A 72,089-nucleotide genomic window follows, 5' to 3' on the forward strand; every position below is an offset into this window, starting at 1 on the left:
GATTCATGCTCCTTACAATATAGCTCATGTTCTTGTAATTGCATCTCATTTCTAAAACGTCTTGTTAAACACCTATCACAGACGTATAATTTTTCAGTATGTTTTGTTACTTGACTTCTTATTAATCTCGATAAATCCTTTATCCAACAAAAATGACTATTATTTTCATCTTTTACATATAATAAATTAACGTGCTTGTCCTGCTTATTTTTTGTGATTTGAAGTGGGTATATATTATATTCATCATCATAACTATACACGTTAATGGATATGTTACTTCTCTTTTCAAACTTTCCTATATCTTTTAATTGTACAGGAAATTCAATACCATTAAAATATTTATTTTGTAATTCATCCACAATTTCTGTATAGTGTGAAGGTCGTTGAGGATCTTTTTCTGCTGGTTTTAAATAACTTGCAATAGAATATAAGAAACATTTATTATCTTTATTTTGAACATTAATTACTGCTTTCTTATCTTTAATTGGTTTAGGAAGGTCAATGTAGGAAGAAGCTCGTAATGGTACATATTTATTTAGTCTGATTTCTAAATGTTTAATTTGGTGCAATGTCCATCCTGATCCTCTACCTTGAAATTCCTCCATCTCTCTACATAGTTTTTGTTTAGCATAAGTTATATATTCATCTAAGTCAGTTGATTGTAATATTCTTTCATTCATAGTTTTAAAATTGCGTTCTTGTACTTCTTTATCTTTAATATAATCACAAATGAATACAAGGTTGACTTTTAATGGGTGGTGCTTTAATTCTTCCTTGATTTTGTTAATAACTACTTTCCCACTTATATTTAAAAACTTCACTGGATCTTTATATCCTCCTATGTTTTCAATTGTGATAGTTTGTAATCGTTTCTGTATTGCTGTTTCCTTTGTTTCTACTTTAATTGGTATTCGTTGTGGTTTCGATTCTTCAAAAACATCTTGTTTAAATGGAAATATGTTTCTAATTTGTGATCTGTTTTGTTCATCTTCATATTTTTTAATACGGTCAATAAGTTCAGCCTTTCTTAATTTGGAATAACCTTTTATTCCTTTCCTTTTACAATGGTTTTTTAGTTCATCAACTTTCATTGTGTATATAACTTTCAATTCATCTGGTTCATTTTGATATTGTTCGATTTTTTTGATTAATTCACTCTTATTTAAAGAACTATAGTTACGGATTTTCTTGACTTTACATATTAGTTTTAGTTTTGTAATCGACATCTCCCTCATCTCCTCACCAGTAAAATTAACATTATTTATACTCATCTTATATGAAAAAATACTGTATCGTTTATTTATATATTTACCAAATTTTTTAGTTCATTTTCATAATATTTTTCTCATGTTATATATACCAACATTAGCATACTTATTTTTCCTAACACAACTGCTAATACTTGTACACTCCTGCAATTGTCTACATATATTAGTGTGTTGTGTTAGTATAGGGCTTTTATGGGATTACCTCATCAAAGTCATTATTAATATGATAAAAACTGAATCATTTTCATAAACTCACTCATCATCATAATTATCATTTACCTTCTTATCCTATTTACCTTTAATTAAATAACTATAAAAGATAACATTTATAATATTATATTACTTTTATTTATTTAATTATTATACAAATTATTAAATCCTAACCATTTAATAAACCCTAATTATTTATTAAACACTTTATTACCTTTTATGAAATAACATTTATAATATTATATTACTTTTATTTATTTAATTATTATACAAATTATTAAAAACCTAACCATTTAATAAACACTTTATTACCTTTTATGAAATAACCATAAAAGATAAAATTTATAATATTATATTACTTATTATGCAAATTATTAAACCATAACCATTTAATAAACCCTAACCATTTAATAAACAATTTATACCTTTTATGAAATAACATTTATAATATTATATTACTTTTATTTATTTAATTATTATACAAATTATTAAATACTAACCATTTAACAAACCCTAACCATTTAATAAACAATTTATACCTTTTATGAAATAACATTTATAATATTATATTACTTTTATTTATTTAATTATTATGCAAATTATTAAACCCTAACCGTTTAATAAACAATTTATACCTTTTATTTATTTAATTATTATACAAATTATTAAACCCTAACCATTTAATAAACACTTTATTACCTTTTATGAAATAATCATAAAATATAACATTTATAATATTACATTACTCTTATCTATCCAACTATTATGTGAATCATCAAACCCTAACCATTTAACAAACACTTTATTACCTTTCTTTCTCAATATTTTTTCAACCAAATACTCATCCTTATATTTAGTTTTCAATAATTCTGGTTCATAAAATCTTCCTCTAACTTCTTCATTGTTTAAATCTTTAATTTTATATGTTGGTGGATTAGATGGTATAACCTCATTAACAACAAACACTTCTGTTGACCAATTAGGTGTATATCCTTTTTCAAACAAACCTTTAATTTTACTTATACGAACATAATCACCAATCTTATACTTTAACTTAACAGACTTATATTCTTTCTTATATACTTTTTTCAATATCACATGCTCATTTTTCTTATTCACTTCTACAGGTTTCATACCAATTGTTCTATGTACTTTGTTATTATATTCATCAACCAAACCTTCCAATATTTTTAACCACTTATAATTACCTTGAACAGTAAATTTTTTCCACATATTTTGTTTAAGTGTTTTGTTAAATCTTTCAACAACAGAAGCTTTTTTACCACTATATGTTGAGTAATGATTGATATTGTTTTTTCCCATCAAATCTTCAAATTCTTTATTATAAAACTCTTTACCTTGATCAGTTTGTAAATTATTAGGTTTTCTTACTTTTAACACTGATTCAAATGCTTCTGTAACATTCTTACCACTCTTATCTTTAACAGGAACAGCAAATGCATATTTTGAAAACACATCTATAATCGTTAGCAAATACTTATACCCTTTATTTAATTTTGAAACACCTTTTAACACACCACTATCCATTTCCACAAGATCTGCTTGCCATAAATCATCTATACCTTTAACAATAACACTTAACCTAGGATAATTTTTTCTAGATGGTTTATGAATTTCTTCTATAATATCTTCTCTAATACCTTCACCTTCATATAGTCAATCGAGCTTTTTAATGAATTGAGATTTATTAGTACCACATACAACACATATACCTTTCTTAACATATCTTCCATTCTTTGTTTGTACTATCCTAATCGTATCTTTATTTGTATCTGTTGATTTCTTACACTTAACACAATACATCATCATTATTTATTGTATAGAAAATCATTTAAGTTCTCTTTCTATGTACATAATAACAAACAATAATTGACCTTCTTCAAAAGCTGAATTTTTATCTGCTTGAAACGTAATTACATCACCTTTTTAATGTCTAAAGGAAAAGTTTCAACTAGGATATCATTCAAAAATATATGTAGGTAGTATTTATCCAAACTTAATTTCATATGCATTATTTTCCCATTATAGAGAAACTTATAACCATTCGATAGATTAAATATTCTAAAGGTTGGGTCTTTAACATTTTTAGTTCTCAATCGACATAATAGATGTATAGTTTCTTTCTTCATAATGAACATATTTGCTTCTCTGTTTGATATTTGGAAATCTTCTTTTGTAACAAATTTATCTAATTGGCTATTTATTGATACAAACTGAAGAAAAGTAACTGCATCCTGTTGGTCAATAGCATCACCTACATTAACAAGTCTTTTGTTTTTAAAATCAACCCATGTTGTATTATTTGGTGTAAAAACTTTATCTAGATCACTTATCTTACTTTTAACATTACCAAAAATATCCATATTTATTATATAATAATTTGAATTATTTAACAGCAAGTAAAACAGTTATACGAGCTCCACCAAAATCAATCAAATCACCATTCTCATCTTTAATTGAAACTTTGAAATTATTAAATTTATTGTGATGTATTGGGAAAAATATCTTTTCATTAGGTTCATATATAATTGGTTCTCTAAACTCTGCATTTGTTCTAAATGTTGCAATTAAGTCTGTTTCGTTGTGTGTTGTATCATTGTGTTTTAAAATCATACCTTCTGCTAAATCACAGTGAATATTTATAGTATCAAACGGATGAAACATTGGCACCTTATCTCCAACATGTTCTATATTTTCAGCCAAGTTCTTTTCACTAAAACCTAATACAGTGTTAATGGTGTCTAAAGTTATATCACACACCTTGCTAAATATTTTAACTCTGTTTTTTCTTTCTATCCTCAGTAAATTGATTATTTTTAAAAGAATTGGTGGTATATGGAAGGTTTGATATAATATATTCTTGTAATTCTTGTAAACTATATTGACCAGGTTGAACTATGAGTTGCCTTGAAAGTTCAGGGGCTACGCTACTACAAAATGTCAACTTATTATTTTTTTCTGTAATGTTTGGAGTTAAGTATGTTGTGTAAAATCCTGCAACAGCTACTTCTAAATCGTTTTCAAATGGGTAATGCAATGACATGTTTAATACTGATGAATAACCATTTAAATTAAATACCTTCATTTATTATATAATAAATAACTAATATGGATAATTGGGATATTAAAGTAAGGTTAACAGAAGAAACGGCGAAGAGAAAGAGGAATGGAGAGTTGTTACCTGATGATATAAGATGTTTAATAGTTGGGCCTAGTGGTTGTGGTAAAACGACGTTAATGATTGATAATTTTTTGTTGGCACCTAAATGGTTAAAATATGTAAATGTTTATATATATTCTAAAAGTTTAAATCAACCTAAATACCAACACTTAATACAACTTTTTCGAGATATTGAACGTAATATTAAAGACACAATAGCACTAATAAAAGGAAACAATGAAGAGATTATTCCATTAGATGAATGTGAGGACTATTCTGTAGTAGTATTTGATGATTTCATATTAGAAGAACAAAACCACGTTAGAGAATATTTTACTCGAGGGCGTCATAAGGGTTTGAACTGTTTCTATCTTGGACAAACATATTCTAAAGTGCCAAAACAATTAATTAGGGACAACTTAAACTTTCTTTGTATATTTAGACAGGACAATGTAAATTTAAAACATATATATGATGAATTTGTTGCATCTGATATGTCGTTTGAAAAATTACAATCATTATGTAGCAAGTGTTGGAGTGAAGAACATGGTTTCTTAACAATAGATATGACTAGGAAGGCGAATAATGGTAAATATAGAAATAAAATTAAAGAATTTCTAAAAGTGTAAACTAAACGTATATGAATGCAGGTGAACGTATATATTATGTTATGTTATGTTATGTTATGTTTTTATTTTTTCTTTATATAATAAATGGATGTTAATAAAGCTAAGAAGTATATTAAGTTAAAAGAAGAACTTATTAAAAGATTTAAGGAAATTAAACAAAGTAATCGAAGTAAGTATGAAAAATTTAAAGAACAAGATCAGCCTGTTATTGATGCAATTAAAGATTTAGGGCAAGATATATCAAAAGTAACAGAAGAAAATAAAAATCTAATTCAAGAGTTAGTTCCAGTTGTACATAAAAGTGCTAGAGTGGATTCAAGCTTATTAGAAACACCGCCTATGTATGATAGTTCTATAAATGAAAGTGATACGCCTATAACAGAAGAAATAAAACATGAAAAAACAAATTAAATATAAAGTAGAAGGAATAGAATCTTTAGCAACAACTCATTTTGGTAATATTGCCTCAAGATATTATGCAACTAGAGATGATAAAAGTTTTGGAATACAGCCATATGATGAAGATGGGAAAATTATACATATGATAGGAAATGCGGAAGTTAAAATTCATGGTGATGATTTAGTTATTAATAATCGACATTATACAGGAACAGAAGGTTTATATGAATTATTGACAAAACATAATCCAACAAATTATAATGATGATGATCTAGAAAAATATAAACAAATAGTAATTGATTCTAGTGTTGCATTTCATAATAATGATCCAAGTACAAGAAAACAAAAATCTAGTAAAGGTAAAAAATATAAAGAAATTATCAAACCTATTTGGGATGAATATATAAAACCAACAACACCTTCAAAAAAGACACCAAAATCTGGAGAAGGAATAAAGGTATATAACGAATTATCAAAAGCATACATATGGATGGATGATGTGAGAAAACTGATTGATCGTTTGATTGTTATTGATGGGGAAGAAAAATCTGGAAATGATAACTTTTATAATGAGAAAGTAGGTATTATGGATATGATTAATTCTAAACTTGCACAATTTATACCTAATGATCCAAAAGGTATAGGCTATTTGATAAAGATATTGAATACGCTGCCACCAAAATTTTGGAATAGTGAAAAGTATGGAAAAGGATTAGTAAATGATTTGATTAATAAACTTCCATTTGAGTTGCATATTCCAGGATTTAGATTTTGCGGTCCGGGTACAAAACTTCAAGAAAGATTAGAAAGAGGTGATGAAGGTATTAACAAATTAGATGAGGCTTGTAAAGAACATGATATATACTATAGGGATAATAAAGATACAGAATCAAGACATATTGCAGATAAGGAATTAGAAAATAAAGCTTGGGAAAGAGTTTTTGCTAAAGATGCTAATTTAATAACTGAAAAACTACCTGCTCTTGGAACTGCTTTAATGATGAATACAAAAGTAAGATTTGGTTTAGGTTTATAAGTAATGAAAGTAAGATTTGGTTTAGGTTTATAAGTAATGAAAGTAAGATTAGGTTTATAAGTATTTTTTAGATTTAGGTTTATATGTACTTTTTATGGAAATTTATATAATAAATATGCAGTTGAAAGGTTTTACATTTACGATTCCTAATCAGGAACTTAAACAATTAAATATAGATCACATTTTAACTAACAAACAACTCAAACAAAAGGAAGCAAAACTAAGTAAAGGACAGTGTATGTCTCTATCTCTTTCTATACCACAACTTAAGAAAATAAACAAAGAAATGAAGGCAAATGATAATAAAGTTCATTATGGTGGTTTTATATTTACTATTCCAACGATTTTAGCTTTAATAGGTGCTCTAGGTTCTGTTGCTGGAGGTGCGGCTGCTATTGCTAAGACTGTAGATGATGCAAAAAAGAATAAAATGGAATTAGAGGAACAAAAGCGACATAACTTAGATATGGAAGAAAAACAAGGTGGTAAGATTTCAAAAAACGTAAACTCCAAAACAGTAAAGAAAAAGAAGAAATTAAACCTTTAAGTAATTTAGATCTAATACAACTTGTTAAAAAACTTAAGATAAAAAACTTTAGAGGTGTATGTATGAGTGATGAATTGCCTAAACAACCAAGGAAGAATGAGTGTGGTATTGTTAATTTTGATACGTCTAAAAATATAGAAACGCATTGGATTTGTTATTGGAAAAAGGGAAATAGAAAGTATGTGTTTGATTCATTTGGAGGTAATCCACCAAAAACACTCGTAAAATATCTTGGTCATAATATAGAGTACAATAGTAGCCGTATACAACATTTTAACGAGGTAATTTGTGGACATTTATGCATTACAGTGTTAAAAATGTTTACAGATGGGTATAGTTTTTCAGAAATTATTAGTCAGTTGAATAGGAATAAGGATATTTGGAGAAGTTATATTTAAGTTTTTATGGGTTTATTTTATGGGTTTAATTCATAAAACGATTACAAATATTTTTTTATAATAAATATGGATAAGATAGAATCATATGAATTACAATCCTTTAAACCTAATCAAAAAACAATCGAGAATTTAAATAAGCCAAACAGGTCTATTGAATTTGATATTGACGTGGGTGATGGCTTCATACATCCTTATTATGCTTATATTTATGTAACTTTTGAAATTAGAGGTAGAGATGGTGATGGAGAATATAATACTGGTCAAAATATTAGACTTATTAATAATTTCTTCCCACATTTGTTTTCTCAAATTCAAGTTAGTAAGCATGGTCAGATATTGGATATTATAGATTATCCTGGTTTAACTTCAACAGCTGTAAATACATGTACGATTTCAAAACCAGAGGCAAATCACTATGATGAATGTGGATGGGAAGGAATTACGTGGGCAAGAACAGATGAAGAAATAGTGTTTTTGCTAAGACTTTTGCCAGGATTTTGTTCAGATTTTAAAGATATTATGTGGAAAGGAGGTTTGAAATATACATTTAAAAGTGGTTCTGATGATAATGCATTTGCTATTTGGAAAACAAAAAAGCAGGATGGAACATATGAGAATGATCAACCGCATCCAGGTAAAATTAAGATTACAAATATGGAGTTAAGAATGCCTATTGTTAATTATGAACCTAACTATGCCACCTTGTTAAGATCAAATATGTTAAAAGAAGGTAAGATTCCTATTTCATTTAACACGTATCAATGTTTACAGAAATCAGTTAGTGGTAAATATTTAGAATTCGATTTAACCACACAATTTAACTCAAGTGAATTTGATATGCCTAATTTTGTGATTGACTTTTTCCAAACTGATAGAAATGATAATCAAGAAAGAGATTCAAGCTATTTTGATCATTGTAAAGTTCAGAATATCCATTTTCGTAATTCTAGAAATGAATCTTTCCCATTAGAATCTTTAAACTTAGATTTTGCAAAACATAAGTATTTGAAAGTTTATGAAATGTATACGGTATATAAGCGAGCTACAATTGGAAATACTGAGATGTTTTATTATCCTAAAGAGTTTTTAGAAAATAGACCAATGTTCGTAATTAACACAAGCAAGCATAAATCAGTAACTGTAAGTGATAGAACTAATTTGAAACTGACTGTTAATTTTGAAGGCGATGTACCAGATAAAACAATTTGCTATGTTGTTATGATTGGTAAGAAAAATTTAGAGTATGATGTTGAGAAAGAAAAAATAATTGAGAAGATATAAACCAATTATATGTTTATTAGATTAGTTTAGTTTGTAAGTGTTTTTATGATAATATAAAAACTTATTTAATAAAATGACTATTCCAGATAACATTCCACGTGAGAATTTAATTGTGTTAATTGAAGATACTATATTAAATCTTGAGAAGTTATTAATGAAAAACAAAAGGAAGTTTAAGAGAATAAAATGTGTTTATATTACTCTTATTACGTTATCAATTCTATTATCAGCTTCTACAGGGTTCATCAATGTGTTTATTCCTGTTACAGTATATTCAATTATTACAACTGCATTTGCTTCGGCTTCTGCTGTTATCACTGGTCTATCAACACGGTTTAATATAGCTTCAAAGAAAGAATATTATAAAACTATGGTGAATCGAATTCGGCTGTTTAAAGATGAGCTTAATGTAATTAAGCTCATGAATGGTGAATTAACAGATGAAAATGTAAGAGATATTGTTAACAGAATCAATGACATACTTAACGAAATTCGAGGCTATTAGAAACTGATTTTTAAAAAGTTTTAATATAATAAATACGATGGCGAGTCATATTGAACTTTTAAATAAACTTGGAAGTCTTGAACAAAAACAGGTTATTGGATTAAGAGAATTAGAATTAAATACAGAATATAAGATTGTGAAAATGGAAAAGATTAAAACTAAGTTTGGAAAGAGTATTTTAGTTGAATGTGAAGAGTTTAAGGTATTTCTTCCACCTAGATTTACAAAACACTTAACAGATAAAATGATTGATGAGATCGTTAAAGATGGAATAAAAATCAAATACACTGGTTTAAAAGATAATTATCCAACTGTTGAGTTCTGTATGTGAATCCAAAGAATGATAAAAATGATCAAAAATATATCGTCAGAAGTAAAAAATGGAGTGAATAGAATGGATCCTCAAAAGAAATTTATACTTACTAATAATTTCAATGTAATTGTGAAAAATGTGCAAACCGAAGTTCAAGTAGTTTTTGATATTAACGGTTGTCTATTCAGCTTGAATTATGATCAGTGGACAGAGTTTAAGAAGTCATTGTTTCCTATTGAGAACGAGGTTAACAGAAGATTCCATTATCAATATCCTAATTTGTAACTATCAATATACTAATTTGTAAGTATTATGTAATTATGTAGAATTTAGTTAACTTTTATGGTAAAATCATAAAAGTGTTTTGTAATTTTATTTTACTAAATTTAGTGATTTTTATAACTAGATTTAGTGATTTTTTTGTTTTTGTAACCAAATTTAGTGATTTTGTAACTAGATTTAGTGACTTTTTTGTAACTAGATTTAGTGATTTTTTGTAACTAGATTTAGTAATTGAATGCATTAGAAGTTATTATGAGTAAGATAGAAGTTATTTGAGATGTGATAGAAGTTATTTGGGGGATAAAAAGTGTTAAAAATTATTAGGGGGTAGATTAGAAGATATTTGGAAACAGGGGTGTGCTATGTTATTGAGGGGTGGGGGGTGAAAGTGCGCTAGAACATACATTTATCCCCTACTGATGATATTTAGACTGTATTTACTTACACGGATCCCTGGAAACGTTTCAAACTTTACCCAACTGAATAGAAACAACTTGAAATAAGAAATGATGCGGTCTCCACATATTGCAGAAGCATGGCGTGGAGCGTGGATCATAGCTGGTGCAAAAAGATCGGCAAGGGACTTTATTGGTACCAAATTAAACTACCGCTAATTTTACAAATTTTACAGTTTTCCTGTAATGTATTCAAAACAGTAAGTTAAATTAACGAAATATACACGAAAACGTATTTACTTAATAGATATGTATTAGGTCCATAAATTACCATATAGCATATATTCAAACAGAAAAGGCGAAATTTTGTCGCTGAAAAAGAATGCTAGAAATAAATTTGGCCCCATTATCTTCAATAGCTTAGGGCCCCATCAAACCTAAATCCGGCACTGGTCACCTTTATTATTCTCCTTCTGTTGCAGGGGTGTCATTTCAGACTTCGCTTGAGGGGGCAAGAACACCAACAATATAAGACTTTCACAGTTTGCACTAGTATATTAATAGACAATCGATAAAGTATATGTATTCCTCAAAATCTTGCGGGGGGCAATTGCCCCCTCCTGTCCCCCCTGTTCTGTTGGGGTGGGCGGATGGGTGGGCGAGGCCATCCATCGAAACGAAAATAATATGTTTAAGACTATTTAAAACGGCACTGTTAAACCTAAATATGTTTAGGTATAAGCCTATTTTTTCTAAGCTTTGTACCGTCCTCCACACCTCTTCAGAACAGTTTTTGTAATCCTTGTTTTAAAAAATAATTTTCCCGATTATTATTACTTTTATTTGTTTTCATATATGGAGAAGATTTTTAGAAACACAGTGCAGAATATATTGTGTGTGTCGCTTACTTCGCTCATCACCGGCAACGACATTGTCGGGGCTTCCACCGATATTGTCGGCGACGTGTGCAAAGTACACCGACACCGACATTATCGGGGCTTCCTCCGATTTTATAGGTATAGTTTGCAAACACACTTAGGATTAACCTCCTAATGTCGCCATCTCGCACTGTTGACTAATGAAAGTAATCACACTGATACATCTCCTATAAATAAATAAATTTTCCTGATATTCTTAGGGATTTTTAATGGTTTTTGCAGAATTAACCAGCTAGTGTCGCAATCTCACAGTGTTGCTTGTAATGGAAGTAATTACACTGATACTTTTTTCCTATAAATAGTTTTTTTTTTATTTTCTTAAAGATTTTTAGTGATTTTTGCAGTGTTGCAGCGAAAAAGTAACTAGATTTCCGATAATTTTTGTATGTAAGGTAATTATTGTTCCCTTTTATGATTCACTTTAAATTACACGTCATGTACAGCCAGCCACAAAAGTAATTCCCCTCTAAGCGCTCAAATTCAATTACTTGGGGTCCAAGTATTTTGCAGTTGTGAGAACGCCTAGACAGATGTAACCCAATTTACACGTAACTTTTCTCGGAACTAACAGCAGTTGGTAGTACTGAGTCCAGTCTTTATGCAAGTAAAATTGTGAGTAGATGACGCACGAAACATTTATCTTCCTGAGATCAATCTCTCTGGTTCAGAGCGTGTTGGCCAATGAACATCATATGTTAATTTCAATATTGCTGTGTATGAAATGTATTTTTTCATTATATACTGTATATTCAAAGAAATAAAAACACTGATCACATATGAATCAGAAAATTCTTGAAAGTAGCTGAAAATACCAAATCTAGAACAACTACTGGAAATTACTTTGTAGATGATTGCCTCCATTGAGAGACCTTACCCAATTCTTCTCATTCCAACACCTTTTTCTTTCTAGGGAAGAGATCTTGCTTATCACACTGAGTATGCATTGAAATTGAAATTGAATCAGGAACACTTGAAAAAGCTTCAGCCTCGCCGGGAATCGAACCCGGGTCTACGAACAGAAGTTCAATGTGCTAACCACTCGTCTACCGCACCACTTATCTTTCCGCCAAAACTAACAACTAGTTAAAATCGCTTCATGGAAAAATATAAACAAGATACTCAAATATAAGAAAAACAAACAAATATAAACAAAAAATAAATAAGATAATCAACTTGTGTGAGTGTCTTAATGACTAACTCGAGATTTCCTTGTTTAACTCAAAAACAAGTTATACACGTTGCTCAATGAAGAAAGTATCACGAAATGTTCTTCAAGTTGCGGCTATGTTATCGGCAGAGCCGTAACTTGTGGGGGGCAACTGCCCCCCAGAGAAGCTCTCCGCCGTTTAAGGATGCCCATTTTCAGAAAAATTTTTCTTACTCCATACACGATACGAACATGAAATTAGAAATGAAGTATCAAATAGGGTCGCTACATTACATAAAGAAACAACACACAAAACGTAAATACCGTAGAACAAAAATGAGTTGTGGACCCATTTGAGTAATATTTATTCGTGTGGCTTTGAGATTTATCAATATTGTCCCGTTAATAATTTTGCCATGTTTGGAATGGGCCCAGGGAGTAACTAACGGAACCGCAGACCTTGCCGTGCGGAAGGGCCCACAGACTCCACTGCACCCATAAAGATTAATAGAAAGTTGGAAAGAGGAGCCCAATCATTAGAAATCATAGGGGCCCAAATAAGCTTATTAATGCTTGCCCCAGCAGAAAAGGTTTGAGTTAATTTTGAGTTTAACGTTCCGTTCAGCAGCGAGGCTATATGAAACATGGACCTACTGATTAACGTGGAATCCTAACCACTTAAGCTCCCGGTGGCAATTGAACCCGGGTCTCACACGCCAAAGGCCCCACCAGAAAAGAATCTAAGTTACGCCGCTGGTCATCAGTTGCAGGGATGGTCCCTATTTACATGTCGTCTTTAATGTAACTTCTAATTTCCAAAGACAGAAATTATCTTCACATTCTTTAAGTTGTACCAGGGGGGCGCAGTGGCTCAGTGGTAGAGCGTTCACCTCCGGTCCTTGGAGTCCCTGGTTCGATCCCAGCTCGCGCCGTGTGGACTTTGTGGTGGACAAACACCGTGCACGTGGGTTGTCTCGGGGTTCTCCCATTTCCTCCCACTTTCTTGATTCCACCATCTCACTCATCTCTCATCATCCCCATCTCCTTCAGCCTAACCGTCATAACCGTGGGACGTAAAACTTAAAGACTTCAAATCATTTCATTTTTCTTTAAGTATCAACACGTGTAGAAATAGATAGTTCTATGTTTATGTTCCATAACTACTAGTTTATTTTCTTATATTCATAGCAGGAGTTTGTGGCAAATTGAGGCCACATATCACGAGACTGCTGATCATGAGGCGCAATCCGCTAGCGGTTCGAAATCCTCTGAAGAGCAAGGTCGGAATTTTAATTGTCCTCACTATTTCTGTGTTCGTGTTCCTGTTGTGTCTGGAATACGTCGAAATCACATGAGGTGCCAGTAGCGAACAATAGTCCGGTTGGGGCGATTTCTTGAAAAAAAAATGTGAAAGCAGGAAACTCTTATTGCAGCTACTTGGGTTCAAATCCCGTCTTGGTAATTAGTATTTTTTTCTGATTGGGAAGATAATGTTTATGTAATTGGTATTGTAATCAGTTATTCCTTTATTATTATTATTATTATTATTATTATTATTATTATTATTATTATTATTATTATTATTATTATTATTATTATTATTATTATTACCACAATGGAACGAAAAAGTAACATAGTCGAAGGTATTCATAGGAACAGAAAATATACAGAATATGTCAGATGTTTCTTACGTTTACACACGAACACAATAATATTATTACGTTTACGGATTTACAGATAGAATTATCATTTTATATCAAGAAACGGAATATAAAGATTTATTAGCTGATAACAGTAATGCATTTTGTATCGCCCTTCTTCTAAGTAGGTAGGTGAGGTGACATCTTAAATATGATCATTCTCGTTACTAGCGATCCCTATTGTAAGTTCGATCACTATTAGGAATTTGCGCACAGCTACGAACAATTCCTTGAAACTCATTTGGCCCATACTACAGAAATAAGGACGTGTTTAGCCCTTATGTATTCATCAATTCTTGTCCAAACACGTTACTTGCCAGACAGTTACGAAGGTTGATACAGACGTAATTTTGTGTTATTGGCATTTCACCTGTAAAGGAAGTTGTCTCAATTCTTAGACCCAGAGAAACTGAATATTTTTCATATTACTATACATCAGAAGTATCAGTTTTGTAGATTGTAAAAATTTACTGAATTGCCGCACCCGGAATCGACCTCGCGTCCCCAACAATACGAAACTAACGCTTAAGCTACTACTCTAACAAGGTACATTCGCGAAGTGTCCCCTCGGGATTCATGTAAAACTGATTTAAATGCAAAGTTCTCCGTGGCTCAATGTGTATTGTACTAATTTTACCATATGTGTAATTTGCATATTTATGAGCCATCATATACCCGGAATTCAATCACACTACTAAAACGCTCGGCCACAAAATTGCTTTTTGTTTCTTTAGATGTAACCGAACATGAATATTCGCATATGCAAAACAAATTAAATGAAGTAATGCTTTTCTGACATGTGTTATTCACACCGGCCGCCATTTTGGATCCGTCATATTGGATTCAACTTTCGTTTTTCCAAATGGGAATAGGTGCTTGTGATACATCAAATTCATATAAAATTTTCTCGGAAATTCATTGGCGTAGCTAGTTTTACGGTAGCTTGTACCATTTGCGAGATGTTACATATTAAATCTCTCTAGGTACTTCGTGAATAGACATTGCAGACTAATATCAGTTACGCTTACGCTTTTGATGTTGACAAATCAAACAATTTCTAACTGGGAAAGTACTGTAGGCATAAACAAACTCTCTACAACATTGGTGTCATAATCTTACAACATTTCCGTGAGTGATTGTTATTACTTCCATGTTATACTACGTATAACAAGCAAGTATTGTATTATGAACAAAATGCCTAATGTAAATCTAGATACGACCAGATTTTGGTGAAAATCTACCATACCCTATTTACGTCTGTGTGTCTGTATGTATGTACGTTCAGAAAACATTTCGTCAACAATAAATCACGTAAAAGATCACATATACAAACGGGGCCCTGCTCAACTTTTTAATGGTTAAATTTGTGAAGTGCCTCACATTTAACATGCAATACCTTGCAAACCGTAAAACTCACTACACCACTGAATTTGCGAAAACATTTTGTATGAGTTTGATGTATCACATGCACCTAGTCCCATTTGAGAAAACGAAAGTTGAATCCAATATAGCTTAACCAAGATGACGGCTGGTGTGAATAACACGTGTCAGAGAAGCAGTACTTCATCCAATTTGTTTTGCATATGCCCACATTCACGTTCAGTTTCATCTAAAGATACTAAAAGCAGTTTTGTGACCAAGCGTTATAGTAGAGTATGAATTCCCGATATATGAGGGCCCATAAATATGCAAATTACCGTATGGGCCGCTAAAATTAGTACAATACACTTTGTGCCGCGGAGAACTTCGCATTTAAATCAATTTTAGACGAACCTCGAAGGGACACTTCGCGAATGTACCTCGTAAGACATTACTGTTCTGGAAGAAGGAAAAAATGTAGCTGTAGTGAATTCAGAAATTACACATTTTTATGATTCCAGTGTAATAATGCTGTAACTTTCTGATTTCAATCACGACAAAATAGTAAAGTATTATGCAGAAAGAATAGTCCAGAGAAGTCAACTTGAAATTGACAACTCATATGTACGGAGGCGCTGCCATATGCGCTCGCCTTGGGCCCTGATTTTCCACAGCACGGCATTCGACAGATACTTATATTGATTGGAATCTGGTATTTCAGGGCACTGGGTTATTTTTTTAAGTTAATTAATTTAACGAACCTTAATCAGTACCTTGTTTCATATTTTTACGCGTTTTACTCACTTTTACAGTTTTTCCACTAACTCTTTAAGAAGAGGGACAATAACACAGAAACATTGAGGAGAGTAAAATCACAAACACTGTTCGCGCGTTCTTCCCTGGCCTGAAGTAAAACAATAAAATATAGTGAACATGCAATTTTTGGTCATCCATTTTCTATGTAGTGTCAAATCCAGAGTTGGAGTGGGTCAGTGGGTCGTGGGTCAACAGCATGTGAGCCACTGCGACCCATTATCCACCGTGACCTACTGAGACGCACCACCTACCGTCACCCACCACTCACTATGACGCACTCTGACCCAGCGACCCTTCCTGCTCACTGCATTGTAGACAGCATCTTCTGACGCGACAAAACGCCAATGAACCACAAAATTACTCCTCCAAAATATGTTAAATTGCCTATATGCGTGATTTGATTACATTAAGATGAGTCTAAAAAACACTTAAAAAGGTACCCCGGAGGAGGCTCGAACCACCAATCTTATGATTACTGGGCGAGTGTTCTTCCGACTTCGCCACGAAGGCGATGAAAGAGACGTCGCTTGTAAACGGATAAATCGTTGAGATCGTTTTAATTTGGTCAATCAGAGTGCTCTTTTAACCGTATATATGAGACGATAACTGTTTCGGATAAGAGAAAATGCGTTCGCCATGTAATTTTATAACAAAATGACGCGTGTCTATTTACTGTATTTCATAGTTATCCCATACTCATTTTCTAATGATCGACGACAGTTGCCATCTAAATTCACACAATTATCGCACACAAGATTCATGATGTTGAGGCAGAAGTTATTCTTGATCCCCGGAGCTCACTTTAGGAACAAGTCGTCAGGAAAAAATAGTATATAATAATAACCGCATGCACATGACTGGCGATAGTTGGTGTTGGTCCCTTCGCGATTCTCCACAACGAATCGAAGGAGCGCGGACCAAAACGAATTTCTCGTTGCGACGCGGTGGTAACTTCAACACCCCGACGCGAGATAGCTGTTTCGACTCGAGGAAAGTCTGCCGGCAGTGGGACACTAGCAGCAATCCTTCGACTTGTCTCTATATTGACGATCGACGTTTACCCGCAAGTGGGTCACAAGGTGTTGGCGACGTTTACGGCATGGGGTAGGTCCATTTTCATATAGCCTCGCTGCTGAAAGGGACGTTGGGCAATCAATCCATAAAGTTGTGAAAATATAGACATAAAATTTGTAATGTAACCTTCTGTATGTTGGTGTACGTAGCTTGATTTGGGAGTTTCAAATTTCATCCGGTCTTCCACTGAGAAGTATCGATAATTCAACAAGGAAATAATTAGATCATGATAATTTAATTGAAATTCTTCGTAAGTTTGCCCATGACAAACACTTTACCATTTTATATCGTAAAGGTCAGATCCATCATTATTGTAACAGAGCGGTGCTTGAGGGATGGACCGTAGAAATTCAAACTCCGATTAGTTAGAATTTGACAACCTGGTTTTATTCCAAGTATAAACTCTTTAGTCGGTAGAAAAGAGAACGTGGATCATGTGTCAGAGTTGATGACGTGTTTTGGTGGGTCAGTGGTTCATGGTGGGTGGTGGTTCATAGTGGGCCAAGGTGGGTGGTGGATCATGGGTCAGAGTGGGTCGCGGTGTGTGGTGGTTCAAGTTTTCATTGACCACGCCATCTCTGATCAAATCTGTAAAACCAAACCAAACAAAGAGCAATACTACTACACAAAACGCTCAACATCTTAGCTATTCATGACAAACTATTCCATGATCCGAATAACTCTAGTATATCGACAAACCATCATTTGTCATATTTTACCGAAATACGTTATGACTAGTGTTGTAAAGGGCTGAAAAAACCGGAAATTTTTTGGTAAAAACCAGTTTTTTCCCGAGCTTGGAAAAAACGGAAAAATTGAAATTTAAGTAAGGTAAGGTAACTGATGGTAAGGAAACTGATTGCTTTACTTTCTTTTAAATACAAATAAGTTTAGGAAACCATTCGGCCTTTTGTGGAGTGAAATACACAGAAGCGGAGGTCACTGAAAACTGATTTAGGTCCATCTAAGAATAGCACTTTTAATATTTTATTGTGAGTGCATGTAATATTAATTGAAAGTATAATTTATTAACGCATCAGAGTTCGTAGTATTGTACTATCACAGAATGGAATGAAGATTTTCCATAATTTTCCTAAACAAAGGATCAAGACACTGCGTTCAGTTTGATATTTTATTTTATTTTGTCCTACAATGTATGGTAGGAAAAAGGGCCTGCTTTTAGTTTGCTGGAATTATTCTGCAAAACACTGATTACGCTACGAGATTGTGTAGATCTTTTCGGACGATGATCAGTATTTTTAAACGAATACGTTTTATAAGTTAAAATTTGAAACCACTGCTTTACATGTATATGTTTCTTTTTACTTCCTATATAGCGATGGATGTTCAGACTCCATCCTCTTCAAAATCAGAATCCACCCTACGGGGGTATTTACACGATCGAAATGAAAATCTTGTTTCACAGAAGAAAGTCAGGCAAAGAAGGAAACTTAGTGGTTCGGCATTTGAAGAAAAAAGAAGGAAGGATCGAGAGAGGCAACGTAGAAGACGAGCAAAAATGACAGAAGATGAACTTGAAAAGAAAAGAGAGTACGACAGAAGATACAAAGCAGCAAGAAAACAAGCGGGCATTTGGAAAACTAGACGAAATATGACGGAAAGAGAAAAGAGAATTGACCAAAAAAAGTTTTGCAGAGGGTGCGCAAATGCAGAGAAAAACAAAAGAAAATGAAAGAAGTTGAACGGTTATTAGCGGCTACTACACCATCAAACAATGAAACAACTCACCAGCTCCTGTATCTGTGCCTCAGAAGACGAAGAAGCATAGGAAAAGTAAAAAAATCAGTTAGAGAGAAAACTAGAAGAAGAGCATAAGAAGCCCAAAAATTGGGAAAGATTGGCTTATAAATATAAAAAGCGGTTTCAAAGTTTGAAGATGACATATCCCTCTCCTACTGTAACGCCCCATTCCCCAGGAGTCAGAGGTTAATTCAACCAAAAAAAAGAAAAAGAAAAGAAAATTCTAAACCAACCCCGAACTCCACCGAAGAAGAGACTACGGTAGGCGGATCCACGCGGCTCAAGATCACCTGATTAACCTGTGGCTAGACTGTGATTATCCAGTATTCACTCTGGGACAAGGTTAAACAACAATAATAGCAAAAATAACAACACAAATTCAGCTTTCAAATAACAAATTTTATTACAATAAGTCACGAATATCTGAATATATGAATATGGATAGATATTCCAAGAGGGAGGTGAATATTTGCTCAAGCGTTTGAAGAACAGATATTCAATAACACACATTAAAAATCCAGAAAAAATACAAACACTGAAATTAAATTACAGAGCAATTACGCAAATTTTCTTTTCTTAAAAAAAATCCTGTAGTTTTCAGACTAAACTGAATTTATAGATTTCTCACAGAATATTTTAGCTAAGAGTAACTCGTTATACTAGCAAAGAGCCTAGAAAATATAACTGATCAAAAATACTTGATCAATCTTTCTTCCTTTTCTTCTTCTGTTTTTATTTTCTAAAATTTTTATCGCAATATTTAAGCAAATCACGCGCGAAGGCAAACAATTACTAGTGAAACAATTCATATAAGAATTGAATGCTTAACATTTCGCACCTTATAAGAGAAAAATTTTTCTCGGGCCAAAATTTCTTAATTGATCAATTTTACTAATTAGAGTAATTCAAACAATATAAGTGTTTTCATATGCATGAATATGCAAGAAAATACATACTAAAATATATTAGTCTTTTTCTGAGTATTTCTCAATGGCTCTACAGTTTTTCGGTCCTCTACCTCTTAATGTTGTCCACGAGACAAGCCTTTTTTATACAATTTCTTATTGTGCAAAACGAGGTCCTTACCACAGATTATACTAATATAATCACAATTTAAAGAAATCAAATCCAGTTTAGCAAGATTTATGAGCCCAAAATTCAAATCCAGAGCAATCAATTTCACCCATTCAATTTCTTCAATTTAAATAAAAGTATTATAATTTCAACCCTCTTAATTGCCTCATCAATTCTGTCTATTCAAAACATTCCAAATTGCATTTCTGAAGACCAGTTTCATTATACTCAACTCAACTTTTATTCCGAGTCTAATAATGACGTGAGAGAGAGAGTTTGCATTAAACGCTAAGCTTTGACCAAAGAAATTAACATTAAAAAAAGTAATTCAATGAATACTGGATAATCATACCAAGAATTTCCTTTCAAAACACCATTTAAACATGACTAGTGAGATGAGTCGAAAAATCGGGGGGGGGTTCAATTTTTCGCAAAAACTCTGAAAAATTACGTTTATACTCTGGAAAGTTACCGAATACATGTCAGTGATTGAATGCAAGTTATATTAACCCATTTCCAGCTCATTAATGACACTACGAAACCAACTAAACCCATATGTACAAACTACTAATTAACTCTGAACTTACCAGGGTTAAGCGAAACGCAATTTAGCTCCAATAATGTTTTACCTTTGTGGATATTATTACTTCCCTCTGGTTGGAACAGCTTATGTCCTATGGTCTAGTATTGACTTTCAGCCAAAATGGGCCCGAGACGAAGTGAGTGTCATTGATTTTTTTTTTTTTTTTTTTTTGAAAAACGCGGAAAAGATAGCTTTTTAAAAAATTACAAAACATTGAAATCCAAGCAATATAATCACGAAAAGGAGCAGATTAAAGTCACTTTAATGGGCACTTTTGTCTGACCACCAAGGCTCACTGAAGCACCGTCTCCTCGATGCCGGTTTAACTCCATTAAATTTCAAGAAAATTACTTTTCCAGAAAGGAACAAAATTCTCTGAGCTCACAATTACTAACTAAACACTCAGTTATGTTAACTGAAAGCATTTTCAATACACTCACTTCACCTTTGATCACTCTTTTTCTACACTTTTAACTCTGCATTCAACTATAACACGCGCCATGCTAGCTACGAGTCAACACACAGTGAACAAGCACACGCGAGCCCAACTCCACCAACGGAGTCGAAACAGCAAGTCCGCTTCCCGAGGCAGCTGCTTCGAAAGCAAGACTTGCCACTCAGTGTTGTTAATTCTCTCTCATGTTATTATCGCTCTTTACATATTTTTCCTCTCTCATTTTTTTTTAAAAAAGAAACAATTTCTTTCAAAACGACTGATACCACATAAACACTAAATAGACGTTACTGTAGGCCGATACATAACGCAGTTACCTCATGATTGAATATAATTACCCTAGATATCAATAATATTTTGATTAGATATTCTTAATACAAATTTTTGCATTCAATCAAGGTATACATATTCTTTTTAAAAACCCAGTCAATGCAAATCTCTAGTTCCATGTAGCTGGAATGCTACACTACCAGTAAGATCAGAAAGTTAGCTCGTGGATGCAAACTTCCGAGTGCACTTAGGAGACGGCTTATTTCACAGAATCAGTTGTGTCTCACCTAGAAGATGTGAGAAAAGAAATAAAACCTAATAACCAAAGAAGGGGAAACATTTCTCCAAATTATATCAACAAGAAACTTAAAAAGTACCACTGCATAAAACAGGCCAATCAGCTAATAAGTTACAGATCTTACAGAAGAATTGTAAATAGAGTAGTGAAGCGCACATTTAACGGCAAAAATACAATTTCACCAATCACGGCAAAGCTTGTGTGAAATTTTTATCTTGATGAAGCAAATTCAAGAATGTGTCCTGGAAAGAAGGATGTTGTTTATAAGAAGGAAAACCGACACCAGAAACAGTTACTTTTAGTTACAATAAAAAACTTGCATAAGAAATTACTCCGAATGTATCCAAATAATTACATTTGTTATGAAACTTTCTATTCAGAAAACTGAAACCATTTTACGTGGTATCTCCGAAATCTGCAGATAGGAAAATTTGTCTCTGCTTGCTATGTGCTAATATGAAGCTCATCCACAAAAAAGGTAAAGATCTTAGTATCGTGGGAAATACTCTTCAAGATGACGTTGAAAAAAAGTGTGTTCACAAGAAAGGAAAGAGTGCATGTTTGGAACTTGTCAAAGATGCGACAGTAAGTTGAAGTTCATGCAACAAAATACAAGTGTGCCACAGAAAGAGATTAAGGATCCTGTCACAGCCGAAGGTCATATTGAAACTTCTCGATTTTTAATGTTAAATGTTCTGCAACAGCAAGAGTCACTTCTGAAAACAGCAAACAAATTATTCATTCCGAGTGGAAATTTGTGCAAAAATGCATTTCTGATGATAAAATAATAAAAATTGCGAGAAAAAATGAGGTTACCAGCTCTAATATAAATGAATTCTGTTCAAAAGTGGAAACTTAGATCGTGACCTACAGGCAACATCTCTTTCAGTTTATATATCAGTAGCGTGAGATGAAGATTCTCAATGAACAGTTAAAATATAATGCAGCAATTCATGTCGATTTTTCCGAAAACTATCAATGCAAATATTCAGATGAAGTGCAAAGCATGTATTTCGCCGAAGCGAAAACATACCTATCCTTACATACTGTAGTTGTGTACAAATACAATCCAAGTATTTCTAAGGTACAATACACTTGGTATTACACAGTCTCTGAAAGTAGTGATAATGCAGCTCACGCTGTATGGGCACATTTAATACCCCTACTGAAAGACCTATCAGAAAAACATTCCGAAATCGACACTGAACATTTTTGGTCAGATGAGCCAACATCACAATACAAGAATAAATTTAACATGTTCTTTCTCAAAACATACATGAAAAAAAAAAATTACTCCCATAAAATATTTGACTTGGAATTTTTCGGCAAGCGGACACGGAAAAGGTACAGCTGACGGAGTGGGAGGTGTTGTCAAAATGTTATGCCCCACAATTATTCTTGTTTGTATCTTTTGCCTTTCTTGTTTCTATTCGTGTTTATCTATTATGTAGATTTTATTTGTTATATGTTTTGTTATATGTCAACCTACTTCTTGGTCGGTATCCGAAATTAATTATTGAAAACTAAATTTAATTTATTAAATATCAGAGGAAGAAGAAATACTTTTTAAAAAAAAGAAGAATTGTAATTGTGAATCAGTTAATTCTTTCAACTGCGAATTGAACGAAAATAATAATTTTAGAACTTATTAATGTGTGCGAATAGTTATCTGGTAAAAGCTATATATTAATCCGTAATTATATGTTTTGAACGTACTGAGGATATTTCTAACGGTGGCAGTAAACTAATAAACATGAATAATTAAATACTTTCTTCTGGGGCTTAGGCCCTTATTCTTCCATACCGCCACTTCACCTTAAAACATATTCTGATGAAAATTACTGTGTAATCAGTAAACATATAATCAAAATTCTAGTAATTTGGCTTAAGACTTCTGGAATATCTTCGGGAACAAATAACATTTGAAATGAGTTATTGCATTGGCATTATTTTATAGTAATCATAACGTCACCTATGTTAATGACCAGATAATTATATAACTGATACCTGTAATATGAATCAGCGCAGCATTAAACGTAGTCTATGCCATTGGATAAAACCAGAGTTAGTCAATAAAGTTTGCATATTGAAACATGAAGTTAGACATCGTATAGTTACTGCAATGCCAAAACGATTATGGTATATACAAAGGCTATATTTAAAGAAATAAGAGATATAATTATAAAGGAATATTAAAGAAGATAAATGTATTTACGGAAGTTTTAAATAATGTGTTTAGTATAGGGTAGAATTTATATTTAATGTATATTTGCCTCTATTGAATTTATGAGTTGTGGATAATGCTGACTGTATAAAGAATAACTTCAGTGTTGTAATAAGATAAACTCTGACCATGGGTAATGCTCACGCGAAGATTCTGTAGCTAATTAATTTCAGTGACAAGAACCAACCCAGTTTAAGGTGGTCATGACGGAGAAAGTTGTCATGAGTGGCATGCCCAATATTAACTACTTGAACTCCTATTTATAATCTGTTCCCTATGAAGATAAATATACTTTCATGCATATCAATCTGATTCAATACAGTGGAATCCGAAGATAGAAACGCTTATATGCACATGTAAATTCCTTAATTTATGTACAATTATATCAATGTGGAGTCAACCTCTGCATTATTATGTGTACTGGTTAATTTGCAGATATTCTATAAACAAGCTACTTCAGAACAGTATTATTATTTGTTTGTCTTCAGAACAGTTTTATTATTTGTTTGTCTTCAAATTAGTTGGTATTTACTTAAATTATGTTATTGAAAATCCGAAATTTACTTGAAGAGATTTCATACATTCACTCAGTGAGTCACGGTTTCTTCTCATCTTGCACCGTGCAATGTGAGCAGATAAATCTTCATGGTTTCACTTACTTCCAAAATCAAGAATCTGGATCTAAATCGGATTTTCCACGTTTTGCATAAACGTGGTGGCGACTTAGTAATTTTAAGGCTAAACATGATTCAGTGGTCTGAGGTTACCTATCGGTTGACAACGAAGGCAACTGTGTAGTAATATAAATAAATAGTCAGATATGCCAAAATATGGAGCGGTACAGAGCACCACAGAATGTGGCGACCTTTCAGCCAGGATTGGATAAAGAAGTCAAGTCGTCATGAAGATTTTAATAAATTGCTGGAGCGGATGTATGAGATATGAAGGAATTTTGTTGAAATCCCCCCCCCAATATTAACTGTGAATGTGAGGAAGTAAATATGGTGAGCGTGGCGAGAAAGTAGAAAAGCTGCTATGGCCCTAGAAACTATAAATAGAAATATGTCCAGTGTTGAAGTTGAAAAAGTCTTTTTTAAGTGTTGCGGGGAAGTAGTTCCGACGATAAAGAAAGGAGGCAAGAGGAAACTCAAAGTACGAGACGAAATAATTACCTGTGTTAAATGCACAAAATTGTTCCACCAGCGATGTGTGGGAGTCATGGAAAATCCAGAAGAACAAGCTACTGAATATTTTACGGATTGGATCTGTCAAGACTGCCAATCGAAAGGAAGTGAGAATTATAACAAGACAGATAGTGAGGATGATTTTAAAGATATTGCTACAGAAGACAAAGAAAAAGAAAAATAGAGAGAGCTGGGAAAAGAAGCTCAACGGAAAGAAGAAATACAAAATTCAAAAGAAGAAGAAGTGCCAAACGAAGAAACTAGACAGGAAGAATTGCAGAATTCGAAGGAAGAAGGAAAAATTGAAGAAAAGGCGCAGGCAGACAAAACAAAAGATATTTGTATTCTGATGGAGTCAGTGGTTTTACACGAAGCCAAGGAACAATCGAATGCGTCATCATCAGAAGTAAATAACCAGGAAATGTTTAAACTGCTTATGCAACAACTATCCCAGTTTCGATTAGAAGTTGCCAATAATATAACAACATTGGCTAATAATATGCAAACGTTCGGAAAAGAGTTGAAAGAAGAAATACGTGAGGATTTGAATATAGCTATCGGAGACCTAAAGAAAGAAATTGTAGGTATAAAGAAAAAAAAGGAGGAAGAAACTGAGAAACGATTGGAAGATGTTGAAAACTCTGTTGATTCATTAGTCAAAGTTCATGATGACGTCAGTCTGGTAGTAGCCACGATTAAGAGCAGACAAGAGGAGAACTGTCAGAAAATTGAAAATAATAATCGCCGAATTGAAAATCTGGAGGACGAAGTAAAAACTCGTACAACGAAGCTAGAAGAAGAATTGAAGGATCAAAGATCGTGTGAAGAACAGTCTTACATGAATGGGAAGGAAGTATGTCACGAAAATTCTCCGGTAGTACCTATATTACTGAGTTCTGCGACTGTATGTAGTACTACTGTCACAACGGTAACCAGTAACCAACAGAATACTTATGTCAATGATTCCTTGATGACTAACAGATCTAGTATTGGTTCCATAGTTACACCACAACCTGTATGCTCCGTCGTAGAGAACTCTGTGCCTAATAATCCAATAATGGGGAATAAAACCATTAGTATGATTCCGACAGAAACGTTTGGAACGATAGGACGAATAACAATGAATGACTTAAGCCATTTTCCTAAATTTGACGGTCAGCCCAACGGAACAGCAAAAGCTTTTTTGGAAGAGCTCACCCAAACACTGAATCTCTTCACGTTGCGTGAAAACGAAAAACTGGTAATTACACAAAGATCTGAACCATCTGAATATATTACATTATTTAGATCCTTGCTGTTCGTTAAGAACGTGAAACGTGGGAGTTGGCTCCTAGTAGTGCCCCAAACTATGACTAACGACATTGCTCGTCGAATCCAGCAGAAGGGTCATTTTGGTCAAAAGAAGTGTTTAGCTTTTTGTAAATCAATTTTCTATTGGAAAATTTTTAAAAAAGACATGATACACTGTATCCAAGACTGTTTAGAGTGTGCTAAAACTAAACCAGCGAGTCGGAAAATCCAATGTGAAACAATCATCTGGACGCAAATTATGTACACGATAAAATTTGTTTAGACTTAGAAGGTAAACTTCCTAACAGTCATGGTTTTCAATATATATTTATCCATTGTCGATGTATACTCACGCTTCGTTTGTTTCTATCCAATACGTAAAGCTAACACCTCGGAAATAATTCGAACATTAGAAAAATACTACTTTTATGTATTCCCTTACCCATCTTCCATTATAACCGATCAAGGACCACAATTTGCCTCGTCGCAGTGGGAAAAGTTTTGCCAGGAACGTAGAATTAAGAATTGCCTAACATCTCCGTATAATCCTAGAGAAAACGATATAATAGAAAGAAAACATCGAGATCTTAATCGAATTATAAGACTGTATTGTGCTGAAGAACAAAGTAAATGGAGCAAAATGTTGAAATCAATACAAGATCTTTTAAATAATTCCGTGAATACCATGACACAACAAATTCCTGCCGAAATCTTTCTCGGACATTCATCTGTCGAGAGATTTAAGAAAGCGTATAATTGGCCGGAGAAACTATATCCTTTGGATATTCACGATAGGATCATAACCTTACGAAACCCTGTTCTGCCGAAATCATCTACAAATGCTACGAGTGAGAAAGATATTGTGCTGAAACCTGGAGATTTAGTAATGAAAAAGACACACTATTTATCATCTGCGTTCAAAAGTTAATCGGCAAAATATTTGAACTGCTATGTGGGACCTTATTTAGTAACTACATTGTTACGTAATTGTGCAGTGCTGGATACACTAGACAATAAATCAATTGGAACTCATAATTTCCGAAACTTGAAACTTTTCAAATGTTCACCTGAGGAGAAAATTAAACTAATGGAAAAATATACTATAGAAGCTACTTAAAAAATCACTGATAATTTTTTTCTTGAAGGAGGGGAAAATTGTTATGCCCCACAATTATTCTTGTTTGTATCTTTTCTTTTCTTGTTTCTTTTCGTGTTTATCTATTATGTAGATTTTATTTTTATATGTTTTGTTATATGTCAACCAACTTCTTGGTCGGTATCCGAAATTAATTATTGAAAACTAAATTTAATTTATTAAATATCAGAGGAAGAAGAAATACTTTTTATAAAAGAAGAATTGTAATTGTGAATCAGTTAATTCTTTCAACTGCGAATTGAACGAAAATAATAATTTTAGAACTTATTAATGTGTGCGAATCGTTATCTGGTAAAAGCTATATATTAATCCGTAATTATATAAGTTTTGAACGTACTGAGGATATTTCTAACGGTGGCAGTAAACTAATAAACATGAATAATTAAATACTTTCTTCTGGGGCTTAGGCCCTTATTCTTCCATACCGCCACTTCACCTTAAAACATATTCTGATGAAAATTACTGTGTAATCAGTAAACATATAATCAAAATTCTAGTAATTTGGCTTAAGACTTCTGGAATATCTTCGGGAACAAATAACATTTGAAATGAGTTATTGCATTGGCATTATTTTATAGTAATCATAACGTCACCTATGTTAATGACCAGATAATTATATAACTGATACCTGTAATATGAATCAGCGCAGCATTAAACGTAGTCTATGCCATTGGATAAAACCAGAGTTAGTCAATAAAGTTTGCATATTGAAACATGAAGTTAGACATCGTATAGTTACTGCAATGCCAAAACGATTATGGTATATACAAAGGCTATATTTAAAGAAATAAGAGATATAATTATAAAGGAATATTAAAGAAGATAAATGTATTTACGGAAGTTTTAAATAATGTGTTTAGTATAGGGTAGAATTTATATTTAATGTATATTTGCCTCTATTGAATTTATGAGTTGTGGATAATGCTGACTGTATAAAGAATAACTTCAGTGTTGTAATAAGATAAACTCTGACCATGGGTAATGCTCACGCGAAGATTCTGTAGCTAATTAATTTCAGTGACAAGAACCAACCCAGTTTAAGGTGGTCATGACGGAGAAAGTTGTCATGAGTGGCATGCCCAATATTAACTACTTGAACTCCTATTTATAATCTGTTCCCTATGAAGATAAATATACTTTCATGCATATCAATCTGATTCAATACAGTGGAATCCGAAGATAGAAACGCTTATATGCACATGTAAATTCCTTAATTTATGTACAATTATATCAATGTGTAGTCAACCTCTGCATTATTATGTGTACTGGTTAATTTGCAGATATTCTATAAACAAGCTACTTCAGAACAGTATTATTATTTGTTTGTCTTCAGAACAGTTTTATTATTTGTTTGTCTTTAAATTAGTTGGTATTTACTTAAATTATGTTATTGAAAATCCGAAATTTACTTGAAGAGATTTCATACATTCACTCAGTGAGTCACGGTTTCTTCTCAGCTCGCACCGTGCAATGTGAGCAGATAAATCTTCATGGTTTCACTTACTTCCAAAATCAAGAATCTGGATCTAAATCGGATTTTCCACGTTTTGCATAAACGTGGTGGCGACTCAGTGATTTTAGGGCTAAACATGATTCAGTGGTCTGAGGTTACCTATCGGTTGACAACGAAGGCAACTGTGTAGTAATATAAAAAGTCAGATATGCCAAAATATGGAGCGGTAGCTGCTTTACCTGCAGATATGACTCCTCATGTGTTTATCATGGCTCTAGAAGTAGTCCTGTTTTCTTTGACTCAGTATCCTTTTTGGTCATAAATTTAAGCTTTAGCTTAGCTTTTTAAAAACATATTTAAAATTCTTTAAAAAGATGGTAATGAATGTACTTATTTCTTTCTATTTCTTTATCCTCTTTCGCTTTTCTCTCTACATTTTCTAAATACCTCACCATTTCCACAAAACGTTGCATGTAAAAGTATCTTTAATGTGAATGTAGATCTTGTGTGTGACTCGGTCTTACATACTGATGAATTACAAAATTCAGCTCCTGATACTTATTGCCAGGAAGCCATCAGGTTCAAAGAGCTAGTCATTGGAGAATGGGTAATTGTGAAGTTCGATAGAATATTGTATCCTGGGACTATTACTAAATTGGACAGCTGTAATGTGATACATGTAAATGTAATGCAATATTCAGGACCCGGACAGTTCAGTTGGCCTGAGGAAAAGGATACACTTTTTTATCGCTTAAGTGATGTGAAGGCTATAATAGATCCCCCAGTGAAAGTCATGACACCAAAGAAGCGAATATTTCATTATGCATTTTCTAAATGTGTTCTGCTTTGTAATTCTTCTAAGTTAGACTAAAGGACGGTAAAAAGATGAAGTTGCCATGTTAGCTGCGAAAGTGTTCAGAACAAAGTTTTTGTATTCTGTTTAAACTTATTTTATTTTATTTAAGAAACAAGTAGCCTTTCATTTTAATCTCTTAATGCATCGCTAACTTTTGAGAGCAATATTTTGAAGACAAATACTTTTAGTACTTCACTATTGTAACTAATGAGAAAAATATATGCAGAAAATATTTAACATATACAATTCCACATTTTATTAGGTTATAAAATACTTCTTGCAAACAGACCTATTTACCTGATAAAGTTACGACAATCATGGATATGTATCAATGTCACTGTCGAAGTAACAGTGGTCACAGGTAAGTAACAGGATGTCAAAAGCATTATAACAGCGGTCCATGGTAAATAACAGGATGTCACAAGAATTGTAACAGCGGTCACGTTGTAACGGGAGGTCACACAAGAAATATAATTAATATAAATTGAGCTTTTACATTTCTAATAATGTTCAACTGTTTTAGTTAATATGTTTGCAAAGCTTTACATTACAAAAATGCAATCGGTCCACTAGCAACAATATTAACTGCAGCAAGTAATCTAATTCACTATTAAATTTATCTTTTTTCAAAAAACCAATGGATTTTTACATTTTATTGACAATCTACATCAAATTTTTGTATAAATTTGAATTAAATGCTCAAAAGCAATCACAAAAATATTGACAAAAATGGATCATAAATATTATCCATTTTTTGATTGGAAATTAATTCGATCATGAAAGTGTGACCTCCGTTACAATTTTCAAGACAAGCACACAAAGACGTGCGTATACCCAGTGACGTACGAGATATTTCATGGAATCATATAGTGCACTTGTTTCTTTGAATCATAAGCTAATATAAGGCAAAATTTCAGTCTTGTACAATAACTTTAATTTTTCACAATTTTCAGTAATGAAAGTGGCGGGTTAACTTAGTACGACCCAAAAAATATGTTCCAATTAAGAAAAACTGATTGCCACGACGACGGGCCGTAACTTGTGGGGGCAGGGAGGCCACTGCCCCACACCCCCAGGGAAGCTCCCCGCCGTTCAAGGAGTTCCCATTTTAAGACAAAATTGTCTTACTTCATATCCGATACAAAAATTAAATTATAAGTGAAGCATAACACAGGTTCACTACATTACATAAACAGAACAGCACACTAAAGGTAAATGAAACAATAAGGAGTCGTGGGCCCATTTCAGTAAAAAAAAATGTATACTATTAGGGGCACTAGAAATTATATATATTCATATATTATTGTCAGATGTGTCAGTATAGTCCCCTTAATTAATTTGTCGTGTATGGAACGGGCCCAGAGGCGTAACTAACGACCTCGCAGACCTTGGTGTGTGGGAGATACCAAGAATTTCAGATATCCTCTGATCTAATTGGCCGATACAGATAGGACATCAAGAGTCATGACCTACATATAGTTGAAATTAAGACCGCCTGCTGTCGGCCCTCGTGGCTGAGTGTTCTAGGACAACGTTCTAGCAATGAAAATACTTTTTGGCGTGAGTTCAAACCTTGCCCAAGGATTTTTTAAAATTTTAATAACACTTTTTTCGTTAAAATAAGCTTGCAGTTTTACTATACGGATCCATAGTAAAAGTAATAATAATAATAATAATAATAATAATAATAATAATAATAATAATAATAATAATAATAATAATAATAATAAGTAGAAATAGTAGTGGTAGTAGTAGTAGAATCATTGATAATAATTATATTGTTTATGTAGGATACTTCAAGAAAGTACTTGAAACTACACACAGCATTTGGCTCGATTTTCTTCGTTTTGACTCGACTCGAATCGAAACTCAAGTCAAATTCAAGCCAAGTTGGAGGAAATTTTTCGAGTTGAGTTCTCGAGTCGAGCTCAAAGATATCTGTTTTGTGTCGAGTCCAGTTTGAGTGAGAACTCGCTCGAACTCGTTCGTGCCCATCCCTACAATTCTTCTTTACCTTCTAGTTTCCAAAGAAGAAATAACGATAGAAATTATTTTCACATTCTCTGAATTATATCAACACGTGTAGAAATAGTGTGTGCTATGACTATCTAACATAACTACTAGTTTATTTTCTTATCTTTGTCTGAGGAATTGATGGCAAAGTGTGAGAACAGAAAACTGCCATTACAGTCACCCGGGTTCGAATCCCTGTGTGGCATTTTTTCTTGATTTAAATGTATTGTTTACGTAATTGATATTGTTATTCTGTTTTTCCTTTATTATTATTATTATTATTATTATTATTATTATTATTATTATTATTATTATTATTATTATTATTATTATTATTATTATTATTATTATTGCAAAGTCGAGATTTGGCTACATATTTTATATTTTATGAATTTTCTGATTGGATTTCAAGTCTTTTTGTTGAATAAACTACTCACTCCATTGAAGGGGACTTGGCGGAGGGAAATCTCATTCCGTTGCTTTTTATTTGTTTACTTGCCTGCTACACCAAGCCTGGATATTACATTTCACCTTTCTATATCTAGGGAAGTACCCTAAAGGTTGTGATTATCATAAGAGAGTAAGTGAATAAGTGACGAGATCAATGAACTTTGCGTAGTAACAAAATTTAAAGTATCAGGTTGTCAGAAAAGTCATAGCGTATTTCGGTAAAATATGACAAATGATGATTTGTGGATATACTGGAGTTATTCGGATCATGCAATAGTTCTGTCATGAATAGCTGAGATGTTGAGCGTTTTGTGTAGTAGTATTGCTCTTGGTTTGGTTTAATTTTACAGATTTGGCAACACACACAAGATGAAAGACCAAAAATTGCATATTCTATATATTTTATTGTTTTACTTCAGACAAGGGAAGAACGCGCCAGTAGAGTTTCTGATTTTTACTCTCCTCAATGCTTTTGTGTTTATGTCCCTCTTCTTAAAAAGTTAGTGGAAAAACTAAAAGTGAGTAAAACGCATAAAAATAGGAAACAAGGTACTGAGGAAGGTTCGTTAAATTAACTAACTTAAAAATAATCCAGTGCCCTGAAACACCAGATTCCAATCAATATAACTATCTGCCCAATGCCGTGCCGTGAAAAATCAGGGCCCGAGGCGAGCGCCTATGGCAGCGCCTCAGTACATATGAGTTGTCAATTTCAAGTTGACTTCTCTGAACTATACTTTCTACATAATACTTTACTATTTTATCATGATTCAAAGCAGAAAGTTTCAGCATTATTACACAGGAATCGGAAAAGTGTGTAATTACTGAATTCACTACAGCTCCATTTTTTCCTTCTCCCAGAACAGTGATGTCTTAGAGTACTGGCTTAAGCGTTATTTTTGGAATGTTGGGGACGCAAGTTCGATTCCGGCTTTGACAATTCAGTAAATTTTTACAATCTACAAAACTGATAATTCTGATGTATATTAACATGAAAAATATTCAATTTCTCTGGGTCTAAGAGTTGAGACGACCTCCTTCACAGGTGAAATGCCAACAACACAAAATTACATCATCCGTATCAACTTCATTCGTAACCGTCTGAAAAGTAACGTGTTTGGACCATAGAATTGATGAATACATAAGAGCTAAACCCGTCCTTAGTGCTGTAGTATGGGCCAAAAATGAGTTCCAAGGAATTGTTCGTAGCTGTGCACAAATTGCAAATTGTCATCGAACTTACAACGCTAGTCACGGGAATGATCCTATTTAAGATGTCACATCACCTTTCTACCTAGAAGAAGGGCGAAACAAAATGCATTACTGTTATCAGCTAACAAATTTTTATATTCCATTTCTTGTAATAAAATGATAATTCTATCTGTAAATCCATAAACGTAATAATATTATTGCGTTCATGTGTAAACCTAAGAAACATCTGACATACTCTATGTATTTTCTGTTCCTATGACTACCGTCGACTGTTACTTTTCTTTCCTTCTGTGGTAATAATAATAATAATAATAATAATAATAATAATAATAATAATAATAATAATAATAATAATAATAATAATAATAATAATAATAATAATAAAGGCATGACATAATTACAACACCAATTACATAAACATTATCTTCCCATTCAAAAAAATTAATAATTGCTACGACGTGATTTGAACCCAGGTAGCTACAATGGGAGTTTCCTGCTTTCACAATTTCTTTAAACAAATCGCCTCAACCGGAGTATTATTCGCCACTTGCACCTCATGTCCTTTCGACGTATCCCAAACCCTACAGGAACACCAACACAGAAATACTGAGGACAGTTAAAATTCCGACCTTGCTCTTCAGAGGAATTCGAACCACTAGTGGATTGCTCCTCATGAACAGCAGCCTCATGATCATGTGGCCTCAATTTGTCACAAATTCCTCATATAAACATAAGCAAATAAACTAGTAGTTATGGAACATAAATATAGAACTGTCTATTTCTACATGTTTTGATGCAATTTAAAGAATGTGAAAATAATTTCTGTCGTCTTTTCTTCTTTTGAAATTAGAAGTTATGTAAAAGACGAAATGTAATGTAAATCGGGACAATCCCTGCAACCGTAACTTAGATTTTTTTGAGGGGGGGGGGCAAGCATTAATAAGCTTATTTGGGTCCCCTAGAGAAAGTTGTTCTTCTGATTCTTGGGTCCCCTCTTTCCAACTCTCTCTTAATCTTTATGGGCCTCCAGGAGCCTGTGGGCCCTCCCGCACGGCAAGGTCTGCTGTTCCGTTAGTTATTCCCTGGGCCCATACCATACATGACAAAATTATTAAGGGGACAATATTCGTAATTCTCAAAGCCCTACGAATAAATATTATTTCTATAGCCCATAATAGTAGACGTTTTTTACTGAAATGGGTCCAAGGCTCATTTTTGTTCTACTTACCTTTTGTATGCTGTTTTGTTTATGTAATGTAGCGACCCTATTTGATGCTTCATTTCTAATTTCATATTCCTATCGTATATGGAGTAAGAAAATTTTGTCTCAAAATGGGCCCGCTCGAACGGAGTAGTGCTTCTCTGGGAGCAGTTGCCCCGCCACAAGTTATGGCTCAGCCAATGGCGTAACCTCAACATGAAGAACGTTTCGTGATATTTTCCTAATTGAGGAACATCTATATAACTACTACTCGAAAGCCAAGTAGTAGTATACGTCTTATTGCTATTATTACAATTTCAAATATCATTATCCAAAAATGCCTCAAGTTCTTTCTTCACTTAGCGATACTCATCTCAGGTAAGTAAACATAAACAAATAAAAAAGGAAATGGAGCCTTGAAAGTAAAACGTAGACAGAAGCATATTTTTAAATCACGCTTGACCCTACTCATAGGAGCCAAATACGCGGTTCTGGTAACTTGGATTTATCTGTTTCTCGCCACGTAGCACAAATATAGCAAAAATGAAGTGTCAGTTACTGGCCGTCTTCGTGGCCGAAAGTAGTTGCGCAAGGTGCTGGTAATTATAATCGCTTTTGGTGTGGGTTCAATCCCGGGCCAAGGAAAGTTTTTTATATTTTATTTCTACAATTTTCAAAACTTTTTTCATTAAAATAAGATGAAAATAATACTCAAAAAATGATTACGTTATTTGTGCAGTTTTGCTATACGAATCCACAGTATAGTGGTAGTAGTAGGAGGAGCTGGCTAGAAGACCCGCAGGGCTCGTTTTGTTAAACTTTGACTGCCACGATATAAATTCAATCTCAACTGCTTCTTCAATTTTCTTCTTCAATTCCAACAAAGTGACAATATTCTTACTATAATACCCAATACAGACACCAGAAGGTTTGGACAATTGCAAGCTGCAACCAATCAGAAACGTGTTTTTAGTTTCTATGGTTGGGTCGAGGATGAAAAAATATGCTGTTCAGAAGATGCTGTCTACAATGCAGTAAGCAGAGTGGGGTCTATGTGTCATAGTGAGTGGTGGGTCACAGTGGGTCACATGCTGTTGACGCACGACCCACTCACTCAGAAAACTCGATCCATTTGACCCACTCAAACTCAGGATTTGATACAACATAGAAGATGGTAGACCAAAAATTGCATGTTCACCGTATTTTATTGTTTTACTTCAGGCAAGGGAAGACCGCGCGAATAATGTTTATGATTTTTACTGTCCCCAATGTTTCTGTGTTTTTGTCCCTGTTTTTAAAGAGTTAGAGGGAAAACTTTAAAAGTGAATAAAACGCGAAAAAATAAGAAGGTACTCAAGAAGGTTTATTAAATTAGTTAACTTTAAAAAAATAATCCAGTGACCTGAAACACAAGTTTCCAATCAACATCAGTATCTAATACCGTGCCGTGAAAAATCAGGACCTAGGCGAGAGCATACGGCAGCGCCTCCGCACATTGAGTTGTCAATTTAAAGTTGACTTCTCTGGACTATTCCTTCTGCATAACATTTCACTATTTCATCATGACTGAAATTAGAAAGTTTCAGCGTTATTATACAGGAATCGTAAAAAGAGTGTAATTACTAAAATTTACTACAGCTCCATTTTCTCCTTTCCCCAGAACATTAAAGTCTTAGAGTAGTGGCTTAAGCGTTAATTTTGTAATGTTGGGGACGCAAGTTCGATTCCGGCTGTGGTAATTCAGTAAATTTTTATAATCTGCAAAACTGATACTTCTGATGTATATTAACATGAAAACTATTCAATTTCTCTGGGTTTAAGAGTTGAGACGACCTCCTTCACAGGTGAAATGCCAACAATACAAAATGACACCAACCGAATCAACTTCATTCGTAACCGTCTGAAAAGTAACGTGATTGGACAAGAATTGGTGAAAACATAAGGGTTAAACACGTCCTTAGTGCTGTAGCATGGGCCAAAAATGAGTTCCAAGGAATTGTTCCTTGCTATGCATAAATTGCAAATAGTGATCGAACTTACAACACTAGTCACGCGAATGATCCTATTTAAGATGTCACCTCACCTTGCTACTTAGAAGAAGCGCGAAACAAAATGCATTACTGTTATCAGCTAACAAATATTTATATTCCATTTCTTGTTGTAATAAAATGATAATTTTATCTGTAAATCCATAAACGTAATAATATTATTGCGTTCATGTGTAAACCTAAGAAATATCTGACATACTGTATATATTTTCTGTTCCTATGAATACCTTCGACTATGTTGCTTTTTCTTTCTTTCTGTGTTAATAATAATAATAATAATAATAATAATAATAATAATAATAATAATAATAATAATAATAATAATAATAATAATAATAATAATAATAATAAAGGAATGACATAACTACAACACCAATTACATAAATGATATCTTCTCATTCAGAAAAATTAATAATTACCACGACGGGATTTGAACACAGGTAGCTGCAATGGGAGTTTCCTGCTTTCACAATTTTTTTAAAAAACAAATCGCCCCAGCCGAAGTATTGTTCGCCACATGCACCTCATATCCTTTCGTCGTATTCCAAACACCACAGGGACAAGAACACAGAAATACTGAGGACAGTTAAAATTCCGACCTTGCTCTTCAGAGGAATTCGAACCACTAGTGGATTGCACCTCATGATCAACATCCTCATGATCATGTGGCCTCAATTTGTCACAAATTTCTCATATGAACATAAGCAAATAAACTAGTAGTATGGAACATAAATATAGAACTGTCTATTTCTACATGTTTTGATGCAATTTAAAGAATGTGAAAATAATTTCTGTCGTCTTTTCTTCTTTTGAAATTAGAAGTTATGTAAAAGACGAAATGTAATGTAAATCGGGACAATCCCTGCAACCGTAACTTAGATTTTTTTGAGGGGGGGGGGGCAAGCATTAATAAGCTTATTTGGGTCCCCTAGAGAAAGTTGTTCTTCTGATTCTTGGGTCCCCTCTTTCCAACTCTCTCTTAATCTTTATGGGCCTCCAGGAGCCTGTGGGCCCTCCCGCACGGCAAGGTCTGCTGTTCCGTTAGTTATTCCCTGGGCCCACTCCTTACATGACAAAATTATTAAGGGGACAATATTGGTAATTCTCAAAGCCCTACGAATAAATATTATTTCTATAGCCCATAATAGTAGACGTTTTTTACTGAAATGGGTCCAAGGCTCATTTTTGTTCTACTTACCTTTTGTATGCTGTTTTGTTTATGTAATGTAGCGACCCTATTTGATGCTTCATTTCTAATTTCATATTCCTATCGTATATGGAGTAAGAAAATTTTGTCTCAAAATGGGCCCGCTCGAACGGAGTAGAGCTTCTCTGGGGGCAGTTGCCCCATACCCCACAAGTTATGGCTCAGCCAATGGCGTAACCTCAACATGAAGAACGTTTCGTGATATTTTCCTAATTGAGAACGTCTATATAACTTGTTTCTGAGTTAAACAAGGAAATCTCGAGTAAGTCATTAAGACACACACAAGTTGCTTATATTTTCTTATTTATACTTTTATTTATATTTTGTTTATATTTGTTTGTTTTTGTTATATTTGAGTATCTTGTTTATAATTTTCCATGAAACGACTTTAACTATTTTTGAGTTTGGGTGGAAGTTTAAATAGCGTGGTGGGTGAGTGGTTAGCGCATTGAACTTCTATTTGGTGAATCCGGGTTCGAGTCCCGGCCAGACTGAAGCTTTTCCAAGTTTTCTTGTTTCAATTTCAACTTCAATGTATACTCAGTGTGATAAGGAAGATCTTTTCTCCTCCAGAAAGAAGAAGATTTTGGAATGAGGAGAATTGGAGGTCTCTTAATGGAAGCAATCATTTACAAAGTAGTTTCCAGCAGTTGTTCTGAATTTGATATTTTCAGCTACTTTCAACAATTTTCTGATTCATATGTGATCAGTGTTTTTATTTCTTTGATTATACAGCATATAATGAAAAAATACATTACATACACAGCAATATTGAGATTAACATATGATGTTCATTGGACAACACGCTCTGAACCAGAGAGATTGATCTAAGAATGGAGAAATGTTTCGTGCGTCATCTACTCACAATTTTACTTCCATACAGACTTCACTCAGTGCTACCAACTGCTGTCAGTGCCGAGAAAAATTACGTGTAAGTTGGGTTGCATCTGTCTAGGCGTTCTCACAACTGCAAATGACCTGGACTCCAAGTAATGGAATTAGAGCGCTTAGGGGGGATTACTTTTGTGGCTGGCTGTACCATAATTAGACTCGTTGTACTTTGCACAACGAGCCTTTGCAATTAAAGTAACGATAGTACAGGTAGAAAGAGGGCCCGGTTTACCTTGGGCGTAATTGTTCCACTTGTTATGCCGCCTGTGATAATTGTTGACAAGGGCACGGTTTACCTGCGTTTTATTCTTATGTCACCTGTCATAATTGCTGACAAGGGTTGGGTTTACCTGGCGTACTTGGTACCTTGTTATGTCACCTGTCAAAGTTGATGACAAGGGTCCGGTTTACCTGTGCTTTATTGATCTATTTAATAGTTTTTCGTACTTGACGCAATGAAGTCATGAAAGTGTACGCGGTAGTGATATGTTAATGATAATATGAACTATTTTTCTCGCTTTACTTACATATGTAATTGTTATTTACGCATGACATATTGTTCTGCGCAATGAGATCAATCCCTAATTACGAATTATACTTGTACTTTTTATTAGATTAATTACGAATTTACCTTGCACTTTTTATTTATTTAATTGGAAATACGCATTATTGTTATTGAATTAATGAACTTGATCTAATTAACTTAGGGAATTAATAAACTTATAATACTTATCTTACCGGTGTGTTGAAAGCGAAACGCGAGTGAAGCAGCACAACAACACCCTTATTTTTTTAAAGCCACATTGTCATTGGCCTTATTTCCCGATCCTTCAATTATTTCTAGTGTGAATCTGGTTTCCTCTGAACAACTTAAAATTATTTATTGTTGCAATAATATTTTCATATATTTATTTAGGATAAATAGTTGATTTTAATATTATTTAAGTAGTGGAATAATAAAATACTGGAAATTACACTATAGTATAATAAAAATATTTTATATGAATTCTTTTATGGCACAATACTGACGTCTATTTATAAACTATAAACTTTTTTGTTCGTTTTCTGTTGAAAAAAACAAAGGCAAGCCGACTATGCATCTCTCTTTGCATATTGATACCTGAGATCTGCGAAGGTAGATCCCTCTTTCCATATAAGGGAGATGGCGCCGTCTGGTAACAGGATTTGTGTATTACAAAGATAAAGCTAGCAGGATGGAGACATAGGATATATGGCTTACTATTTACTTGGAATGAAGTAACATCTGCGGGTTTCGGCACGATTGATGAATAGAAATTTTGTTATTTATTTATTTGTTGCCTGTATAATATAAGCGGAAGGTTTATTGTCATTGAAAATTTGGAACTCAACCTTGAAAGCATGTGGAATTTATTGATTCTATGATTGATTCTATTAGAAAGTTATTTACCTCTAATTGAAATACAGATTGCTGAAATATTATTCTTTGATCCTTAGACCTATTGTGCTGTACATAATCCCTTTGTTATTAGTGTGGAGTAAAACAGAGTTATAAAAATATTTTTGAAAAAGGGGACGGATGTCGCGTTATTTGTGTAGGCGGTATCTGAATAGTATATTCGGACCACAATAGCTGTAATAAGAATACTCTTTGATCCTTAGCGCTATTTTCCGAACCGCTATTTGGCCGTCTCCTATAAATGTTATTATTCGGAGTGTGGGTACAATGATATTATCTGAAAAAAAAAACTAGCTTTACGGTTATTTTTATGGTGTTTTGTTTTAGATACGTGATGGGTCTATGTGTACAAAAAGCGGTTATATCCACGCACCTAACTGTCTACCAATAGACGGATTGAAAGGAATGCCACTAAACGGTCCCTTTGATGAAATTTAAGTTAAGGGGAAAAACTGTGCTTTATTATATGTAAACCGGCGTTATTATTTACAACACGTCTCATTATCAAGTAACCACCAAACGCTCTTCACAATTTTTCTTTTTTATGTGTAAAGAAAACTCTCATTTCAATATTTATGAATAACATGATGAGTGAAAAGAAAGTAAATTACCTAGCCTGTTTGTCCCATGCAATTGTGTGCTTTTCCTGTTTGCTCACCCAAGAACCGGACAGCAGATTGAGGGTCTTTTATTATAGTTGATGGAAAGCATGAGCGGGTGGATGAGAGCTATCCGTAAGTGGTCATAAATTAGGGGCAGTAGGGGGAATAAACTACCTCAATGAATGGACTTGCCTTTATAACCAGTTGACCGACCATAGCTGTCTTATTATTTTCCTTGTACTGCGTTCGGTGTTGAAGTTTTCTTCGTTTGTTTGAATTCGAATTTTTTCTGAGTGATACTTTAACTGATTGATTTTTGTGCTTATCAGTGAAGAAAAGGACTGCTTCAGCGTTTAAGCAGAACTAAGGTAAGAAAATTTCAAGTGATTTCATTCCTAGGAAATATACAATTAGATATGTGTTGAGATTAAATTAGGATTAATTCAAGAAAATGATATTTTGTTTTCAAAGTTTTTGTTTTTATTGAAAGAGATTTGTCTCATCACGGTGAGTTGAGTTGATTTCAGTTTAACGTGAAGTTCAGCAGCAAGGCTACACGAGACGTAACCCTACAGGTAATGTTGGATCCAGACAACATAGCTCCCACCGGGAATCGAAGCCTCAATGACTGTAAACAATGGAAAGTGGAATTAGAAACTATATTTTGTACGAATAAAAATTACATGCCAAAGGCTTGTGTGCTAACGGCTTAGCCATGACGGAACTCTTGATTCGTCTCGCCTCGTCTTCAACTTAACCAACAAAGAACTATACCACGAGATACATTATATGGTTAGGAAGGTTTATTATTATTATTATTATTATTATTATTATTATTATTATTATTATTATTATTATTATTATTATTATTATTATTACTTTTGTGTTGATTTTCCCCTTTGTGCAGCAGGAAGGCTTGGACGTGGACCTTCAGCTTAATGTAAGATTTCAACCACCGTTGGAATCATGTTTCGATACTAAGGACCCGGGCGATAATAGCTTAATTACAAGTAAACTGATTTTTTGTAAATGTAGCCGACATGGAAAAGAACAATTAAGATTTTTTACAAGCGTTACGTAAAAGAATTTAGGTTTGACACCACAACAGTTACTAGATTGACGCTTAATTTGTTAAAAATATCTTTTTGCTATCTAACTTGTCTTGATTTGCGTACTTGTAGCAGCTAGCTTATGAGACGTAAACCTATAGTTCATTATATACGTGGACCACATGAAGTACCATTGGGAGGACCCCCACCCCGCTATAGCCGTATATGCTACTCCTGAGGAAGCTCAATAATTTACAGATTTTATTACCCTTGGATGCATGTAAAATTAAATTTTGTAGATGAATTTAAGGTTATTACGCCTTCAATGAAAGTAAAAATTGCGTAAAGCGAAATACCAGGTTTCTAATTTAGTGGGCGAGTTAAAATATAGATAATTTATATGTTTAGGCCGAGAATATATTGAATATATTTGCCGACAGAAAAAAAATTTTGTTATTTAAAGAGGATTTTTTAGTTTAATACTTGCTAGGTCATAGAAAAGTTAGTGTGAAACAAACCGAATAGATTCATAGCTTAATTATATATATTTGGAATAGCGTAATGTTGATAGCTTTGACAATTAAGAAAATTGGATGGAGCACATGAAGTAAATTAGTTAGTTTCTTAAATGGGGACCCCCTACCTGTAGTGTTTGAGACATAAGGTTTTTAAGCTATGGATATTTGAGACATGACCCTTCAACGGTATGTTTACATGAGGGATTTATATACTGCCATATATTATTTGAATTAGTAGTGCACCTTTGTTTGATTTGAGATCCTAAAGGCTGTTAGAAATTGAGAACGGACGGCACACATGGATTTTAAAGTTTTGGAGATTGGAAGAACAAATTAAAAGAAATATAGGAAACCCCCAACTTTTTTACTGATTTTGCTTCACGATATTGTTTTAAAATTTAAATCACCCCGGAAAAAACTCACAGACATGATGATCCACTGAATTATTCCGACTTCTGTAATATTTGCTGTTGCGGGAGACGGTGCTTTTTTTATATTGCTCACTTCATGAGGCTCCTTTAAAACAGAGAGAACCCCGAAAAATCTATGGACACGATGTTGTGCAGCAGAAACTGTTATGAAAATAGATGCCCTAGTTTGCCTTAGAAGTAATCACTCTACCATTGAGCCCCGTAATTAAACAAACACAGGAAAATTTTGGTATGAGGATAATAAATAACGGAAGGGTCAACAGCTAGGCTATATGAAAGATGGAGTTGTACTGAATGGTTATTTAGACTAATCACGCGTATTTTAGTTTGTAGATTACATTTTATTAGGAAATGTGTTCACATAGAAAATAGTAATGGTTACAGGGTTTATATATCCGTAGACATGATTTTTAGATATATACTTGCAAAGAATTGTAGTATATTTTAGATAATAAGTTTGGTAATGTACTCCTGAATTTTGTTTGTTAACGTAGTATTTTGACTTTATTGAATTTAACGTAAAAAGTAGTATTCCCTGAAGTAAATTTCAGCTCTAAATTATTTTAGGTATGCTGAACTAAATTTGATTTGCACCCGATTGAGTTTTAATATTAGTGAAAACGTAATTTTATCTTCAGAGTTATGAAATTAGCTATTAGGTCTGTATTTGTGTAAAATAAGTTGAACGGCATACATAAATTCTTTTTCATAGACTTGTTTACAGTAATATTTGAAAATTAGCGTATACACTTTACTGCGATATCTATCTGCTGTTTTTCTTATATCTATTTCCGTTTGGTAATACAAATGAGAAATAATTTAGGCGGTGACGGTTACAAAAAAATTAAAATGAAATTTGTTAATTAGCAATTATGGTTTTTAGCTTATTTAAATTCTTTGATGCCAGCGAGAAAATGTCATGGCACCCGTCAATACTTTGCAAAGTTGATTAGGGGGATACATAAATGAGTTATTTTATGTTCAGGACAATAATCGTAACTCAGAAATACATATAGAATTGGAATTAAGATTTAAGATTTTCTAGGCTCCCTTCGATAATTACCTTATTTGAGGAGAGGAAAGCGAGCTGGGACATGTATATTCCGACATTTAGAACGCCTAGCGTACCACTGTTTTTGACTACACTCGAAAGAAATACATATAGTTTACTCAACGGTATGGAATATTTCATAGAATTGAGGATATTCAACCCGCAGAATATTCAAAAAAGTGCCTGAAATGTTATGTAGACTAGCTAAACAGTTATGTAAAGTTGGGTTGCATACAACCAAGGGATAACAGATTGAGTTTGATACTACCGTTTTTAAACTTTTATTTTTTATTCTTTGAAATTTAAAATTGAAATGGGACAACATACTTTATTTTAGCGTCACGCGATTATGCCTGTGTGTAAAATACTCATCATTCTTCTTAAATATAAACCAAGTAGAATTATGATGAAAAGCGGGGGGACACCACAATTTATATAGGATTTAAACTTTTATGAAAATAGCTGACCGGACATGGAACTCTCAAACATGAACACTTTAGCACTGAGCCCCCTAAGATTGGGTAGAGGGAATTTTGTACACAGTTGGTAAAGAAACGGCATCTTTCAGTTTACGGTGATCATGAGAAATGGATGGAATGGAGAAAGTGGGAGGAAAACCCATGTACACGATTATATACAAAATGCAACTATCATGAAAACGAACCAGGTAGCAGTGGTGTGCTCTACCACTGAGCCCCAAAATTTTTACCATTGAGTATACTATACATTCGAGTTAAATGGACCCAATTTTAACTATAAGTAAGCTATGCATTTAGTTAGAAGATATCAATGTTATCAGTGGCGGAAGAATGGATTTTTCCACGCACATACTTAATATTAATAAATGATTGAAATTTCCAATTTCACAGGCAATGTTTTTTCGGTAAATCGTCTAATATAGAATACAGATGCAGTAAGAATTTTTTTTTTAGTAAACTGCACGTTGTTAACATTAGTGAGAGTATGGGCTTGTATTAATAGCCAATGTGCATAATGGGAGCGGAAACATTTGTTTCAGTTTTCCGTGTTATAGGTCGATGTGAAGTGGGAGAACACTATTTTTTAAGATAAATTTGAATACTGACACATGTGAAACTAAGAAAATTGTTTCACGTCCATCTAAGTTATATTTACAGTTTCTATTGAGAACAGTACGTAGGTATTAGAAGATTAGGGCCAACTTATTGATATTGTCAGAAAATATATTTAATAAGTGCTTAGGTTAGAGTGACACATTGTAAAGACGACTGTAGGGTCATATTTATTTTCATTTTCACGCTTTAGCAATAATAATTATTAAATTTAGGGACCCTGATTTGTTATAAGTACAATTCTTTTTGTGTCACTAAATTTAGTTCATTGTAGAATGCTTACCCAATGAAAAGTGTATGTAAATGGATCCCTACATTAGATAAATACTTATCCGGTTCGAGTCTACGTATATGGAAACTTATTGTATATGTAACAGAAAGTACCTAATTAATAGTAAAGGTATTTTCATTCTGCAATAGTTGAGTCCCTTAGATATGTATTTGCTTTGTGTTCCTAAATATAACATAACTAGCTAACATGTAAGCTATGAATTACTGATACTTTGTGTATATAAAATACATGATTGTTGCGTCTGCATGAACTCCTATTATTACTAGTACTACCACTAATACTAATACTACTACTACCACTACTATTACTACTACTACTACCACTACTAGTACAACTACTGCTATTGGTTGCATGTGAACTATCGAGAATTTGCTACTGCTTTCTACTTTGTTGCTTTTTGTTTTTGTTCCTGTCAGTGCTTGTAATCTAACCTCTTTCTTCTATTGCCATGTACAGTGGGCCACATAAATTCTTGATGTACAAAGTCCGCGAGGTAGGCAACCCAACTGATGCCTGCTCCAAGATTAATTACGCTGGTAGAGTAGCTAGAACAGCAGCATGAAGTTGTCCCCAACTGGTAAAAGAACAAATCATAAAGTGTGTTTTTGTGCAGGAATGAGAAGAAACGCTGGGTGACGAAATCACAAAAGGGAGTCTTTGGATACTTGTACTCACAGTAAACAGCACAATACGGACACCAAAAAATATACGGACACCAGAGGCGCCGATAAGTAGATAACAGTCAGGGGACTTAAATAATCTTATAATTAACTCAAATGAGGGATTATAAACAAGTTAACTTACTTCAATTGACTATACATATATGCGTATCAAATAATATATGGGTAGATTATGCGGTATATGTAGTACCATATTTTTTAAGTAAACACAAAGCCTTGCGCTGAGTTGAAACTATTAACAATAGTCCTACCTGCAAATTAATTCAAATATGGATCGATCATTCGGGGAAGAGCTCAGCCTCAAATGAAAATTTTGGGGGTCTAACAGGGCGTGAGCTCCTTGGTTCCGGCTCCATTGATTGAAACGTAATACTACTTCGAAAGAAGAACTTGTCCGATTTCATTATTCGTTAAGTGACTTTTGAAAATGCTAAATATTGGTATGCAGTAATTTATTTGTAAATATTAAAAATGCAAAATTCGATAACTCACAAACGAATTGGAGAACTTGTCCGTAATGAGCGTATTTCCCCTTGGGTTGCATATATAACTGAAGGTTCCTGATTTGTATAATATTTGTGAAAATTTACACATTGAGACACAAGGAGAAAAGAGGAGAATATTGTGTCAATTAACAACAATTTAAAAATGCACGAAATTAACGGATAATATCAAATATAGAACCATTAACAGAATTAACTCTGTAATTCGTTTTCTCCATTCATTTTTCTTCCTTTATTTTCAGGATTACAACATCACTGAATTTCTCCACTGGAGATTATCTTCCTTTAACAGCATCCAACTGAAGCTCAGCCTTGTAAATGAAACATTTTAAAAAGGCTAAGCAGAGCGGGCGGAAATCGCACCCGGGCCAGGAAATTGGCAAACCACAACGCTAGCCATTCACCTAAAGCATTACTTACTCTGGCTCGCCCAAATAAAGAGTATTTTTTGTTCGCTCAAAACAGTCGCTTGTTTATAGTCAAATTGATTGCCAAAACACAGGAATATGGAATATGTGGAGTCCCTACAATGGCTAACTGTGAGAAAGTAAATAGAAATGTTCAATATTACAGGAATAATACAAACAAGTACAATTATGCCTGTGCAAATTCTTTTATACTAACACAGAGAATGAAACTAATCAATATTTGAGGTTATTGGGTTGACAATGTTGCCAACCCGATCCAAAGTGTTTTGTTTTCAAATAGCAGTAGACCTCCACACTTTAGCCTATGATTGATGACATCAAAACATTCCTAAATATGGGGCACTGTCTTCCGAAGTTTATGTCTGGCATAAATGAAAGCTGCGTCAAAATCATCATCACCACCCGGCGGGAGTTCACGTGGTTCGGTTTTTACGTTAATCAATACGAACACGTCTGATATAGTCTTGCTGTTGAAAGAAACGTTAAATTCTAAATCAACTACACTCATTAAGAACATAGTTCTGAGTTAAGTATCAAATTAAACCATACGTCCGAAATTAAAATTATTCATCTTCCTGGTATATATATATCAGGTGGATGAATAATATATATATATATATATATATATATATATATATATATATATATATATATATATATATATATATATAGAGAGAGAGAGAGAGAGAGAGAGAGAGAGAGAGAGAGAGAAAGGGAGCAGAATAAATATGGTTTTATTTTTCATAGGGCCGCGGTGGCTTAGTGGTAGAGCGTTCACCTCTGGTGCTTGGGGTCCTTGGTTCGAGCTTAGAGTGCACAAAGTGAGATTTGTCGATGAGAAACATCGTGTGTACGTGGATTTTATCAGGATTCCCCTGTTTCCTCCCACTTTCTTCGTTCCACAATTTTCATTCATTCCTAATTATCACCGTCTGCTTTACCTATCTGACATATGCATGGGATGTCTAACTTAAATTTAATTTCATTTCATTGGAAAAATTAGTATAATTCATAATCTGCATCTTTATAACGCAACTTAAACAATCATATCGATGTATAATGCTTAAAATTGAATTAAATCGCAATTTCAGTAATCTGCAATATCTTAGGTTTCTCATTTATTTACATCAAATCTTTAGTTATTTTACACATTATAGCAAGAAACAAAATAAAATATTTAGGTTTACGTCCACGGTTATGCCGCTTAGTCTAAGGGAGACGGTGATGATGAGAAATGAATGAAATGGTGGAATGAAGAAAGTGTGAGGAAACGGGAGAACCCAGAGAAAATCCACGAGCACGATGTTTATCCACCACAAAGTCGATATTAGCTGCTATATAAGACAATTATCTATACCTTTAGTGTGGGAGGCCCTCGTTCGATTCCGGGGAGAGCTCAAGTGGTTCGGATTCCATGCTAATCAGTAGGTCCCGTCTCATATAGCCTCGCTGCTGAAAAGGACGCTAAACTCAAATTCAACTAAACTAAACAATTATCTATACATTGAATTTAATTAGGAAATCGGTATTGTTATCATAAGAGCAAGTTTGTGAAAATGAAATGTATAATAATGGTTGTATATAAAATAGAGTTTGCGTAATGTTGTAATGCCCAACTAGGGTTAAAATAGTGGACAGTTCAAACTGTCAATCCCATCATTCTAAGTATTTCACTTCAATGTTCATCTTATAAATGTAATGCGCCGCTATTCTAGACTGGCACCATAGCGCATTACACGATATGTAAATTGACAATAAGGATTTTGGTACGCATCTAAAGATAAACTTTTTCGAATCGATAAATATAAATAAGTAGAAAAATGGTGTTATAATGGATATATTAGATAGTGAATTTTGAAGATAATAATAATATGCATCGATAAAAAAAGCAGATTCGGGGAGACTTTCTCTCCCTCAATATCAATCACCATGTAAACAATGAGGTAAACAATAGTACAAAATTTAACAACAAATTATTCTAAATTTTAAGTATAAATAAAATTCAGTGGTTATTTCGTAATTCTTATACATAGATTTCATGACAAGTGCTAACCTATGGATATATATGTATAATGATTAATAATCTAAGTTAAACTATGAACATGGAACATCGGTTAACAATTTATTTTGGGAATGATCTCCAATTAAATAATGTAGGTATATATATATGCATCTCTTGATTATAATCGGAATATAAATATGTCCAGGTGGAAGCTATCGATCTGAAAGAAAGAAAAAATATATATTAGATTAACGAATGGGAAGAGAAATATATAAACATAATGGTAATAATAATAATAATATAGATATAAAGTAAAATAAGTAAGAATGAATATGAATGAATAAATAAGTAAATAAATAAAATACAGTAAACTATATAAATATTATAAAGAAGAAAGAGAGAAAAGAAATGATATACTTACCACCCCATATTACATTAGATCCGATGAGAAGAGATGTAGACCGTGGCATACCTAAATAAAGAAGAGAGATTCATTAATATATACATATGTCAACATTTTCAGTAATCTATGTATTCATCGGCTATAATAATATGCTGAATGAATAATTTGGAAACAGGCAATAAATAAGGAAAATTGTACTTACCTATTATGTGTACTTAATCTAAATGATACTTACTTTACATATGCCGATTTAATTCGTAGATTGCATTTTTCTGTTTAGTCTTGCATAACATATTACTCTGTTCAAATTTTACTTCTCCAAGAAATAGTTCTTCTCATCACTGTGACCTTTAGGAATTTTCCCGCAAGTGGAATGGCGACCGTTGCCATGGGCCAAACTTCAGCTCAGTTCATGCTAGAAAACGTTCAACGTGATCCATTGTAGAACCGAGCCCACAAGTAGAATAACTGAACCAAATTGCGAAAACTATAAAACCTAACAATGTGTTGTGTGTTGTTGTACTGCAAAGAAATTGGATCCAACGTAACATCACTAGACGTCTATTTGTAAAATGCATACGACAGCAGAACAGTTTCAGAAAGGTTTGTATAATAACATCTTTATATAAGTTACCGTACTGTGTAGTCCGGTACGACAAAGAGCATTACTCAAAGTTGTGCCCGAAATGCATCGATATACCAGGAAAAGCAAGCAACTAGTCGCTGCTCAGACGGTGAAGTCATGGACTACTGACGAAGTCATGGACTGCGTGTACGAATCTCGCTGCGGTGATAATTGTTCATAGTCGGGATTCAATTGCTACGAAGCATATTTTACTTTGCTGAAGCATTTAACTCTCTTCTATTTCTAACAGTAGCTTCTATTCCTATCAGTATGTGCAGTTGGTTGCTCCAACAGCTCATAGAAAAGTATTTTTTTATTTGCTAACAGCCAGAATCCGCTCCTTATTTCGATATATGTGGTTTGACTTGAAGTGAGCACCGCACAAAAGTTTAGTATTTTGTTCGTCTTTCCTTCAGGCAGTTTTTACGCGTTAACAGACAATATTGTATTGACCTTGTAAATGCCTCTAGGCATAAGACAAAATCAAAATGTTAACACACTGTTCTGTGAGTATTGGCTCAGCAGAGGTTTCGATTAATGTTTACTTGCTGTTTCTGGTATTTGTCGTATAAAGAAATTAATTCGTTCCATTACTTTTTTTAACGTTCATCCACTAAAGTAAACAATCATCTGTTTTACAGAAAAAAGCAATATGTAAAGTTTTACTTTCCTGTTTAAAATTTAATTCTTTTCCAGTGCTATATGCTAATCAGTTTTATTTGTAAAATGGATGAGGAATTTACGTAATTACTGCTTTTCCAGGGTGGGAAGAGTAGATCCATCACTGTAGAAATCTAACAATTCTCATAAGCATTATCAGTTAGGCAATATTCCTTCTACAATACTGCAATTATAGTTTGCATCTCAAGTAATACGTAAAATGATAATAATAATAATAATAATAATAATAATAATAATAATAATAATAATAATAATAATAATAATAATAATAATAATAATAATTTAGTATCACACTTGAAGAGATTTCTATATGATACATGTATTCATGAAAATAGTCACTACTTGTTACGTACTCAGTTGTTCTTCCATTCCCAGCGGAAGCTCATGTGGTTCGGATTCCACGTTAATCAGTACGTTCTGTCTCATAGAGCCTCGCTGCTGAAAGAGGCGTTAAAGTCTACAATGAAATGAAATCTTTGAGTTTTACCTCCCACGGATATGTCAGCTAGGCTAAAAGAGACGGTGATGATGAGAAATAAATGAAAGGGTGGAATGAAGAACTGAGAGAACCCCGAGAAAACCCACGCACACGGTGTTTGTCAACCACAAAGTTCACGTGCCGCGAGCTGAGATCGAATGCACCAGAAGTGAACTCTCTACCACTAAGCTATGCGGCCTGGTTTAAACTCTACATGTCTATCATGTAATACTTCCCAAGTGTAACACTCCGATTTTGATAAAATTACTACACATAAACGAATACGTGTTTTTTTTTTATTTTCTGCGGAAAAACGGCTTTAGTTGGCAAAAGCTCTCACCCAAAATTTTGAAAATTGACGTCCGAAAGGCAAGAAGTGGACCGAAGTGAATGAAATTGTGCACAGATATTGTAGACGTAAAATGAGGGAACACATGCTTCACGTTTTCATGGAAAAAACAGTTGGAAAAACCTTTGATCACGAAATATCAAAAGTGCTAATAACAGTTTTTCAGAAGTGCCTAAAGAACGTGAAGAATTGCAACGAAACTTTGTATAGGGACAATACGCAAAAATAAACAAATACGGGTTTTTTATTTTCTGCGGAGAGATGGTTTTATGGGCAAAATCATCCACTCAAAAGTTTGATAGTTGACGCCCAAAAGGCAAGAGTGGACCAAAATGAATGAAATTGTGTGTAGATATTATATATGTAAAATACGGCCTTTCGTGTTCAACACGTGTCCTCATCCGATTTTTTCAAATTTGGTACATCAACAGTAAGCAAGAACAGTATAGAGTATTTTATAGTATTTCGGGAGGCGCTTTTAACCCTTACAATGTTTTTTTTTTTTTCGCATAAACAGAAAGACGTGTCGATTTATTTCCTATTTACTGTTGATGTGCCAAATTTGAAGCAAATCGGATACGGACACTTGGGAAACACGAGAGACCTTATTTAACATATGCAATACCTACACACAATTTCATTTGCTTCGGTCCACTCCTTCCTTACAGTAAAATTTATTTTTTTTCGGAGGAGGCCTTGGCCCCCCAAACAGTATTAGGGCCAAGGTCCCTCCGAATTGCACTTTTTATATTTCGTAATCAACGGTTTAGAAGGTCTGTGTCCAGCCCAACTCTCTTTTTTAACGAAAATTCAAAACAGTATTCCCTCATTTCACGTCTACAATATCTGTGCATAGTTTAATTGACTTCGGTCCACTTCTTATTGCCTTTCGGGCGTCAAATTTCAAAATTTTGGGTGAGGGCTTTTGCTCCCTAAAACCGTTGTTCCGCAGAAAATAAAAAATCCATATTCGTTAAATTTTTTGCATATTGTCACTACAACAAAATTTCATTCCAGTTCTTCATGTCCCTTAAGCACTTCGCACATACTATTATTAGCACTTCTGATATTTCATGATCAAATTTTTGGAGGGGTCCGTTCCCCACCCAACCATTTCTCTCTAGGAGAATACGAAACACGTATTCCCTCATTTTGGGTCTACAATATCTGTGCACAATTTCATTCACTTCGGTGCACTTCTTCTTGATGTTCCTGGCGTCAACTTCCAAAATTTGGGTGGGGGCTTTTCCCCTCAAACCGTGTTCCTGCAGAAAATAAAAGCACATATTCGTTTATTTATGTGTAGTATCTAGCTGGCAAATTTTATCGAAGTGTTACACTTGGGAAGTGTACTTGTCAGACAAAACTAGTCACAGTTACCTGTTTTATTTTCTCCGCTCCTACTTCTATATTTGACACCGATCACTTCGTTCCAATCACCATGGATTTTGTCTTTCTAACATTTATTTTCATCCTACATTCTTCACAAATTCTTCTCAAGTTTTCAATAACTTATTCACTTTCTTTTTATATTCTCCAACAACAGCCATATCATCCCCAAACCGTACACACTTAATCATTTTGCCTCCTAACGAAATAATATCTCCATTATGTAGACTTCTCTTCGCTATCTCTTCTAGATAGATATTAAATAATGTCGGCGATAGATATCATCCATGTCGAACTGTCCTTCCAATTGCATTCTTTGTCTACTGTGCATTCACCAGGAAATTTCCATGAAAAATCATGAATAATTGTTATACATTATGTAATATTTATGGACGAATATGTAACAGAACCTATATGAATAACATACATCATTCCTCAAAGTAACAAATACGGTGAACATAAACATACGATCAATAGACATATTACGTCAGGATGAAATAGGCTTAAACTTCAGACACTACAAAATACATTTCGTTTGCTCTCCTTGCCGGTCTAGTGGCTAGCACGTGTGTCTTTGGTGTACGGCATCCTGGGTTCGATTCCCGCTCTGAGAATTTTAACTGTCTTTAAAATGTTTTTGTTTGTGTCCCTGTCGTTCATGGTTATTGGAAATAACTGTAAAATGTGTATACCGAGTAGAAAATAGAGACAAGTTACTGAGATACATTCGGTGAATCAGTTACTTAAAGAAAAGAAAAAATGGTCTAAAGCTCTTGCGCGTAGATCACTCTTAAAGGTTAGTTTGAGTCCCATCAAAGTAAGATTTGTCTTTACCTGTTCTCGAAGTTTCTCTGTGTTTCTATCGGATTCGAATAAATAGAACTTAGAATAGAGACGTCGTGGAATTAATTTATTGACTAAGCCAGAAACTGATAAAGATAACGACTATGATTTATTATTATTAGTTAAAGTACGAAGTTTAAAATGAGGCGATGGAGTATTTACCTAAACTAAATGATAATTTATTTAATAATATTCACTAGTCCACTATACATTTGCGAGAGTTTTCTTTGGGAATTGAAGTGTATACAACATTGAATAGTAAAAATATATTAAAAATATTGATTGAGTAATTGGAGTTAAACATTCCTTTCTAGTAAGAATTATATATAGAGAGGATTTGCTTTAAAGTGCAATCCACACGAATATTCGAGTTTTAATCCGACTAGAAACCGATAACTTATACGATAATATTTACTTCATTACTTCTATAATTCTTTATTCTTGTACGTATTATAATTCTCTTCATGTTACGATTTTGCCATTTCAAAACGTGGAACGAGAAATGAATGTAATATTCTATTTGTTAAGAAAACCTTTGAAACAGTGATGATTTCAAGGGTGACCTGAGGGAGAATTTGAGACACTGTCGACCTAAAAAAAAAAAAATCCCCCTTCGAAGCCATATCTTCGATCATACTCAAAGTAGACTAATAGCTGTTTTCCGTCCTTCATATATTGACAATCCCCCGGGAAGAATCTTCTGAATTCACCAATACTTATAAATAGTTTTCCATTAGAAATCAAAGAATAATAATGAAATATTGAACATACTTAATATTTTGTTTTCAGCTATGGATTTTAGATTTGCAATTCATATAATGTTCCGTTCTAATCGAATTTGAAAGAAAAGTAGTTGCCAAAGGCTTATTCAAAGAAATGTTCTCAGTCCTCTGATGAAAACAGGAACACACTTAAAAAAAGACGAATTCTACTTACAGGGTTTGAAAACACAAAGTTCTGATTAACAGATTATTCACTCAGACTACTCGACCATTTCACATCCCTTCACAGTGTCTCTTTTAACTTTTGTATACAGAGGTATTCTGCACCGCACTCGCTTTTGTTTATGTCGGTACGACTATGAGTTTGTGGTGGATATTTGGACGTTACAGGTCTTGCAATGTATAAAAGTCTTTTTCGTATAAATTACATTCGACTTTACGTCCTAATAACTTACTGTACATACAACAGGTTGAATCTGTAAAATGATTGGGGTTGGAGTGATTATAAATGTTTTCATAGTTATGAGTCTGGATATGCAAACCGTTTAACGGAGGAACTTACTTATATGAAATTTGGTACGAGTATAATAGACCGTATTTGACTCAAAATAAAGGAGTTCTGTATTTTGTTTTAAAAAATCTGTAATATTGATAATTTAGTGAATACTCTCTGAGTCCTCAACTGATTTGTTTTATTGCTCTAAAAACAACTTCAAAGCTATTTGATTATGAGGAACACTTCCTTTCGCTCATGCGACAATTCTAACTAGTCGAAATTTGCGATTAAATTTAGATCTGCAACTCGTGCGCTTAAATCAAAGACCACCATGTTTGTAAGTCACCGGTCTGCATTTTTGCCGAACCCAAACGTTCCAGTATTCTTGCCAATTTTATGTCGAGAACAGAAGCCAACCAACCCCTGAGGGGCTTCTAATCCGTTACTACTACTTCTACTACTACTACTACTACTACTACTACTACTACTACTACTACTACTAATAATAATAATAATAATAATAATAATAATAATACTGCTACCATTATTACTACTACTACTACTACTTTTGCTATGGATCTGTATAGTAAAAGGGTAAACTTATTTTAATGAAAGAGGTTTAATGAAAATTTTAAAAAATAATCGTTAAATCACTATTTGAATATTATTTTTAATCTTATTTTAACGAATAAAGTGGTATAATTTTTTAGAAATAATAAAGAAAACTTTTCTTAGATAGGGTTTGAACCCACTCCAAAAACCATTTTCTTTACTATCATGTTGCGCTAGTTCACTTTTTTTGAACACTTTATTTACAAGCTTAGTATTACATAAAGATCACAGTAAGGTTTTTACATTAAAAAATGAAAAAATCACCAAAACATATTGATAGTACATACAAAAAGAGCAGACGATTAAGACAGTTAAAAAATTAGCAAAATATTTCCGCTTACGAACAATAAAAATGTTGGTTGCAGCGGATTTGAGGAAAGCAAGGTAAAGATCGGGGTGATAAGAGGCGGGGGTGGTTAACAAATAGACAATATTGTGAGCCGCAATCCAAATAACAGTATTATTCTTTGTAACAGGGTAGTAATTAAAATCTGGGTAGAGTATTAAAGCAGTGGCACGAAAAGAGGAAGGCGACATATTTTGCTTAAAAGTACACACAACTGATAGCAAATACTAGTGACTGAGGAACAAGTTTGGAATCTATGACCAAGAGAGTCAGGTTGTTGGCAAATATTACACAAGTTATCAGCACCAATGTTTAAGTGATACAAACGTTCTCTTGTTTCATAAGCGTTATTAACAAAAGCATACCAAAGAGATTTTTGGGTATAGTTAAAAATTAGCGTAAACATTACACCAGATACGAGACCATTTGTGAGAGGGTTGCTTGACCATTATATGTGGTGTAACTGCTGGATGGATGTTTAAATAGTACCAATATAAGTCGTGAACTGACATGCATTCTATTTCACATTTTGCAAAAAGTGCATAAGCCATGTCTATTGACGTCTTTCAGGTGGGAATATTTCCAACTCCACGGGAAAGCATTGATAGGTCCCTCAAGGTCAATACAGGCAAAACACGCTGCAAACACCGCTGCAGAGACAGTGCTGTGAGTAGAACACGCGACCTGACAGCTGCGATGTAGCAAGAGAGCTTTGGCTTGAATGTTTACATCGAGAAAGCCAATGGCCCCGTCCTTGAGAAGCAAACGTAACTGAGCAGAAGAAACACGTAATAATTTGCCATGCCAAATGAAAAACAAAGCAGAACTATGTAAGGAGCGGGCAATATTGTGGAGGAAAGGGTAAATCTGGGCGAGATGCCAGAGTACGCTATACCCAGTCTGTTTAAGAAACAACATTCTGCCTAATAATGGCGTTTGTTGGAGAATATAAAAAGAAAGTGAATAAGTTATTGAAAACTTGAGAAGAATTTGTGAAGAATGTAGGATGAAAATAAATGTTAGAAAGACAACATCCATGGTGATTGGAACGAAGTGATCGGTGTCAAATATAGAAGTAGGAGCGGAGAAAATAAAACAGGTAACTGTGACTAGTTTTGTCTGACAAGTAACACTTCCCAAGTGTAATACTTCGATAAAATTTGCCAGCTAGATACTACACATAAAATAAACGAATATGTGCTTTTATTTTCTGCAGGAACACGGTTTGAGGGGAAAAGCCCCCACCCAAAATTTTGGAAGTTGACGCCAGGAACATCAAGAAGAAGTGCACCGAAGTGAATGAAATTGTGCACAGATATTGTAGACAGAATTACTCAAAATGCTCATACATGACCCCTTTTGAGTTCAGCGTTCCCACATGATAGTGGAGTGCACGAATGTTTTGTGAGTTCCCATACGCACTACTGTGGGGCCCAAACGGACTTGTGACTGGTTAAACTTGCAATGCATTTGGGCACACCCCAATCCAAGGAAGGTGAACGTCATACAATACACAAGTCAGATGCATAATTAACTTTATTTATTTATTTGTGTAGTTGCAAGGATATGTAATTGGGAACACGTCGAGATATATAATTTTTATCATAATTTAATTACGAGTTCCTCTGCATTCACATAAAACGTTCAATAAATATAAATCATAACTGCTAAAGATAAAAGGACGACACAAGAAGTAAAACGAAATGAAATCTTTTAGTTGAACGTCCCACGATTGTGCTTTTCACAGTAAGGTAGACAGATGATTAAGGCAAGTGAATGATTATGGAAGAATCGGTGGAATGAGGACGTGGAAGTAAACGAAAATACCCTGAGAAAATTTACTGACACGATGCAATCCACCGTGAACTTACTTGTTCGGAGATCGAACCACAGACCTCACGCACCGGAAGTAAGCGCTCAGTCACTTTTTATTTTAATTCGCCCCAATCAGGGTATTGTTCGCCAGCTTCACCTCACGTCCTTTCGACGTATTCCGAACACTACAGGATACGAACATAGAAATATCGAGGACAGTTAAAATGGTAACCTTGCTCTTCAGAAGGGTCTGAACCGCAATTGTCTTCATCTCACAATAGTCAACCTAATGTCTCAGACCGCTAGGCTACACACACAGGTTTAAAATGAAATGAATTTTAGTTTTACGTCCCAAAATATGCCCTTTAGCCTAAGTAACACGTTGAATAATTAACAAATGAATGATGACATAAAAATTGGTGAAATGAGAAAATGGGAGGAAACAGGAGTACCTGAGAAAACCCACGGACACGATTATCTCTACCAGAAAGTTACTTGGCCGTAGATCGAACCAGGGTACCCACACAAGAAGCTACCACTGAGCTACCGGGCTTCCCGTATGACGAAAAGTGAGATAGGATAATGTCAGTCGATTCTTTCGGGTTTGAATTCTCTGCTTATCTCCCACACCTATCACTTGAAAATTTTAAGTTAAGAATGTATGCAAGTTTTTGGTTCATTGAGAAGAACATAGAGAAAGAACAGACTCTTTCAGGCCTGTCACATCTTTATGCGTCCAAACGCAATATAAATGATGTTAAAATACTACACAGATCGAATTAAGAAATACGTTTTTTTATTATTATTTTTACGTGAACAGAAAATCCTAGCAACTTGAACAAAAGATGGGACATCAATTATCATTTGAAATAACTATGAAGTCCACGGATTAAATGATCAACATAGGTTTATTTTCACACAGCATCATTTCCGGACATATTGGTATTTTCAATGCAATAACTTATCAAAACTAAACCTGCAATAATTAACTAAAAGTTTAACCTATAATTTAAAGAGGTGTAGTTAGTGTATTTATTACTCTAACTTTCACTTACCAGCAAAATACTTAGTTTTAATTTTTTCCTTTACTTTACAGAATTATAGGCAGCCGTATGGAAGGACTTTCAATTACGCTTTGTGTAAAATAACCACTGAACGTATGCCAAAAAATTATGTCGTTACGTTTTCACAAGAGGAAGATACAAATATAAACATTTTTTTTTTTTAGAGGAAAAGTGACAAAAAATAGCGTGCAGGCTTTATTGTTGAAAACGTCGAGTTATTTCTGCTCGAAGGAACATTTTCGTGCATAATGGATAATGGGATTGGAAGTCAACTATTCATTATTCAGTTGAATGCACACTCTCTTTGGCCCATTGAGACTTCTGGAACAAAATACAAACTTCTTACAAATAGAAAGAAGAAAGAATTAAAAATAACTTTTTACTCAACACTGCAAAGTCTTGCTCTATACGGAATTCAAAAATTATTTTTTTTTTCCTTTTGGTTGGTTGATTTGAAATGTATTGTCCCGTTCAATGCTGAAGCTGTATGAGACGTGAACCTACAACTTAATATTGGGATCCGAACAACATGAGCTTCCAGCGAGTGGTAATTCCTTGCGAACAAGGTTAAAAAGGAGTGTGCGTTAAACTGTGAGATGCATACTCGATTTCCGCTGCCGTTATTTCCTGTATTGTATATTGGAGTTAATTATCGCAGGCTTTCCAATGCTCCAATATTTCCTATTTTTCCTATATATTTGCGTCTCTTCCTATAAACTCCTATATTTTCTACATTTTAACGAAACCTCCTATATGTTTGTGGCATTGCTACTCCCACTTGCTAAAATAACATAAGGAAATAAAGGGTGGATGGTTGGAGGCCCTTTTGTCTCCACAGTAGGGTGGTTGAATGTTGACTCATCTGTGTTTCGTCCTTTCCTGCTCATCGTCTAAAGATAATTACATCAAATCATATACAGTTAGTGCAAAAAGTATTCGTACCCCTACAAAATGGAACAAAAAATAAACTAGTTTCATATTCACTAAAAAGTTCTTTGCAGTGGTGATTTTAAAGGCTTATAAATAATTTATTTAGATGTATCAATACTTTTTCACTAACTGTAGGCAAATAATTGTAGAATATGCTACACATGGTCAAATCTTACCTTAAAAGCGCCAGCTGCAGAATGTTTACATATTAGATTTTATTTTACATTTCAGATAATTGTTCCAGGAAGGGTGCAGTGGTATTTCTGCGTCTTCTTCGTAGCGTTTTCAGTATTCCATTGTCATTTCTGCATTTTCTATACTAAGAAACTCGTATAAAATTTTGCAACGAGATAATTACCCATTTAGTTATTTTTAGAGTAGAATGTTTGTTCATATAACAATTGGTGTAATTTGCATGTGCATTTTTTATTTTTACCTATTGAATAATTTAAATGTTCCTTTTTCACAGCTTCATGAAACCTCCTATATTTTTTTGTCGTCATTTCTTATATTTTTCATTAGCATTGGAAAGCCTGTTATCGCTACAAATAAGTTCTTAATTACATAAAAGTTTCGATTGAACATCAAGTGACCAAACATGAACGGGTTGTGCGAGGAAATATGAATATTGCGTGTTCCAGGCATTGTGTTTGTTATTTGTGTTTAGTAGGCTACTTCTATGCGTTCTTTAATGTACGAAAGTTCTCGTTCCATATGTAAATTTTGAGTTAATAAAGATGACGTTGATAACGTAATTTTATAAGTGTATAAATCACAGACCAAATATGGACACATTCTGTATATATGCTCCATCGTGAACGGATGGGAAGAAATTTATTCCTGGGTGTGTAAATATTGTTTCACATTTTACGGGAATGTTTTCTCAAAATTTAATTACGTAAAGTATTAGGCTATGTTCTAATTCCATAAGGTATTGGGCAATTTAGTTACAAGTGTACGGAATATCTTTTATCCGCTTCGATGGAGCATATAGTAATATCGACACAAATTATGTATTTAGATATAGGATAATTTTGTAAATTTACATACATACGCCTATACTTTTTTTCATTTATGTATGAAAAATTACAAACGGAGATAGTACCAATCTGTTTGACAAACCTCTAATAAATCCATTTATACTCTTGAATTTCTAAACAATATACATGTTTGACAGTAAAATATTTTCTATTCCACGATGTATCTTTACACGATACAGTGTGGAAATGCATCTTCAAGTGTAAAATATTTTACAATGGAAGATATATTTTGTTTTACGACTTTAAGAAATGAAAATTTATTTACATAGAGCCTTGGCAAACAAATTACGACTTCCAGTGTGTAAAAATACCTATGAATTTTTAAAGTGTGCTTATCATTGAGATGTGAGTACAATTGGCTTTCACTTACTTGAAATAACAAGTTCTCAATATTGTTTACAGTCTCGATAGTTTTTGATACAATGGTTGCAGCTTATATCGACTGTTATGGGGCGTTTACACTTAGTCGATTTGCGTTCGATTCAGTTGAATTGACGTCACTTTCAACTTAATCGACCGTGTAAACGGGAATTCAACTTAATCGCTTGTTGATCGAAAGCGACTAATCGACTGGCAACTGAATTGAAAAACGTTGTATTTTCCGTGGTCGGTTCGATCAGATTGTCTAGCGAATACGACTAGATTGCCTAGTGTAAATACCTGATTCCAAAACATTTTGAAGGGAAAGGAAAAGTGTCCGGCATGCGGTTATGCTTATTTTACATTAAATTACTTTTATAATTATATGAGAAAAATGAATGCTTATGGAATACACAAAATACTCTTTACAGAAATATTGCTACTAGAGGAACAGCACTAGATTTATTCATCAAATGATTTTAAGAATCACAACTGCTGATCTACGTAATAAAATTTAAAATATTAAAATGCTTCGAAAAGGTTAGGTGCAGGTGTGGAAGATGTATTCCAACAAAAGATAGCTTGATTCATGAAGCTGATCCCTTTTACGCTAGATTATATAAGCTCCATTAGAATGTACAGGTCTACTTTTGCCGCACCACTAGAAAGAATTATTAAAAATTATAAATCTTTTACTAATATCCTTCTTATTATAACCTAAAAAGTTTCCACTGAGCACCATGAAAATACCTCACTTGGCATAGATAAAATCCAAAGGGGCCACAAGAAGTAATTGCTGAAAAATTACAATTCATTTACGATTTGCGTATAAATACGATTCCGGGTGCGTAGAATAAAATCTACAGTTAAGAAACTCAAACCAACCTTTGCTAGGTGGCCATTGAAAGAAAATACTATTTAACGGAGTCAGACAGGACGAAGCCAGTGAATCCGCATAGTAGCGCGGGAGGGGGAAGTCCAAAGAGACCAGGAGCGTCAGTGATTGTAGGTGTTCGCGCAATCGAAGGTAGTGGAACAAAGTTGATTTTGGCAATGATACGAGTTTCAATAGCACTTGTTATGATTTCATACTAGTAAGGCTGCACTTGTAAAATAAAATAAATGTCCTGTACACTGTGCGGAAATCTGACAGAGGTTGAAAATAGCATCTAATAGAGCCATATTTCATACGCACACACTTATTTCATCCATCGTAAGGATTTGTAATTATTTTATACTAGTAACCTTACACTTGTAAACCTAAAATATAGGTGTATTACTTTGTATTTAATTCTGATGCCTGCAGAAATTTACTCCTTATAAACATGTTTCTTTTTTTTTCATGCAAAGTATTGAATTTTTTCTGTAAATCTTCCAAAATAGAATGCACCAAAACAAAACCTGCACCCGTTAGTAATGTGGTAAGTGTTATGATTTGACCTGTTAAAAATAATCTATTATTTTGTGCTAAGCAAGGGTTTTGCTGCTCCTAGTCTGTGCGCTTTAAATACCATTCTTGCTTTACCTTCAGTGTGAGCGGTCCCGGATTCGATTCCCGGTTAGGGCACTCGATCGAAAAACTATAAAAAGTTTTTTTAATGCGAACCATCCTGAATGAGGTTTCCTTATTCACACTAGGCAAACGCCGGGGTGGTACCTAACATAGATCCTAGGCCTCTTCCTTCCTTCGTCAATTCTTTTTTCTACCCTTTCAATGTGCTCGCCGAGGGACGTCTTCCCTCAAAACGTGACTGGCTACCATGCCCTTTGATGCCGAAAGCCGACATCTAAATTCTCGCTTTTAGTAGCTACCTAACACAAGTTGGTTAGTGCTTTTTGTAGCTATTTACTGTTAGCTTTTATGGCACTTCTCTATACTTGTACCAATAACAGTTTAAGCCTTTTTAAAGTAAATCTGCATCCAGTAATGCAAGCCCGCCCTTCTGCAAGAGTAGAACTGCCGTTAAAACACATGGATACATTACTAGTAAGACTCCAACTGACCAAAACAGTATATATATTTTAAAATTATATTTTGTGTTATAGTTTCGGCTATGTAACATAGCCTTCCTCATTATAATGGATACTTAGATAATATAGATAATGGTTACATTATGATTCTAAGTGTGTGTACCTAAACTGGGACTGCACGTTTTCCACTTACTAATGACTATCCTACTAAAGAACTTGTCAATTTTACGAGATAATGTTATCATATAATTTTTTCATTATTTAATGATTTTTAATACATTGTATAGTGCAAGTTTATAATAGAATATTTTTGCACCAGCGGAGTCTTTCTCTATAATATAGGAAAGTATATTTATGTTTACAAGTTTAGTTATTACGGTGGAAGTGCTTAAACCTACACAAAGATTCTACTGAAAATTCTTTCATCAAAGTACACGAATTCTATGCTTCTAAATACTGTTTTCTTAATATAAATTCCCTTATCCAACACAATTTTCTTTTCTTTTTCTCTTCACTGCTATTTAATTTCGTCCCTTAATTCTTCTGCTATAACACCGCAAATTGTACCAATTATTTTTGCTGGGACATCTTTAAAATTACCAGTCGATTTCGAATCGACCAGAGGAGAGCGAGTCGACAAGTAGCATTTGTCTTGTCTTGTCTTCTTCACTCTTAAAAGCGTTGGAAAAAAAGGGCACCAGGAAATAACCAGTTTGTGCCATAAATGCTACAAAGAATATTGTAGTGAGTTAGATAATTTCTTCAGTAAGAATTGCAGTAATCAGTATTCTTAAATATGTCTTCACTTATATATATATATATATATATATATATATATATATATATATATATATATATATATATATATATATATTGAAATTCCGTTTTTTTTTTAAGAAATTGTATTAAAGCCTTGATTGGTATTCGTTGATTTGTAGCTAAGATATATTTATATGAAAAAGGAGCACATCCTAAATGATTATAAAGTTGATTTAAAAATTGAGTTCTAAACGATTCAAAAAGTTCACATTCGAAGAGAATATGATTCATAGTTCCAATGCCTCTATCACACCAGCAATGATAGGTGGGTTTTTTCTTAATTTTGGAATAATTTTAGAGGAGTTAAAGCAGTTCCAAAAAGAAGTCGATGATAAAAGATGATATCTTGACGGGTCCAAGATTTTATGTGAGTCTTGAGTTGTTCTTGTAACGGTGAGGATATAGACCAATAAAATTTTCCTGGTAGGGTTTTTTCAGCATCATACCATTTACGCAATTCTTTATCATGAAATCCTTTAACTTTGTGAAAGAGATTCCGTGGTGAAATTTTGATGTTTGTTGGAGTTCCTGTTATACATGATTGTTTAGCCAAATTATCAATCATATTACTGTTTTCTTCTATATTTACATGTGCCTTTATAAAAGAGAAATGAATCCGATAATTATTTTCAGTCATATTTAGATATAGATGTTTAATATTTAAAAGTAACCACGTCATTGTTTTATCCCAATTGATATATTGTAACTTCATAAGCACACTCAAGGAATCGGAACATACCACAGATTTTTTGATTTCATGTTTTTTAATATTAGTAAGGCCTGTCTAATGGCGAATGCTTCTTCTTCAAAAATAGAGACTTCTTTAGGTAATTTATATTGAAGGGTGACTTTTTTCTTAGGGATATAAACTGCAGCTCAAACATTAATATCTTTATACTTCGAAGCATCTGTATAGATGAAAACTGTTTCCTCATCAAAACGTTGTTTGAAATCTTTCCAAATATTTTGGTATATTTTTTCCTTTAAATCCTCATTAGGAATTGGAATGTAAGGAGGATTTAAAACTGTTATTTGTGTCATATTTGTATTAAAACTCCATACAAAGCAGGGTAATGAAGGTACTTTATATATCATTGAGATTTTTTTTTATTGAGATAAGCTTGTACGATCCAAGGGAAATTCTTGTTATATGGTGTATTCCTTTTTTGTAATAGTAATTCAATCTGTTGTAGCTGTTTTGGAATAGGAGAGTTAGACTTACCAAAAATTTTTATTAAAAACGTTGATGCTGATTTAGAGAATAGTACTGGTAAGGGAATACATTCTGCTTCCTTTAGAATAGCTCGTTTAGGGCAGAATGATGGCTGTGAAAAAAAATTTAATGATATTATATATAGCTTGATCTAATTCCTCATAATATGTACCAGATCTATTATACAATAAGCTACCGTAAGAGATTTTAGATATATATCCATGTTGTAGAATTTTTAATAAGGTAAAAGTATTAATTTCCCTTTTTTTCGATGAAAGACACTTAAGTAAATTTTGATATTTGAATTGCTCTTGTACTAAATATTGAAATTGAGTTTTCCAATTTAATTTCTGATCCATTCTGACTCCTAAGTAAGGAATATATTTTTCACAATATAGTTTATTATGTTAAAATGTTAATTGATAATTTTTAATGTTTTTTTCCCTAGAGAATATGATAAGCTTGGTTTTTTTCCAATTTAACTCCAGTCCATTCTTGATCATCCAGTTATTGATTTCTTGTAAATGATTTTCCACCTGTGGAATAGAACTTTCGATGTTTTTAGAAAATTAAGTTAACAATATGTCATCAGCATTACTAGTAATTTTACTATTTTGCCAGTTTTTATTTATTAGATCCAATATATAAATATTAAATAGTAGTGGACTTAATTTACTCCATTGAAGGAGACCTAATGAGGTATTTCTTGACTCTGAATAGGTATTTCTGACTTTGATAAATACCTGTCTATTTATCAAAGTATTATGAATAATTCTGATGATTTTACTAGGAATTTTCAATTTATGCATTTTTTCTATTAAAATATCTAAATTCACATGATCATATGCACCAGTAACATCAAAAGAAATAGTCAGAAGCGCTCCTCTTGTTAAAAAGGTTTTATAAATGTCTAGTATTAAATTCGTTAATGCATCATACGTAGAGTAGTTCTTTCTAAAACCAGTAATTTGTGGAGAAAATATTTGTGCATGTTCTAGGAACCAATTCAATCTATTAAGTATTAGATTCTCAAATATAGTAGTGCAATTGGTCGAAAATTATTAGAAGTAACTGAATCTTTAGAATTCTTTGGAATAGGTAAAATCAATTTTTTTTCAGCTTGATGGAATATATCCAGTATTCCGTATATAAGTGTAGTACTCTAATATAGTTTGTAATCCTAAGTGAGGAAGATTTTTATAGTGAGAATATGCGATTCCGTCTAGACCAGGCATGGTATTTTTATGGATGTTTTTAGTACCACTTCTAATTCTGCTATTGTAAAGTTTTTGTCAAGAACTTCATTGCCGTTCGATATTAAATATTGAGTAAACAGGCTACGATCATTATTAACGGTGTATGGAGTTAATTTATTGTGAAAAGATGGTATCCAATCTATATTTTGCAAGTGGATTTGAGTGTCCTGTCGTCCTTGATATAGTTGAATTTTTTTTCCAAAAATGCCATATTTTATAAGATGAAGTACGGTCCGATATGTTATTGCGAAATTCTTGCCAACTAGATCTTTTCGTATCATATATGATTTTTTTGGTTTGAGCTTTTTGTCTTTGATATTCAAAAAATGATTCGGGATTACGTGTTGATACGAATTGTTTAAATAATATTATCATCTTATTTACATACTTTTGATAAATGTTATTCCACCAGATAGGACGAGGTCTATATTTTTCCTTAGCGTTATTTTTTCCAAAATATTCATTATGATTCTCCTTACGTAAATCAGATACTGTTTTCTTTATAATTTTAAATATATTATCTGGGTTATTATTTTGTGATAAATGCATTTGAATTTTGTTTTGGTAATTTGTCCAAGAAATATTTGTAGATATTTTCTGTAATTTAGATTTAAAACAACTAGTATCTGATTGATCAATATTTTCCTTAGCTTTTCCATGCGGGATGAAATGAGTATAGAAAACAATAGGGAAATGATCGCTAGAACACGTATGATAATAAGTTTGCCAATCTGTTTCCATATAATAAACATTTTTCGTTAACGTAAGATCTGGTGCTGATAACGTATTAAATTGAAATCCAGTAGGTGATCCATTGTTGAGAAAAAATATATGATGAATTCAACAATTGAGAAAGAAATTCTCTACCTCCTGTAGTGGTTTTATTATATCCCCAAACTACTGAATTGATATTGAAATCTCCACCTATATAATCAAAATTATAAGCAAGCAATTGCTTCCAGAAAGACATACCTACATAAATTTTTGGTGGAATATAAAGATTAAGAATTTTTAAATTGCAAATTTCGATACTAAGGTATTGTATATGCGAGTGTAAATTTTGAAATTGCACATTAATAGTTTGAAAATTTAAATTATTTTTAACACATATTGCAGTTCCTCCATGTGAGTCATGACGTATTTGATTTATACATTGATAGCCTTTAATTCGTAAAGGTATTTTAGGAGTACACCATGTTTCCTGTAATAATATAACATCAGGAGAGAAAATACTTATTAAATTTATTAAATGATATAATTTACCGTAAATACTTTGGGAGTTCCATTGAACAAAGATGAGTCTATCTTTCCTTCCTATATCCATTTTTTTTAAATCTGTAGTAAATAATATAGATTGTTTAGGACAATATCAGGAGGAATCTGTGTACTATCTCCCTCGTTTAGTTTCATTGATGAAAAAATTATCTTTTTGATCCCTTCTTTTAACTTATGTTTGATTTGAGGAAGTAATATTGATGCAAATGTAAACTCTATATCCTTTCCGGAGAATTGTAGAGTTGTCTCCAGATGCTCTAATTTATGAGGATTTATTCTATCTATTCCCTTTGAATCTTCAAAGGTGAAGTTTTGGATTCCAGAACATTCAGGGATCGGAGAAGCCACTTTTCTTCGAAACATGAATGAATTATCTTTATAAGGAAGAGAATAATCAACTTTTTTGTATGTCTTGTCTTTTTCATTTGAGGGTATTTTATTCGTATTAAACTCATCATTTGTTAAAGATATAGAGGTAAATTTTATATTTTTTATGAGGTTTACCCTTAACTAGTTGAGTAGTCGATTGAGAAGAGTTCCTTGTATACAATTCCCCTTGACTTTTACGCCTCTTCTCCGGTGGTGAGCTAGGAAGGTCACTATTCACATAAACTCTTGAGGTTATTTGTTTCGACACAGGAGTTACCAACGGAGGAATATGTTCTATATTAAACAAGGATGCATAAGTTGAGTGATTCGTATTAGAGTGATGCCCCCTGTTGTACGGAGGTTGGCAATAGTATGATCTGAGTTGGAGTTAATATTGACAGAATTCTTTTTTTTAAAATTGCATTCGCTTCATTAAAAGAGATATTTTCTTTCGCCATTAGTTCCGTAAGTTTACCTTGTCTTATTCTCTCCGGACACTCTTTAAAATCTGCTGAATGATTTCCATTACAATTGATACAGTGAAGAGGGTTGTTACAAGTTTTTGACGAATGTGGAGCACCACATTTTATACATAAACTTTTATTTGATCTACAATTATTCTTACGATGCCCGAATTTATTGCAACCTGAGATACATTGTCTTATAGCCGGTATATATGTGTGAACCGAGTGCTTAATGTTATATAACTTAATATCATTAGGGAGTTGCTGTGAGTCGAATGCCAAAATAACTGTGGAAGTGGGTTCTAGCTCACCCGTTGAAGTTCTTTTGAATATACGTCTAGCTGACGTAACTGTCAAGTCACATTTAGTATCATTTAATATGTCTGACATTTCTATGTCTGTTTCTATATCATGTATTACTCCCATTGAGTAGATGAGATGATTCGGAATAAATGCTATCCAATTATTTTGAGATAAGATTTCATGATCTAAAAATGCATTGGCTTTCTCGCCCGATCGGAATTTTATTTTCAGTAAATTTCGACCAATTTTGTCCACACTTTGAATTCCTGAAATGTCTGCAAGGTATAACTTTCTACTAATTGACATAATGTGTTTTTTACCTAATTCATCTGAATTGGATTTGACGAAGACATAATATGGAGCGAAATGCTGTGAACCATATTTGTTTTTACCTATGGTAGTGGCATTATTAATATCTTTAAAGCTCTTGGAAGTAGCTTTTTGTTCTAGAGGCCATCTACGGAAGAATAACTTCTTTGATTATGTTGATTATTATTAGTATTCAATACCTGGTCATTTACTTCCGATATAATCATGGAGTCATGTTCATCTAGAACATTCGATCCTGTATCTTCTATTTCAACCTCATTGATCATTATGTATGTATCTATATTTACTTAGCACGATCATAATTGACCATAGAAGATATTAAAAAACACAAAACACAACTTAGGATGAAAATATTATAACAGTCAGAACACTAAATTAAAACACTAATTAATGAAACTAAAAAAGGAATGTTCTCACCAAGAAAAGGAATGTTCTCACCGAATTATATGCACTCTATTATTGTCTGTGCAATAAATCGTAATGTTTTTCTATAAACACTAATTTTGAGAACAATGAGTTACACTGTAATAGGTTGTTGATTGAGAATAAACATATTTAACCATTAGACGAACTCGACATATATCGAACGTATCCTACTACCATTCTTCTGTTCTCCTGCCATCCTTCTACTTTCTCCAAGCAGCATTTAATTTCGGTTGAAACAATTGAACACATCCATCGATCTGATTCACCAATTCATGCTAGGAATTTTGCTGGAACTAGATATAAATCAACCATACCATTCTAAGATATCTTTCTGGAACTAGAATAAGATCCACCAATGAAAGCTGGGTGATCCAGCAACAAATGGTGCAAGTTGTCCCAAATACCACAGAAAACGCTGGACTTTTTTGTTAGTCCAGCAACAAATTGTTGCTGGATATGTTGGAAATATTTTGCTGAACAATCTGCAGTTAATAGTGGACCAGTAATAATTTTCCATCAGAAATTTCAAACTGGGACAATCGGGTTCTCTAGAGCAGACAGTTCTACCAAACAGAAAATTTATAGGTAAATTAATATGTGAAACATTTTACGTGAATGAATGAGTGTGAAAATAAGTAATTACTGTCAGTGCAATGCATTTTGAGTGAAGTAAAAGTATTATATGTGTAAGTGTGCTTTTCCACTATCCTCGTTTATGCGTATATCCCCGTCGTTGACGTGTTGCTCCCACGTTATCGCTCGGGCCTCCTTGCTGCGGTTTTGCTCTGACTCAGATAGCTTTCATGCTTTTCAGTGACCACCTAGCACAAGTTAGTTCGTATTTTACGCAGCGTAGTCTTATGCGATGCCATACTTCCACCTTGTAGTGATAAGATCAGCGACTCATTTTCATTATAAATTGTATTTAATTTAACGCAAATCTCCTAAATTTATAAAAATTAGAGGGTAGGGTGCCAGACGTCCCGGTTTTCAATAAAAGAATTAACCGCCCCGAGAAAGGCTTTCGGGATGCCTGTTTGTCCCGGTTTTTGTTCTTCAGATTGAAAAAAATGGTTAAGTTAAGGGTTGCTCCTCTGTGTTTTATAAAAGAATTAGGAAAATTTACAAGAGAAATTAGGTAAGAAATAACGATTTGGGTTTGTTATGTGACGTTTAGTGTGTACGTTTGGCAGTAAAGATATATTTAATACGGGAAAAGATATGTAGAATTGGGTACTATTTGCAACACATGGAAGGTTTCAGTGATTCAGTAGCATGGTAGTCGTATAGAATGGCGAATCGGTGCGTTGGGTGTGATCAGTGGTGAAGGGTGATAGTTTTAAGAGGATAGGCCCAATGTTATAATAATAATAATAATAATAATAATAATAATAATAATAATAATAATAATAATAATAATAATAATAATAATAATAATAATAATAATAATAATACCTGCATTACCTATATAATCTTGTATATAATACAGATCTTCCCGTTTTTTCTTTTCATCAAATATGTCAATTACTTTCTTCTTACCTAATATCCCTCAGAGTTCATTTCTGTAGCGATTGAAGCTCATTCACTAAGCCTGTACTTACTCATTATACTCCTCCGGAATTTTTAAAATTTCTTCAGGGCACCCATATTCTTGTTTCGCATGGTGTTGTAGTGACAAGCGATGACATTCTAAGTACACTCCTTGCAGACGATTTCATGAGATGTATTGAAGTAAATTAATATGTCTAAGATACTGACTTTCGTCGTAAAAGATGATTGTCAGTTCATTCCGCAGCTGATTACCGTCGAAAGTGGGATACAGTTTAAGAACATTCTCTAATTTCTTCCTAAGAAAATCACTATTGTAATCCTGAAACTGTTCACAGTCAAGTAGTTCTATAGATTCTAAAGGGAATAAATCAGGAAAATTTATTTCCATCTGAACTTCGAGTATATCCAAAATTTCGTGGGAGAGGGGCTTTTAAACTTTGCTTTTCCTTACCACCCAACTGCAACGAACTAATATTTACAAATCATGTACAGTTTTTTCTGAGTGCAGTCAATGTTACCATGACTCCTTTGTAGCTTATCGTGACATATCGGAAGTATATCTTCTTTTACAAACTATGAAACAGTTTATCGATAGATATAAAGGGCCTTATACAGAGTCATTCTGAAGCGTGATTATTGTCATACTAACGAGAATCGACTAACATGTGTTTCTCGCAGTAGTCAGGCCTTTAGTATGACATCATCATATGTGAAAACGACTCTGCATAAGGCCTAAATATTTTACTACAGATACACAAGAAGACAAATTCA

This window comes from Thermobia domestica, chromosome 8 (genome assembly GCF_964235325.1).
Source record: "Thermobia domestica chromosome 8, izTheDome1.hap1.1, whole genome shotgun sequence".
NCBI classification, from domain to species: domain Eukaryota; kingdom Metazoa; phylum Arthropoda; class Insecta; order Zygentoma; family Lepismatidae; genus Thermobia; species Thermobia domestica.